Source organism: Aythya fuligula, chromosome 1, assembly GCF_009819795.1.
Source record: "Aythya fuligula isolate bAytFul2 chromosome 1, bAytFul2.pri, whole genome shotgun sequence".
Taxonomy (NCBI): domain Eukaryota; kingdom Metazoa; phylum Chordata; class Aves; order Anseriformes; family Anatidae; genus Aythya; species Aythya fuligula.
This window is the reverse complement of record NC_045559.1, coordinates 33322332-33394420: the sequence shown is the minus strand read 5'-3', so window position 1 is coordinate 33394420 and position 72089 is coordinate 33322332.

Below are 72089 nucleotides of genomic sequence, written 5' to 3'. Positions count from 1 at the left end.
CAGGTATGAACATTTGATAGGTTTGTTCAAGTCTACTGTGCAGGATCAGATTTCTCACTAAGACATCATATGGTAAGTGCTATAATATAGTAAAGACAAACAAAAATCTCAACAACGGAAAATCATGCTTAAAATATCTTTAAAAAAAAGCACTCTGCTGTCTGCATGTTATCCTCACTTATTTTAGGGGTGAGGTTTGTGAGGAAGGCTGAGGACCCTCTGCATTCTGGCAGAACAACTTTGTTTAATTAAAACAATATAATTCGGACCAACAGTCACAAATCAAAAAATAAATTGTATAAAAATAAACCAGATCACAAAACAAGAAGACAGGTTCATATTTTTCACCAAATCAGATTTTTATATCTTTATCTTCACCAGTGGCCTCTAATTTACCCATTTTATTTTATTTTTCTGCATTGCTGCTATGTGTGGTGACATCTAGATCACTTCATGAGCAATTTTCACATTGCACAGAGGAATAAACAGCTCCCAGAACATATCAGAGAGACACCTCCTCTGTATAATATTTTCATGGCAAAATTAATTCTTGCAAAAATAAATTGGGAAGGGAACCTCACAGAAAATATTGTGAAAACTGAACTGTTGTTATGTAATTTCTTAAACTATCTGCAAGGTTTTAAAATATAAGCGTGTTTTCTAGATGAAGAATCTGCCATATTGGCCTAAAACAACTGACCAATACTTTAGCCATTGCTTTGACTTTGTAGAAGTTATTTTCTTCTTTTATTGGAATTTCTTAATCAGTTATTGAAGGAATAAAAGCTATTCCTAAGTTACTCACCACATCTCAGGATTTTAGGTGGTCTTAGAGGGAATAAGTTTGTTCTCAAGTAATGTATAGCCATACCAACACAATATATTTGGATATCACTTCCATAAAGTGGGATAAATGGGATCAGAAAACTTTATAAGCAAAATCAAACACTTTCCAGTCTGATCACCAGACTTGTCAAACTCCTAAACAACTTTGGTTCAAAGAAATGCAGATAACATTTGTGATCCTTTTGTGACTACCAAGAATGATAGGGTAGAGATCATATTTCTAAGGCCCTTAGATAATTATGGAAGGCTTGAATCTGTCCAGAAGCTGTAAGACTAAGTTCTCTTAAAACAGAAGCATGTAATCATATATGAAGCAGCTCCCGAACCTCTTCAGCTTATAACATAGCATTCCCATAGATCCCAGGAGAAGCTTTGATTCAGCTGTGTAGGCTGAGACTAAAGAGCTACACACATGGTTCACTTATTGTCACAGAGTGGGTGGTGTGACCAAGAGAGGTGGTGGTAGGCAGGCACAGTAACCAACCACTTCAATTTCATCTGCCTTTGTGTGTGCAAATCTACACCCACAGCCACACAGTCAAGTGGAAAAGAAGACAATTTGCACTTTATAGTGCAATCCTTACAGTTTCTTCCCATATGGTAGGATGTGCTTTAGCACCATGCAAGACCTGATGGCAACAGAGGAGGAGAAAGCCCTCCATCACTCCTGTGTAACTGGCTGGTTGCTCTTACAGTGAGTTAAATCAGCATGCAGGCTGGGTTGCATCTACTCTGGTACATCATGACATAAACTCACTAATTAAAAAAAAATCAAGGGGCATTATTTATGGAACTGATCTAATGGAAAACTTTTTTCCTAAAATTGTGGTTAATCACTCTTGTACTCCCACTATGTGTACCAGCTCTGCAAGATGAATTTTTGTTAAAAATCACATCCCTGTCCAGCCAGAGATACGTTCATCTCTTCTGCTGTGATTTATTTTTACTGTTTAGTGTCAGTATTAAAGAAGCTTCTTAACACTTCTGGAGCAAGTGAAGATGTGATAAAGAGAATGGCATCTTTTCCCTAATAAGCTGTCATTACGTAAATAACTGCAAATGTTGTGCAACTATTGCTTTCATACAATTTAAGATACTGCAATATAGACATTATTTCGGCGTGTGATTTTTAAATCTTCCTCCAGCTTTTATAATGGTATCTGTCAGATTAAAATTTATAAATTCTATTTACTGTGAAGAAAACCATTCATTACACTCAATTGAAATGTTTAAATAATGTAGCCACTTTTCTGAAACTTTTCTAATTTACAAGTTATTTGTCTTTATTCATGAAGCCTGTAGATATGCAGGTAATTTTAATTTTTAAACCTTCAAACTCCATGAAAATGAGTCATTCCATACTCCCTTTTCTGTTTCATCCAACAACTATTAGCTTCTTAAGAGAATCATCCTGATAAGAATGTCTGATTATAGCACACAGAATATATTTCCAACATTTGTTTATGCCAATGTAGGGGAATTAAATTTTTAACTTATTAATATATGTCTAGTCCAAACATGACTATGAAATGACACACATTTACACAGCCACAAGATATGTAAGGCGTTTCCACTTTGACACAAGAAATATGCTCGAGAAAAGAATGCCATGAAAATACTAAATAAAAACTTGTGGATCCAGAAATTAGATGGTTATAGTCCTGTTGTGAAAGAGTGAGTTAGCCAGCGATGAAAACTTACCTTTGTGCTGACAGCTGCAAGTCAATACAAAACTAATATCCTTTTCTATTTTTTTGTTTTGGAACCAAAGAGGCAAGGTTAAAATCTATCTTTTGCTCTTTGGCCTTTAGAAATAACAGCTGTTACACGAGCTGGTTTCACCATAATCCTTGTGTTGTTAGAGCTCCTGTTAGGGGACTCTAGCACTCAAAGGGAAAGTAACCTACCTTCAGTCTACCTTCTGACATGTCCAGGGAGGGAAATCAAGTACAGCATTTCCAAAGACTTTTCCTTTACAGACTGCTTTGTCCTTTGAGAACTGAATACCTCTTCACATAAAAATAAAACAAAGTTAACTTTGTTTTGCCTGAGGGGTGGTGAAGTATATCAAAAATCTGTTTATTTTGAATAAAATCAGAAGTCTGAATGTCAGCCTACTGGTTTAAAACACTATGCACATGGCAGAGGTGAAAATAATGTAGGCTGGAGGCTGATCTCTGCGAGGCAGCCAGAGAATACTGGAACCTCACAGCTAAATTCCCTTCCCCTCCCAATAGCCTGGCTACACGCAGACCACCAGGAGTGAGTGCCATAGCTGACTATATTCACTGTTGTCTTGAGACAAAGTAAGATACCATATTTGCACCAAAAGTGCATCAGGTACAATGCTGGCTGCCTAACATTGCCTGCTCCTTGCTGTTATTTTACTAAAGCAGATTTTTAGAGGATCTACAGGATAAGCCCAAAACTCTTCTCACAGTGATGTAAACCCCATTGCCATTACTGGAGTATATTAAGGGGACATAACATATTTCCAGGAAATTTCCCAAGTGATAGTAGGGATAAATGTTAAATAATCAGAATAGTTGTCAGACCCTTTTTGTTGTTGTTTTTGTTTTGTTTTGTTTTTAATTTCTGTTTCAGCTAAAATTCTTGTTCTATGATAAAAATTCACTTATCCTGCTTAACATGCTTAAGAATCACTCAGCAAAAGAAGGAAGGGGTGTGTCTGGTAAAGTTATTTTGCCATTTCAGCATTTGAACCTTTAGGATTTGAAGAGGGTTGGCTGAGAGAGAAGGTTAGTTTTTTTCCTCTTTTCACCTCAGTCCATAATTACAGTTACTGCCAAAGACTGCATCAAAGACATTGCATCAAGAAGAGGAGATTGACTTTAAATTTCTATTTCCTCCAAGGTTTATAAACAAGATGCTTATAAGAAGGAACTTTATTTTCACTTGATTTTCTTAAAATACACAAATTGTTTTCCTTTCAAAGAATCCACAGCACTATTGATCATGAATGGTGTTTGTTTGTGTGAAGATTTACACAAACCCAAAGGTTATACTTTGGGGTGTCCAGATTACAACCATTGTTGGGAGTCTGCTGTAAGCAATTTGGGTAAGTGCAGAAGATGTTTCTACATGCTTGCTGGAGAGGTGAAGCTGTGTGGTGTTCTGGAGGGGTACTGATGGAAGTGAGAATCTGTTATGTGTTCTAGAAAAAGGTTGCAGATTATGAACTGGCAACATACAAACAAGACAGCTTACTACAATTCTGTTGACTTTAAGTCCGAATTTCTAGTAATACCTTGGATTTTTTAATTTATTTATTTTTTTAAATACTAAAATCATATATTATCTATTTTTGATGTTTTTGATGCTGCATTAGAAAATAACTAATTGAATCTAATTAAACAAAATGATGAAATATTTTAAAGAGATTTCAGTTATTCCCATACCCTGGACAATCTTTTTTTCAACCTCATCATTATTTTCCAGTGGGGAGGGAGAGGAGAAAAGCTGTTTACATAAGGAAAAACAAACAACAACAAACAACAACAACAACAGAGAGATAGAGGAAAGCTCTTCATGTTAAAGGGCTTTTCTATCTTGTGTTTGGCTAGTGATTAAAAAAAAATAATTTTCACAATACTAACACTGATAATGAGACTTGGGTGGCAATCCACAGTCTTGCTGTTTCCCAGATTAATGAGAGGGAGCAACATTTCGTCCTTAATCTAGACATACTTTGTATCATTCTTGTAAACCTGTGTTGAGTTTTGCCCTAATCTGTGATCTTCCCACTCCACCCCATCCCCATAAAAAAAAAAAAAACCTCCTTTCGGATATGTGTAAAATATATCTGGATATATACACTTATATATAAAGTAAGTGCAAACATACCTTTAATTTTTATTTATATAAGTATTTAGTATATCCATGTACTTGCTCATACAGTCATTATTACAGTCTCTTGATAATGAAAGAATTAGGATCTTCTAATCATGAATGGAAGTTGACAAATGAACCAAGAGGGTATCAGGAAATAAATTAGTATCTGGATAAACTTCGTGATTAAATGAATCTTACTAAAAGCACCAGATGTGAAAAAGACAAAAGGCTAATTGTCAGCACCAGTGATGCTAAGTAAATGTTTGACTTACTGATTATAATGAAACACTGCTGTTAGTGGGAGTTTTGTGAAAATTGTTTGTTCTTGAATTATTGTTCCACAGTAAAAATGCTGTTTAGGTGGCATATTTTATATGCAATTATTTTCTCTACTTATTGATATACAGATAATTTGGCCCTGGAAAATGTCTCTCATCACAAGCTGAGGTTTTTCACTATGCAAGTCGTTTTTCTATAAACAATATTGATTATACTAATAGTAGTTTTTAATTTTAAATATTAAAAAGCTCTACGCAATTTCTAATTTGTGTCCATTAGTCATCATCTTGGATGCATGAACTTTCTTTTAATTGCCACTGAGTGTAATTTCCAAGCTCAAAGGGTTTTATGAACAGTAGGTCTGAAAAACCAGCGGCTCTTCACCTAGTGAACCTCACGAAATGCTCAAGACATAGAAGATTCACCAAATGGTATGACTTAATGTTCATAACAATAACAACAACAAAACATCAACCACCACCAACAAAAATAAATAAATAAATAAACGAAACCCACAACACAAATCTATAAAAAGGCCCAGCTGAACTGTGTGAATACAGCCAACAAGAAGCATAAGGTCTTCTCCTGCTGCTGACAATATTAAGTTCAAAAGACCTTCCAAATATATATCTTTGACATGTCACACGTTTTAATTCACGTAATTGAATCAGAAGAAAAACTATAAAGGACTATAAAGAGTGGCATGGTCTTATTGGTCATGTCTATTGTTTTCTTAATGGTGTAAAATAAAAATTAAATTAACAGCCTTGATATTTTCAATATATAGAAAACAGCATGACTTTGGTTGCAGACTTTGACTTGTTAACCATGTTAATGCTGTGCAAATATGTGGAAGTACTGAAGAGAAAGTGAAGGGCAGACTGTTCTTTCAATGGTTCTGTGCTCCTGAAATCCACTTCATCACATCTTAGTATACAAGGGTTTTTGTTTTCCACCAACCTCATGCTGCCATGTGTCTCATGGGTAAGATCTGGCCTCATGACCAGCTGCATTTAGTGTACTCTGGAGGGTAAATTCTCTCCTGGCACTTTGTCCTGGGGTATTTTTAATCCTATACCACATTCATAAGAGATTCCAGTTCTCCTATCTAAATTACCTTCTGTTACTCTCTGTCATAGCTTAAGTCCTCCTTACGGAGCTCTGAGGAAAGGTTTGATCTCCATTAGCTCAGGCTCCATTAGCTGTGTGCACAGAAATTCTGCAAGATATACAAAAATTCACAGTGCAAAGCAATTGTTGGCTATCACGCCTGAATGCTATGAGGGTAGGCTCCTGTGTGCTCACTACTCTGAAGAGACCCACCAGAAGAGGTTTTCTGGTCTGAAGTGCCAGTCAGGAATGAGAGAGCTAACCTCTCCTCTTGGCTCAGAACCTTCATGCCGATGACCCTGTCTGACTCTGTCTTTCTTTCTTTAGGGTTTTATTCCTTTCTGCATTGCTGCTTTTCCCCTTGAATCATTCAGCTACTAACAATCCCTAAATCACCTATCTCTCTCTGCAATTTTATCCTTATCTTATATGATTCCCCCTGTGCCATTCCTATGGCATTTCTTAGAGCTTAATTAATTGCTTTAGAAGTCTGGGACAGGTTTATACAATGGGGACATGTCAGAAATAGGCCCAGGCCATAGGAACACAGACAGCTGAACCCATGCTGGGGTTATATTTCTTTTTCAGTGTGTCAAGCTCATAGAGAATTCAGAAGCTATTCTTATACTGAACAAGATATTTTATTAGTAAGTGTCTTGCAAGAAGTGTCTTTCCAAAGCATCCTCCTGGAGAAACTGGCTGCTCATGGCTTGGACAGGTATACAGTTCTAAGGGTGAAGAACTGGCTGGATGTCTAGGCTCAAAGAGTCATAGTGAATCAGCAGTGTGCCCAGGTGGCTAAGAAGGTCAAGGGCATCCTGACCTGCATCAGAAATAGCATGGCCAGCAGGATAAGGGAAGAGATTGTCCCCTTGTACATGGCACTGGAGAAATTGCACCTTGAATATGTTCAGTTTTGGGGCCAGCTCTAGAAGAAGGATATTGAGTTGCATGAGTGTGTGCAAAGAGCAGAAAAGCTGGTGAAGGTACCAGAAGACAGGACTTATGAGGAGTGTTTGAGGGAACTGCAGTTGTTTGGAGAAGAAGCTTAGGGGAGACCTCACTGATGTCTACAACTACTTGAAAGAAGGTTGCAGTGAGGAGGGTGTCAGTTTCTTTTATCAAGACAAGGAATAGTACATGAGGAAACAGTCAAATTGCACCAAGGAGGTTTAGATTAGATATTAAGATTTTCTTTATGGCGAGGGTGGTCAAGCACTTGAACTAGCTGCCCAGGGAAGTTGTGGAATTCCAATCCCTGGAAGTCTTTAAGAGACATGTGAACATGGCACTAAGGGACATGGTTTAGTGATGTGCCTTGGTAGCTCAGGTTGACAGACGGACTTGATAATCTTGGAGATCTTTTCAAATCTAGATGATACTATGATTCTGAGAAGATTACATGTATGTGCTGGTTTTCTTTCTGTGTGTAACTATCTATAAAATTTGTGATGCGGTTTGGCCTTGACTGTACAGCAGATATCTAAAAACATATGCTTCTGCCATCACCTTGACTCTAGGATTTGGGAAAACATCTCACAGTCATACTGTGCTGTTGGCTGATTCTCCATTTTCCATTTCCTGATATATTTCAAGACAGTGCCCCAATCTTTTTGTTCCAAACTGACACCATGATCCTCTTGTGTCATGACTTTTACAGAGGCTTCTCTGAAAAAAATTAAAACACACGTTGTTGAAATCTGTAGGGGAAAAAATGACCCCAGAGAAGTAATGGCTCTTTGGTTTACAACCATAGAAGTTCTTGGGGTGGCATATGCATTTTCTCATTCAAAGTCTAATCATAGCAATTTGTGTCAGTCACGGAAGACTGCTTGGGGTGGATTCAAAATGCCACCTGCCCACCTACTTGGCATTTAAGTTTGCTGTACACTGTGCATAAAAGTACAAAATAAATAGGTATTAAGTTAGCATTTTGATGACTCTGGGATCTTTAACAGGCACAGAAAACAACAGAATCCCTTGGTGCCTTTACACGTGGTGTCATGTATATGTTGAAGAGAAACACTCTGGAGGGTGTGTGAAGGGGCTTACTAAAATGTTCTTTCCTTTCTGTGCAACTGAATGAGATAAGGTAATTTTCTCAAATGTATATTTTAGGAGTTTTTCATTGTTAAGTAGAAATGTAAGAAGTCACAAAACTAGGGGAGAATGTTGATTTCATATCTACACTATTAATCACTCACAAAGGGTGATGAAGATTTTACTGGCCTGAACAGAAAGATTTCCATTGTCTGCAAAGTGTTATGCATCTATATTACTATGCTAATGACTACGTTGAGGCAATGGCTACCAGTGTTCAAGTATTTCTGAAGCTGACACTAGTTCTTGGCAGAAACCTATTATTTGTATATCAATTATGGTAAATAAAAAATACAGAGTTTAGCAAATAGAAATGTTGTTAGCCTGAAGTGTCCCACAGAACTAGAACATTTGATTCAAAGGAGTAACACACAACAAAGAAATTACCCTCTGTGAATCTATTGCTATGACGTGTACAGTTTCTACACTGCTAAGAAATGAAATGAAAAACATTCTTTCTTACAATGTGACACCTTCATCAATATTCAAGTAGAGACATTCTAGAAATAATTAGTTATTTCTACATGGGTCTGAATCAAAGTCTAACTCTGAATATTACTAAAGTTTGACTGAAGACATCGTGAATATTATCTTTTCTCCTCTGGGAACAATCAAGTCTGTCTTTGCATTTTGGAGCTGTCTTCTCTTTCTTTAAATTAGTTTAATTAACTCCTGCAAACTGAAGATAAAATGGGTTGCAGAGCTGTCTCATCAAGAAGCAACTTTGGTCAATTTAGGTCATTAAGATCTTATCAAACTCTCACACTACTGCTGTTCTCAGAGGAAAGGATTTTGTTAGGTTATTTTATTTTAACTCAGCAAAATCTTACAGAGAATAAACAGTCCAGATATTAGCAAGCAGGAGGAAGTGTTTTATGTTCAATTTAGATACAAAATGCAGGAATAAAGTTGGCCCTATCTCTAGCCAGACTGTTATTTCTCAGAGCCCAGACACAGAGAAATAAGAGACATGCAAATGTAGAGTAATTTAGATCTAGCAGAAGCGCATCTGTAGAACTTGATAGAGTTCTATAGGTGAGGAGTTAAACTGCATTACATAGCATGTGCCATGTTCCTTTGCATGACAAACTAGGATTAATAAATGTGAGTCTTAAGAAGTGTTAGACCAGATAGAAAATATTTAGATGGCTAAAGTTCAGGTAGGATTCTTCTCAACTTGGATATCAACTCCAATTGCAATCCCAGCTTAGATACTAAATTCAAAATTAAAGTCCTAAAATCTCAATGTCAGCACATACCTAAAGGCACTATCCACTTCCCCTTACATACAGAAGTTCCCTCAGCATCTCAGGGCTATGACTGCTCCCACAAAGCAAAAACAGACTGCTAGTTTCCATCCAGCTCTATACACCTGAAACTGATCCCCCTGAAAGGTTTGGGGTAGTTCACAGGAGTAAGTCCCAGGCACCATACCTCATATTACAGGGTGTCTGCTTCAGAAATACTCCAGTTCCACCAAAAATCACAACAAGCATCATGGTACTTTGAAAGAAAAACAGCTGTGTTATGGTTTCCCAGGCCTCTTACAGCTTTGTGAAAATGTTTTTTTATAGGAAATAAATGTCAGTTTTGCCCTTGCCAATAAAAGGTTGAAAGCACTTGTCAGTGACAGAATATATTCTATACTATTTTATATTCTCAGTATAATCAAAAAGTGGAAAGGGAAGTTAACTCAGAGAATGAGCTGCCTATGTGTTCATGGGAGAGAAGATGCTGGTAGGGCCTCTTTCTAGAAGTCATCTACCTGGTACTGCTAGTACATCAGTGAAGCATGAGAAGGCGTTAAAATCTGAAACTCCCATACTGGAAAATTCTTGGACTTTCCACCAGTGTTTCAGATCATGGCCTACATTCTGTTTCACAAGCAATTACATCTGCCACATCACTGCAGTTTACAGTCTGGCTTTGTCCACAGTCTGGCTGCATCCAGCTTGTGCTTCAAAGGGATTTAGCCATCAGCCAATTCCTTTGATCCTTGAAAGGGACGGATGAATGATCTTTGCACTGGTTTGGACTTGATTTCTGAGCACAGAAGATCCCTTGAACAGTTTGTGCCACTAAGTCAGCAAGTCAACATATATAAATCAACTGAAGGGGATTTGCTCTGAGCTCATCAAAGCATGGGATTAGCCTTGTATGTTGTGGGACTCCACTTTCTTTGAATTCTGGTTGTGTTTCATGTTCAGATGAAACATTTGAACAAAGGCATCTGAAAGGGCTGAGGCTCAGCTGCTTGTGTTGATCTCAGATTACTCCACTGGGATCACTTGTTTTTCCCTTGCAACAAAAAAGAGCCAAGTACCACTCAGTTACAACCCTTGTTCAGGTTAAGAGTTGTGGGCTTCAACAGATCTGTCATTAGACCTGTTCTGTATTTTGATTTATATTCTATCCAAAAGTATTTGGTTCTTTTGGCAGCCTTATCTTCTTAATGTTCTTTTCTTTCATCTTGGTGAAAAGTGTTTGTTCCTTCCCTCTCTCTCACTCCCCTCACGCCCGGCGCCCCCCCCCCCCCCTCCCAGTGCATGGGGTAATCCACTCATTCATCACTGCAGAGGCCTCCTCTGTGTCCCCTTGTCCTGGGGGCTATGCTGGAAGACAGCCCCTGGCCCCCCAGCCCCAGGTCTCCAGTCTTCCTCCTCAACCCACCACCCTTTTCTTCCCCCTGATCTGCTCCCCTGTGACCCCCTCCCCAAACTGACCATGTTGTCTAGAGGCCATTCATTTCAAAACTGGGCCCTGCAGTTACCTCTAAATGTTTGTGCTCCAGTTACTCCATTTCCTCACTCTCTTGTCCTACCAGGCACCAAAAGATATGGTATCTTGTCACACAGAGGAGCCTTTAATCACCTCATAGTGAGCCTTCACCTGTACTTCAACTCATAGGTGGCATATGCAGGAATATCCTTCATAGGTGAGCATGGGCACACCATGGGTATTTCCACCCTGACTTTTCTGTGGTAAAAGGGAGATTCTGACACACGGGTACCCCAAGTACTTCAGGTCACTGACTGTACCACTTCGAGGAGAGGTGGTACAATTCTGAGGAGAAGTCTCAGAATTGCTCTGCTCAGTGTCACACTACAGTTCCTCTGCCACACGTCTAAGCCACCAACCCTCATGCTCCTCCTTCATTGTCCACCATCACCAGCTATTTGTCCTCCTTATCTTTCATTTTCATTAATCCCTCTCCCCTTCCAAAGGATTGGCATTTTGGTTAGAAATGGTTAGTTCACCACCCTAAAAGGAGACTGACAAGAGGTCTCTCTCATCTTCCCATGCACAGGGAAAAGTATTGACTGAAGATGCTTTGTCCATCAATGTTCCTCATGTTCCAAAAGCCTCTTTACTTTTCCTGCTAGTACAAATGCCCCTTATTTTTGGTATTTCTGCTTTCCTTTCAAAAGAAAAAGCTATAACAATCCATTCAGGAAAAAATGTGAGAAACAATTTCATCCCACCATGAAATTCTGCAACTGCAAGTACTGCCTCCCCAAACCCTTCACAAACAATTATTTGGGAAAACCTTCCATCCATTCATGCTTTTGGTTTGACCAACAATATGTACCTCTGTATTTTGGATGAATATTTATTATGTTGCAACCATTTAGTTTCATAAAGAAATGTGACAGCTTTTAATGTAACACAACATTTACATAAATAATGTTAAATACTCTGAGTATATTAAGATTACTTTAATCCATAATTCTTTAATAAGTACAAAAAAGCTCTAAATTATTATTATTTGAAATGGAGGCTTCACACAGTTCAGATAAAAAATTATCATTCCCAGTTATCCTTTACTTTCTTCATTTTTCTTTTACTTTGATAGCCAAACATTTCAATTACTCAAAAGGCAGAATTAATAAAATTCATATTATGATTTAGGAATTTATTATAAAATAATCTAAAAACTAAATTAAATTAAATTAACAGATAACATGAAATAAAAAGAATTACAGCTATTTTTACTTTGTCTTTTAAAAAATGTTATCCCATATTTCATAACTAGTGTGTTCTTTAGTCTACAGTTCCTTATAAGCACCTCGAAGTTAAGAATAAGGTATTGCTTTGTGCTTTAATGATACCTTATGTCTGATAGCACTGGAACTTTTCTAAAGTGCTACAATTAAACAGCTGAGAAAGTAAGAAATTAAAACACAAGAATTTCTTTCCTTTTGCCTATTCATTTTTTGTTGTAGTTTTCATTTTAATGTACTATAATTGTATTTGAATTGTGTCTTGTTCTTCACGTAGAGCTTCTCTGTTCTGAATTCCCACATTCATATATATCTGCCACCTCCCATCACATTTTTGTACTTCCCATCATATTATTTTACACAACCAAACTGTGTCACAAATAGGAGCCACAGAAATTTGATTCAAAGCTTTAGTTTGAAGGTTGTTTTCTTTAAGGAATTTCGAAAGTAAAGTTGCAACAAGACAAGTGTGGCTCAAATTCTAACACTGACTTGATTTCTACTTTTCAATTTCATATTACATGTATTAAACACAAGTTGAGAATTTGACACAGAGGGTAGAGACTATTTTGGCATAGGCCTGGAAACTTGTAGTTTCTGTCCTACTTTAAAGCTCTCTTGTATTCCTGGAAGGCACTCCAATAAAAATGACAGTCCATGCAGATAAGAAGAAGGTGCCAAGAATAGACAGCAGATCCCTGTGGTAAAAAGAACATGAAATGAAGTATGAAAACACAAAATAATTGACTATGTGATGGAGTATCTAGACATGTGCATCTGAGAACAGAAGAGTTTGGAGAGAGCAGGGAGGAAAGTGGAAGTGCCATAACGAGGTAGGGTCATCCATGAGGCAGACCCAAGCAGATCTCTGGTAACGAGGACCACAGGTAGAACCACCACAGACAGAGGACAATTCTTGTCAGGAAAAAGTCAAAGCTGATCACAGGTTCAATTCTCACAGCAGCAGTGATGAGTGCAGATGCACTTTTTCACAGAGAGACTAAAACCCACAATCCCTTAGTGGATGAGCCAGACACTCTGGAAGGAGGGGAAAGCAGACCTCAGGCAGGAACAATTGCTAACATTTCCATTGTTTTATTATAAAAGGAAGTTCATGTGATGAAATTAAATTGACAAGAATAGTTTAACCACGGTTAGATTGCATTCCTACATCTTAACTTTCCTGTTCTGAAAACCTTTTACTAAAATCAAACATCAAGAAGGTAATTTTTATGTGATTCATGCAGATCTTTTCTTCTTTGCCTCTATTTTTTATTCTACCACACACAGACAGAATATTTCTCTTATTGATATAATTGGAAACACTGCCATTGATTTCAGTAGAAGGAGGATCCAGCATAGCATAGGTGGGTAACTGAGTTTCCATGGGATATCCATTGTCACGATTCATTTCCAGTATCATGCAGACCTATTCCCAGAACACAAAGTACCATATGACAATTACAGTGTTAAAGATCAGTACATTGCAATCACATCCAAATTGTCAGCATTAGTGTAGAGCCGTGCTTAAAGAGAAAACTGCTCTGTTGCAGAAAAATGCATAAAGAATAGAAGTAGCTGGATGATTTTATTGTTCAATAATTTATGCAATGCCTGATTTTCTATAGGAGACCATCAGAAATTATCTAAACCGTCATATTCACTCTAGTTAGTGTTTCATGTAGTTCAAATTCATATAATTCTTTATTGAAGCTACCATGTGAGCTCCATAAACCCGCATGGCAACAATGCTAAGGTTTCAAAGCACTTTCATAAAACAGCTGTACAGAGTCCATTTCAAGCCTCGGAAATGAATAGCTATTTTGACAGCCAAGGCAGTGATGCTGAGATACTAAGAACAACTTTCCACATCATTAAACACAGCCTTTCCCCCTTGCTAAAGTAGCTGATAATAAAGGGCAGGCTACTTTTTGCCATGACAGCTTCTCAACAGTTCATTTTGTAGTTCTCAACAGCTCATTTTGTAGGGTATTAATCAAAAATGTCTTTTAACCTTTCAATAAAATGATTTTTGTTGTTGTTGTTTGTTTGCATAATGGGCCAGGTATAACGTTCACCAAATTGACACACCATGATAGACAACTGTATTACTGCAGTTTATTGAATTTGGGATTAGGTACATTGATCTTCCAAAAACTTCAACCAGTTCAAAACTCACCTCGAGTACTGTGTGCAGTTCTGGGCACCACAGTATAAAAAGGACATGAAACTGTTGGAAAGTGTCCAGAGGAGGGCTACGAAGATGGTGAAAGGCCTGGAGGGGAAGACGTACGAAGAACGGCTGAGGTCACTGGGCCTGTTCAGCCTGGAGAAGAGGAGGCTGAGGGGAGACCTCATCACAGTCTACAACTTCCTCGTAAGGGGGTGTCGAGAGGCAGGAGACCTTTTCTCCATTAACACCAGTGACAGGACCCGCGGGAACGGGGTTAAGCTGAGGCAGGGGAAATTTAGGCTGGACGTCAGGAGGGGGTTCTTCACAGAGAGGGTGGTTGCACACTGGAACAGGCTCCCCAGGGAAGTGGTCACTGCACCGAGCCTGTCTGAATTTAAGAAGAGATTGGACTGTGAACTTAGTCACATGGTCTGAACTTTTGGGTAGACCTGTGCGGTGTCAAGAGTTGGACTTGATGATCCTTAAGGGTCCCTTCCAACTCAGGATATTCTATGATTCTATGATTCTATGAAAACCTAACTACCTTCCCAAACGCAGCCTAAGTGTGTTTAATGACACAGCACAGTCAGTGTGGTATCCCCAGCATACCTCTTCTTTATAGGAAAACTTAGTTTAACATCCTTGTGTGTTCTTTACCTTCAGTGAGATCACTGAAATTATCATGAGATCTCATAAGTGCTTTCTGAACAGCTGAATCAAAACTGAAGAATGACAATCAATCTCTGAATCTTATGGACTGAAGAATGTAATTCCCTTCTTTGGCCCTGTACCAATAGGTGAATCTGAATGAGCTTTTTATTCAGACATGGTTTAAAACACTGCCTGCACTCACGAATAAGTCTTGTTCACCCCAAATGAGAAAGAGTCATGAGAATGGACTTCTGTGTTCCACTGATTTTCCATCTGTATTGTTACTTGTTTGCTTGAATTGATTTTCAGCTCAAAAGAGGCATAAAAGTTTAGCAAAAACCCAGGTCAGGATAGCTGCACCAAGATAAATCTGTGCATGCTTTGCCACATTTGTACGTGACCTGATCAGAACAACCTGCTCCATGAACAAGTGCTTGGACCTACACTAGGAACTCCAGAGCTAAGGCTGAATCTGCACCTTGTAGATATATGATAAGGATGGAGCATAAAGAGCTATTTGGACATCAGGCTTTGACCTACCATTCAAATTCTTTGAGTTCTTTTTCTCTGGAGAAAGGGGAATACTTGTCTATGGAGCTCAGCACTAGATAACAATAAAAACAGACAAGGAATAAAATAGGAAAAAAAGGCCATGTATGCAAGCAGCACAATATACACAGCAAAACAATTGTGTTATGAAAGAACAAGCATGAAACAAGTGACCTATTTTTTTCTTTATTTATCAATTTAAGAACTTGCCAGAAAAAGATTGTGGGAGATGATAAATAGGTTGTCTCCTTATTTTTATTGAGCATTGTAAAGTCAGTACTGTAGGCTAAGAAGACAAAAGTAGGAGATCTGAATTCCAATAATTTCCTGGGTATTGTAATGGTGCAAACAAACTGAATTTTCTACAGCAGGGAACACACTTGACAGTGTTGAGTCCACTGGGATATGAGCATACTGATTAGGAAGATATTGCATACACTGTTTATCTACATCCAGGCTGAAAAATAAATGAATAGAAAAGAACATTTAGTACCTTTTGAAACATTAACTTTTAAGGGTCCCATAAAGTGCTGCTGTTCTTAAGGAGTGTAAAACAAAGACTTACCATTATAAGCATCCTGAGATTTATTTCAATGAAACATTTTCCATGTGCAGAAATTCACAGTTTTATCATGGGGATGATTTGTTTTCTTTCAGAAAAGATTTGGAAATTAATGAAATTTAAACATGCAATTACACAGTTCAGAATTTTTATTAAGGAACTTCTATTTACATTTACAAGACATAAAACTATAAGAGCATAACTATAAGTTAATTATGTTAAGATATTTTCAAGATATAGAAAAAAAATACAAATTCCCAAAGTGCCTGAGAAGAAATATATTTTAACTTAAATTCTATGTCCCTGGGATTTTGAGTTATAAAAAATAAAATCAAAATTAATCTACATACATTTTGGAGAGGTCAAAAGGGCACAAATGTATAGAATAGAAAATAATCTTCCACACAGATACACTCCTAATAGTATTTCCCAGCTTCTACACATCAGAGTTTAACTCCAACATTCATTTCTATTTAAAAACAAATTACTTATTTATAGTATTTATAATGAAGACAAGCAGAAGCTAGCAGAAAAAAAAATAAAATAAAATAAATTGAAGTGCAATATCAGTACTTGGATATCCAGGACAGAAACTCTTCCAGTCACATGCTGATCCTCTTTTTTTTTTTTTTTTTCTGAAGCAGAAGCTACTAATCTTCTGGTACAACTACTGTGGCCAAATCTGGGTTTAAAGCTTCATCACTCTACAAAAGCATTTGATGTTGACGAATGAAAAATGAATTTCATGTCAGTGCAACTGAAACAATTCAGTTCTGGCCAGGAAAATGTCCTTCATGTGAAGAATAGCAAAGCAGATATTTTGCAGGGTCGATAGGCTAACAGTGTACTTTCAACTTAATGTTTAAAAAGGGGAAAAAATAAAGGAACACTTCATCGACCTGTATCCATGTCTTATCTTCTTATTATGTATTTTTTTCTGCTTCAGTCCTCTTTTTGACATCTTAATGCATCATTTGCAATCATCCAAGTTCTCCTAGGAAAACCTTGCACCTACATGTACTTCATTCCGTGTCACCATTCAGAGTTGCCTAATATCCAGCTTTTCTGCAATCAGTATTTTCCAGTAATATTTATAAAACTTGGTAGACAGCAGACACACAGCAGACACTAAAACAAATTACTTTCAGATTTTCCTTTATTTTCTTTAACTTGTAAGTTGCATATTCTTTACTAGAGATATTTCTAGTCCATCTCTTTTCTCTCTATATTTTGATTTTATTATTATGTCCAGAAAATATCAACTTCAATTCATCCTCTATATCTTTTAGGTTTATTTTCTTAAAAAAGTATACTGTATTTGGTTTGGAAATAGTGAACTATAAAAGATGATAGCAGGTTCCTCTTGAAGCATTCTCTAAAGTGATTATAAATCCTGCATAGAGAAAATGTTATTTCCACAAGGCCTTGTGTTTTAGAATCTCTCTCTCTCTCTCTAATATATATATTAATATAAATAATATATATATATATATTTAATAGAACTGTGTTTCATTTCCACAGAGGCTGAGAAGCCTTTTCTAGTGAATGCTACTGGGCTTGTCTACCTCTGGTGCTCTCTAAACTAGCAGTAATATTGACTGCATTCTTCATATGAAAAGCTTGACTATAGTTCCTTTATGGCAATTAGAAAAGCCACATGGCCAGAAAACATTGAATGGATGAGTTGTCTGTGTGAGTTTGAACAGAAGTTACAGGGGGAAGGAGAAAGATACGTGTTAAAACAACCCCAGTGCTGCCCACCAGAGACTCTCCTTCTCCAGACATCTCCCTGCCCTGAAGGATTCTAAAAACACAGGGCACCTTAGCTGGCCAGATGCACTCCTCCCAATTCCTACACTGACACCCATTCTCCTGGCTTATGCTCCTGCATGAGCAGCCCTGCTTTTGCTGGTGTCTAACACATCAACCTACCGTAAGCACCTGCCTCAAAAGTACTGTTTTGACTATTAATGGATTATGAGGTGCACAGTTCAGATGTAGACATAAAAAGGAATCCCACTTAAGTTGATAAATAGTAACCCAACACTTCCTAGGAATTACTGTATTTGATTTAAATAACACTAATTCTCTAGAAATATTTTTTATTTTTCGGTAATTTGCTTCAAATACCCTTCATGGCCTTATATGTTTATTTGGACAGCTATGAGTTTCTCATCTTTTTTTTTTTTTTTTTTTTTTTTTTAATTAATGGTCTTCAAAATGATACACCGATTAGCTCTCCCCTTTTCTTGCAGTATTCTGTAATTCTAGAATTCTATCCAAATCACCTTTAAAGATATTGTGAGATCCCTGGTGTGTTTTCCCACAAAACCACTCCTCAGTGTTCTCTCCATCCTAACCCAAGATTCATTAGTGCTACACCAGAAAATTTTGCGTTGCTTACCTTTCCTTAAACAAAGACTTCTCTTTCCTATACCACTTTTTGTAGGAATAAAACTCCAAGGTCGTCCCCCCATTCCACACCCCCCATTCTCCCCTCCCCTGACTTTGGCTGATATCTCTAAGCCTGTAATAAAGCTCTCAACCTTTTCATAATTGGCCATGTATCATGTGAGAGTAAAACTTGCTTCCTGCTAGAATTTTAACAGGAATTTTGTCAGAATATCTTTAAATGTTTCCAACAAATAATTTAAAATGTTGAAACTTCAAAAATTTATGGTTTTACTGGCAAGTTCCACTGCCTTAAGCACAATCTCAACACTGGCAAAAGGAGGAAGAGGAAATATGGAAGACATGCACAAGCTTATATGTTATTTTTCTTTTTTTGGAACAAGTAACAATGTCCATAAACATTGAGGCTAGGGGGAGTAGGGAATGTCCCATGAACAATTGTGAAATTTGTTCTTCCTGATAAGTTTTTCCATTCATTTATCAGGAATAATGCTCCTTACAAAGGTTATGCATACTCACTGACCATTCAATGTACAGTTTAATCAGTCTTAATATATCACATTGTGTAAGAATCTCAGATATTGAATAGTCTCACAATTTAAATCACATACATTGACATGGCTGATTTTTTTTTTTTTTTTTGTGCTTAAAATGTGATGTTTGTTTTATACAATACTAGTAAAAAATAAGCATACCTGTAAGATCTGGATAATTAAGAATGTCTCAAGCCTATTGTTGTTGTCACAGGTATAGCTCCTATTTAAGGGTTTACAGGATTTTATCAAGGATGAGAGAGGTATCCTTTCTGTATTTTGAATTGTACATTGGACTGTACAAATGAAAGTATTATCTATTTCAATTTATGGATATAGAATGTAAGACAAGGTCAAGTAATTAGATAGTATATAAGTCAGCATCACAGCAACTGAACATCTGCTTGAAGGTCTTAAACACATATGTTGTGTTTAAAACAACTTGTGATGTTACTGTCTCTAATCGCTAACGACTATTTGCCAATAGTAAATCAAGTTCTGTTACCATTTCACATAATGAACCTTCACTCTTTATATGTAGGTGTCTTGCACTGACTCATGGATCCTTCTACCTCTAACATGCCTACAGACACCAAAATCTTCCCAGAAGGAGATTAAGCTTTAATGCACATCAAAATAACTCACATAGCAAGAAACAGTGGGAGTAAAGATAATTTTATATAGTCAGATTTAGTTGTAAATTGTAATGAGAGTTTAAGATGTGACAAAAGGCTTGGTATAATATGAATGAGTTGTGTAAAAGAAGATCTGATGATTTTCTTACTAATGAAAACATTTGCAAACATGGGAATCAGGAAGCATAGTGAAGAATGAAGATAATCAAGATTCTGTGATAACCCCAAATCAAAATTATTTGATAACCCCAAATGTGCTTCCTTTCAATTATTTCTACAGAACATCACACTTCCAAATATATCATTTCTGTTTACAGCAAGTCACTGCCAAGTTGAAAATCAGAGGAAGCAGAAAATATTTATTTCATATCATGTAAGTGGTATTTTGCAGATATGACTTTATGGGATGATAAGGATATAGGTAGCCATTATCAAGGGTGGTGGTGACAACAACAACACACAAATGAACCATAGATTTTTTCAATTTTGTATTAAGTTTTCTTTGTTTGTAGATAGTTTTTTTTTTTTTTTTTTGGCTGCTAAATGTTATGGTATCATTGTAGGAAAATAGCAATTTTTAGCTATACAAGTTGAGAATATGTTCTTTTAGCTGCCGCAAGAGTTTGACTGAAAAAAAAAAAATAATCTCATAGAAACCAAAGGCACTTAACTTTTAATCATATACGAATAACTAGTCTGCAGCCATCACAAGATTGCCAAGATAGCAAAGACTACAGCAAGTAAGAAATTGGTATCTTTTCAGATAGACAAGAGATACCAAAATTATGAGAACAAGTGATATTAACTGGGATCAACTCCTACATTGATGTTTATTAGCTGACTGTTATAAACCAGTATGCATTTAAAACACTCACAATTTTAGAAAATCAAACAAGAAAGTAAACAAAAAGTCCTTATATTTGTCCTGTAAAAGATGTTAAGGACAGTTTGACACAAATGGCTTCTTTGTATTAGCTAATGTTTACATATACCATAGAAATAAGCTGGTGATACCTACTTTGGCTCCTTTAAGCATTGTGATAATTTGACCGCCCAGGACATTACCTGCTGAGGAATAACTCTTATCACCTTGCTTATTTGAGCAACCTTCTAACATTTTGACATTTACAAAGAATATGATGATCTCAAGAGAAGATACATATTTTTGGTGCAGACAGAAGCCACTGTCATTGTACACTACTCATTCTGACCTGTTTTAAACAACTTTGTATGCCCAAAATAAGCAATAAGCAATGTTAACTGTTATGCTTCTCAGAGAAGATACCAAATCCTGTCCTATATTCTTCAGCATACAATGGGATAGGCAATACAATCAATCCCTCTATCTTTCTAACACAGAAAAACAAACAAACAAACAAAAAAAACTTTCTAGTAGCTTAGAGATACTGAAATGCTGTTGTTATCTTCCAGGCAAACCAGCACAATAACAACCTTATAATACTAGAAATGTACTGGGTCTATATATTAATGTTTCAGTAGAGAAGAGGCAGTGCGTAGGTAGCATCGGGGAGAAAGGTCCAGGAGCTGCCCCCATTTTAGGGGAAATACAGTTCCAGCTGACTCCAATAAACCTACCCCAGGACACTGCTGAGCCCATCAGTGAATTTGGTTGTGCTTCTGTGAAAGCATGTTTAAGAAAGGATAAAAATGACTGCAGAGGCTGTGAGAGAGAAGAGTGATAAAAAAAATGTGAGAAAAACAACTCTACAGACACCAAGGTCAGCAAAGAAGGAAGAAGAGGAGGTGTTCCACATGTCAGAACAGAGATTCTCCTGCAGCTTATGGAGAAGACAATGGTACAGCAGGCTGTTCCCTGCAGCCATATGGAGTAATAGGGTACCACAGTGGAGCAGATCTCTGTGCTGCAGCCCACAGAGGAGACCCCAGTGGAGCAGGTGGATCTGGCCTGAAGGAAGCTGCAGCCAATGGAGAGCCCCAGTGAAACAGACCCTGGGCTGGAGCTGCAACTTGTGGAGAGGAGCCCCTAGTGGAGCAGAAGGTCTGGTAGGAGTTGCTGCCCATGGGGGACCTACACTGTGAAGCAGTCTGTTCCTGAAGTCTGCTCCTGGACCCATACTGGAGCAGTTCTTACAGAGCTGCTGCCTGTGGGAAGTCCACATAGGATTAGTTTGGGAAGGATGACATCCTGTGGGAGGGACCCCATGCTGAAGCAGGGTAAGAGTGTGAGGAAGAAGAAGCAGTGGAAATTAGGAGTTATAAATTGACTGCAACCCCCATTCCCCTCAGCTACCTGGGGAAAGGAGGTAGAGGATTCAGGAATTAAGCTGAGCCTCGGAAGAGGAAGGTAATTTTTGTATTTGTTTTTCATTATCATATTTTGTCATTAACTGGCAATAAAATAAATTAATCTTCCCAAGGTTGATTATGTTTTGCCCATGACAGTAACTGATAAGTGATCTCCCTTTCTTTATCTTGACCCATTAATTTTTTCATCTTATTTTTCCCCCTGTCCTGCCAAGGATGGAGAGTGAGAGAGCAACCTGGTGGGCATAAGGCAGCCAGCCAAGGTGAACCCACCAAAGAAGGCAATTTAAATTGTAAGAGTGATAGAGAAAAAAGATGTATGTGAAAGTGGTTTCTCAAATAAATGTCTGGGATTTTAAAATGTCACGTCATCAGGCTATAAAATCCAGAATCTAACAATTCTGGCAGAGAAGTATAATTTTCTTCTTTTCCCAAATCATTACTTGGAGTCGAACCATACATCTTCATTTGAACCACTTTTAACATTTCTTTATTGACTTAGGTTTTAATTAATTTAAATTTTGACCCACTTTTGAACAACTGGCACAGAGTTTGTTTCTAAACTAATTCACTGTTTCTAAATGTAAGGAAGAATAAACAATGAAGCAGACAAATTCCTACTAAGATAAATTTTAGTGCCTCAATCTTTCACAAAGAGAAAAAAATTGGATGAAAAACTCTGAATTCTCACTAATCCTTTTCATAGAATTGATTTATTTTCTTGATTCTCTGTGCTTCATATCTATCATATGTAATTCTAATGACAATGGCAGGCAGTATTAGATTGCATGGAATTGAAACAATAGTTGCATAAATCAAGTGAACGATATATTCAGGCCTTAGTTCCAGCATTTTATTCTTGTTGGTGTTAATGGGAATTACATATGCATATCAAAAGAAACAAAGAGTGCAACCAACCTGCTCAACTTCATTAAACTAAGATCAAATCCTTTCATACATACCTCTAGAGAGTCCTTCATTCCACCATCCCAGATGAAGTTAATGTTTAACTAAACTAATATTTAACTTCATCTGGGATGGTGGAATGAATGACACTAAGCAAGTCCTTGTCCATTAGGATGATTCTAGATAGCAAACTGCAAGATAGGTACTGAAGATGAGTAAAGATATATGTGATGAACCCTGAACTGAATTTTAAACCTTGAAGATGTTCACCTTCAAGAAGCAAGCTCTGGCTTCACAGAGAGAGTACAGAGCTGCAGTTGACATCTGCAGGGAGAAAACAAGAACAGCCAAATCTCAAATTGAATTGACACTGGCCAATGTTCTGTCAAACAAACAAACAAAAGGCTTTTTTAAAGTATGCCAACAGCAAGAGAAGGTCTAGGGAAAACATTGGAGAGATGCTTGATGAAGATGGTCAGCAAGCAATTAAGGATGTGGAAAAGGCAGAGGCATTTAATGTCTTTTCTGCCTAAATTTTTAAAGATTGATCTTGGGCTGCCCAGACCTCAGAGATGGAGGACCATGAGTGGGGGAGCAGTGACTTTCCATCTGTGGTCACTGCAATTGTAAGGGACCATTTGTATCAGCTGAATGTTCGAAAGCCTGTGGGGCCTGAGAGAATTCACCCCAGAGTACTGAGGGAGTTAGTGGATGTTACAGTCGGACTACTCTCAATAATTTACCAAAGGTTTTGGGAGTATGAAGAGGTCCCTGCTGACTGGAAGCTAGCCAACATTATGCCAATCTACAAGAAGGGAATAAAAGAAGACCCAGAAACTGCAGAAGAGTTAATTAATAACTTTTCCAGTGCCTGGAAAAGTTATGGAGAAGATTATCCTGGGTGTCACTGAAAGGCACTTAAAGAACAAAGCAATTTTCAAGTTTAGTCAGCATAGGCTCATGAATTAGTAATTTGACATTCTGTGGTAAGGTCATTTGCTTGGTTGATGAAGGAAGGCAGTAGACATAATCTTTCTGGATTTTAGTAAGGCCTTTGATGCTGTCCCTCACAACATCCTTCCAGACAAATTGTCTAACTGTGAGATAAAGAGGTTTTCTCTATGCTAGGTGATGAACTGTCTTGGCAGTACAGCTTAAAGAGTTATAGTAAATGGAGCTTCATCTGGTGGGTGAACTGTCACCAGAGATGTTCCCCAGGGATCAATACTAGGGCCAGTTCGGTTTAATAATTTTATCAGTGACCTGGATGCAGGGCTGGCGTGCATCCTCAGCAAGTTTGCTAATGTCACTAAACAGGGAATGTTGACTCCCTGGAGTGATGTCTTGCAGAAGGATCTAGATAGATTCAAGCAAGAGGCCTTGCAGAAGGATGTAGATATATTGGAGCACTGGGCAGTCATTGACAGCATGACATTCAAGAAAGGAAAATGCTGGGTTCTGCACCTGGGATAGAGTAATGCTGTACTGGGCATGGACTGGGAGTTTGAGGGACTAGAGAGCATCTCAGCAGGAAGGGATCTGGAGGTGCTGAATGACAGCTGGCTCAACCTGATTCAGCCTTGGCAGCCAGAGGGCAGACCACATTTTGATGCAAGAGTGCATTAAAAACAGCATAGCTAGCTGACCAAAAGGTGATTCTCCAACTATTGGTGGAGAGTGTGCCATTGGTGTCACCTCACTTTGAATATGGTCTGCAGCTCTGGGATACACAATATAAAAAGGATATTAAGATACTTGAATACTGGAAGAGGAGGGCAACAGAGCTCATAAAAGGACTGGAAAACATGTCCTATGAGAAGAGGTTGAGGACACTAGAGTAGCTCTCAACATGAGAATTTTGCCTTCAAGTTACCACTGTGTACCATTATGCTCTGGTTTAGATTTACCCATTGAGTAAAAAGTATGTTATTTGAAGTTTTTGTTAAACTAGACATAGAAGCAGAAGATTAGAAGTCTAAAATGTAGAATGTTTTAAATGGATTGTAAATCTTATTGAAGTTACTAAATCACTTTTGTTACAGTTTCTCTCATTTATCCTTGTCTGCAGATGGCAACAAAAAGAAACCTGAGTCTTGCAGGCAAAGAACCTTCTTTTGAAAAACATCAGCCAAAAGTGTAATTGGAGGAAGATGTAATATTCACATGAAAACTATGGAAACAAGCCTACATTGAAGATAAATAGATTCTAAAGTACAGATTTAATGTATTACTTCTCTCTGAACAGGAAGAGGTCCATTTTGTTTGTTTGTTTGTTTGTTTGTTTGTTTTTCCTCAAACTTGGCTAAATTTCTTTTAGACATCTCTGATTTGGATGTTTGTAAATGGAAATGAATTATGTCCATTTGCTTCCAAACTACTCCAGTGCCCAGGAGTACTCTAGTACATATTTATTACATCCTGTGTAAATGGGAAGCCTGCTTTTTGAAATGTTTATTCTGGCTTTTCCTAGAAGAGAAAGCTAATGATACTAGTATAAGCAGCTGGTTCAGCAGTCCCAAATCTGTTTTGCTATTGAACACGTCTTTCATTTTTCTAAAAAGAAAAATAAGCATAGGCTTTTAACACAGGACTCTAGAAAATAAAAAGTAGGATCCTTCATCTGAACTGTTTGTATAATTCAACTTAGTTGCTGTGCTTAGGTGGATTGCACGCTTTCCAAAAGATAAGCAGCAGGATAAGAATCCCATTTTATTTGCTTTGTTACTCAAGAGAAATAAACCACTTTTTTAATGAAAAGTGGAAAAATGGCAGAACCCCTACCAATGGCTGACAAATAGAAAATCATACTTTTGTTAGTCACTGAATTCGCATAAATGAAAGAATTATTCTCTAGGAATATTAATGAAGTTGCCATTATGGTATCAAAATACAATTACATCTACTGATCTTCTAAACCTATTCCAAAACCTATTGAAACTGATGGATATTTTTAAAGGGATTCAGAAGACTAAGGAGATGTTCTGGATTGGGGGTTATTACTTAGCACCTCAATGGATGAGGCTCTTCACCATTTCGGAACTTGGGTGTTCCAACAGTAGTGGACCAATTGCCTACAGCAGGAGAACCTAAAATACAGCAACCATTTCACTTCTCCACAGTCTTCCTAATGAAAAGGATGGATGTTTCCAGAACCTTTGACAATTGTGCAAGGAGGAGAGGAGACCATGTGCACAGAAAGCACTTGGCTTCCCACCTTTCCAGGCTTGTAACCTAAAAATCATATCTGTACAGAATTTTGCCTCAGCACCAGGTTGGGGAAAATAAATCTGAGGAGAGTTGAGTTGTGCTTGTTCACATCCACCCTGACATAACTTACATACAGAGATTTTAGCACTAAGCATGACAGTTATCTTTGCTGTGAAGAGATAACCTAACCGTAAAGCTGTTTTGCTGCCTTTGCTTCCATGTCAAAAATGCCATGGTTTCTGTTCCAGCAAAGGCCAGCATGCTTATCAGCTCACCCTTTCATTGGCTGCCCAGAAATACTGCAATGACTTCTCTGCTATCAGTGTCTAATCTAGACAGATTTAGCCCATATACAGAACAGTAAAGAATGCCTTCATCTGCAGGTGGAATATTTTTGCTCACCTTGCTTTTTCCACTACAAATATAATTTAAAATGAATTCATTTTCTTATGAAATAAACCCTGCAATACTGTTGTCAGAGTCCTTAGAAGAAGAACTTTCCAACAGATCAAAAGACAAGCTGAAGTATTTAGGGCTTCACTGGAACAGAGAACAGAGAACATGTAACATCAGTTACATGTGGATATAAAGGAAAATAAGTTAAATTATCTGTGGAAAGACTGTAATCAATCAAATTATTTCTCTGCTTCAAAATTATTTCTTCACAGTTGGATTGTGTGGTGCACACAATAGAAGAAAAATGTATTTTTTAAATAGAAAAGAGAGGTGAGTCTAGTTCTTTGGGGGAAGCTAGCAATCCAGAACAAGATGGTGCTGTTTGGCATCATCTCTGAGTTAATAATTCTAATTTCAAAGCCTTATTTATCTCATTATAGGTTAAAACACCATAACATTAGGCAGTAAAATCACATAAAAGATAAACTTTGGTTTTAATGAGATTCTGTATTAACCTCATTGTCCTGAAAATAGTAACTAGGTAAGAAACGTGCCTATCATAACTCATGTTTTCCTTAAGCAATCACCAATAAGCTAGATATTTTTGATTCTTTTCCACCTGGAGTTTTGTGTATCTGCAAACACATTCAGAAAAGCAGCTAGGAATTAATTAATTAAGCAGAAAACTTAGATTCCTCTCCATTACATGTAAATAAATACCTTCTCTGTCAATTAAGGAATTAATATCTTCTCTATCAAAATAAGGAATTAATTACCTGTGTCTGCTAAAGGAGCATATAAATCTTGTGATGAAATGACCTAATACTTTTCAAGCGATAAGAAAAGCACCATTGCTATTTTCAGAATTGCCCTTGGTAAAATAAAATAGAATAATATATATTTTCTCATGAAAAAAAAACTCACATTTACTGAGTAACTAAATCAATATTTTGATATAGTTACTTTTGTGGTTGCAATTATTCTTTCAGAATTTTAAGATCACCTGTTATCCATTCTAATACAGTGGGCTAATTTGGGAAAACTAATTATCTTTAGTGCATGAATGTTTGTTTCATGAAGTCACAATATCATTGTTTAACTCAATATTGAGTAAGTCAACCCCAGGCTGAAAAAAAAAAAAAAAAAAAATATCATTGACAGCAGAGTTGTTCCAGGACTTTTGGATATATTGGGAAAAATATATATATATATAAAAAAAAAAAAAAGTCTGATGTTAAATAAATAAATAAATAAAGGAAAACAATTTCACCACCTTTATCTGAAAAAGACAAGTCAATATAAACTGACAAAAATGCAAGACAGAAAAGTCTGGATCAAGATGACATCAACAACAACAACAACAAAAAAAAAGGAGCTGTGAAGAAGTGGAGAAAAGTGAGAAAGAAGTATACAAAGTTCTTCAAACAGAGAGGTACTTTTCAATTAGGGGACAAACGAAGGTCAAAGCAAGGTAGATGAAAGATAAAGAGATAAGACTTCAACTTCTAGAGGGATTGATTTGAGGAAAGAAACCTAAGAGAAATGGTTTCCAAACTTGAACAGACGCTTACTCATACCACAGGGAGCAGTCCACAACAGTGAAGAAAACTTCACGTTAGTGATGACATGTAAATTGTCTTGTATCTATTTAACCTGTTTACTCTGTAACACTGAAGTTCTAAGAAAAGCTGGATTTAAGCCACTTGGAAGAATGAGGGGGCCAGTTTGAAATTTAGTACCTCAGCTCTTCTAATGGCCCTCTTTTCAGGAGATGGTACAAGTCAGAAGATTAACATACCAGTCACCAATCTGTAAACAAGTAGGATTATTCTACCTAATTCTAGTCTTCTAAAGTAAAGGGCTCAAACCAAAACAATCATATAGGTTCTGGAGAGTCATCAATATAGACAGACAGTATAGAAAGACTCTTTAATCAAACTCAGTAGCAGTATGTTGTCCCCCTGGGTTAGAAAGTGATGGCTAACCTTCTGAAAGTGTCTGTCTCTCCCTATTAACTGCAGAAAAACAAGCAACTAGGTATGTTCTCTCTATCTATTAAACAAATTAACTCAGGTGAGTCAAGTCATAAACTGAAAGATAGTATTTGGAATTGCTCTGACTTGAAAAATGTGAAAGTGTAGAGGATCTCTATGTGGTCCCTATGTGTGACCAAAAACATCCTGTGGCCAAGTTTGGCGAACAGCCAATGCAGTGATCCAGCCTTAAGCATTACCTAAATTCTAAACTACAGTGTTACTGCAATGTTAGTAGTATTTTCTTAATTGTGTTCTGATTATATTTTTCACATGTTATTCTCCTTGTGTCTCTTTTACTATTAATGAAAATATGTGTTTTAACACTGGCAAAGTTTCTGCCCTCTTCCAGTCTTTCATACTTGATTTCACACAGAGAAAGTTCCTACACAAGAATGGGCAAAATTACACGCATTATCCGTTCAGATTTGGAATAGCATAATGAGAAGAAAAATCACACAATTATGTAATGGTCTTGCCAAAACCAAATAACTTGAGTATCTGAGGCCCAGGCACAGTATTCATGTTTGCATAACACATTTTACAAATGTCTATGTTATCAGCTTTAAAGGACACATTCAATCATTCTTTCACATATTCATCAGTTTTAAAGAATGCAGAAGTACCAGTACTGTGTGGACTTAGATTACTATTGTTCTATGAAACTTTGGAGCATCAATTACATGTTAGTTCTAAAAAGCTACATTTTGATTGTCATAGAATGAATCAGATGTCAAAGTGGTTTAAATTTGACTGAGATTCAGAACCAAGCCAGTAGGCATATGGAAAAATTATTGCATACAATGTGCACATAGGCAGCAGGTATCTGAAGGTACCTGAATGTCCCTGAAGCCGAATCTCCCTCATCTGCTTTTTTCTTCAGACTCTCAAGAATGTTTATGCAATTGCACCTTTTTGATCTTTGCAGTTCTTCTCTTTTCTTGAAGGTATTTCAGGGGAAGGACATTGTCCTCCATTTATAATTAGTCTCTGGTGTACTAAAGTCTGAATTAGCTCATTCCAATTCAAGGAAAAGAAATTGTAGAAGAAAAATATCTTAGCTTTCAGGTAGTCTTTATGTAAGAAAGTCAGCAAGTTGCACTTGATGTTTCTTTCTGGACTGCTGCTTTTTCCCTGGGGAGACATGAAACAGGACATTGCCTTAAACGGATGGTTGTTGCCTTCTGAATTATTTACCAGCCAAATCAGTGAGAAGCTTTTGCTGCCATGAGAAAAATGAGTGTGCTGGAAGCTTTCCTGCTCCTCCTTCTCTTCCTCTTTTTCCTGTTAGAAATGGGCAGGAATGATGCTGTGATTGGCAGCATCAAAGCCTGCAGAGGTGGAAGTGGAGGTTGCAAAAGTGAAACCTGGATTTTAGAGCTACTGAGGAACAGCTGCCCTTACATAAAAAATAAGTTTATGTTCTTCAAATTTTATTGCATCTAATTTGGTATCCATATATTGCTGTTAGATATGGGGATAGGAGGATACACACACACAGAAAAAAAGAAAAAAAAGAAAGAAAGAAAAAAAAAAATCTAGATGGCCTGTAAACATATCTACATAGGCTGTGTATAAGCAGTCTACATCAAATTGCTCAGATCTCATTTTTAAAATGTTGTGAGGCCACAGGCTAACTATTTTGAGCCAGACAGTATGCAGTAGGGTATTTTCAATACAATATATCAGGAGAGACACTGTAAGACAGAATTGCTCCATGTACTTTGCATTATTTTAAGGTGCAAGTGTTGTAAGGTGCCTGTTGTAATGCCTCAGCATATGCCTACCATTACAAGGAAGAACAGTCCTTGTGTCAGTGCCATCAGGACTGGAGAAGTCTGCTTTTTCCTTGGCAAACAGAATATTCAAGCAAACTTCATGTACAGTAGATCAAATGATACTTACACCCAAATTTCCAGACTTTCGATTTCTAAAATGACTATGAAACCTACATAAAAGATGGGAAGTCTAGAGTCAGAGGTAAGGGAGCTACCCCTCAGTCCTCTAAAAGATCTGTATTGTTCAAAGTTGTGATTTAAAGCCAATAATGTTGATCACAGCTGCAGGAACAAAACACCTCCTCAGGATAAGACCCTGCATATCACATCTGGCCAGATGCAGCCTGGATGGAGGTGCTGAGCAGTACAGGAGGCAGCTTTCTGTGGTGCTGAACCTCCTGGGCCAACACCAGGGGCACCTCTCTCCAGGCTGCCAAAACACAACCAGTCCCAGTGGCCCCCCCCAGATCAACCACCCCTGTCATGCACTGCTTGTCAGTGCCAAGCAGTTTACACCAGAGGGTGAGGATCTGGGATGAACTGCACAGTGTGAGACAAGCAAGTTAGTTTTGCTTAGCTTGTAATCAATCCTCGTTCCTATTTTTGTTTTAACTGAACAACTCATGCATCCATCAACCATTGGACTCACTGCTGAGCTATACTTAGTATACTTGATACTGCACAATGCCATAGTCCACAGAAGAAACACCAACAATAGTATTAATAATAATGAAAGTTCCATAACCACTGCATGCACAGGGAAAAAAAAAAAAAAATCTATAACTATTCTATGTCTCTGAACACAAAAGGGACCTGGACGGCGAGACCAGATACAGATAAAATATTACCAGTTGAGCAGTATCATACCTATTCAAAGGTAGAAAAGTTTTTTAATAAAAAAGAGCGTCACTCTGTGTATTCATGACCACTAACAGAAGTTGGACCTCAAATGGTATAAGACCTTGACACTGCTATCAAGAGAAAGATGATTTAATTCACCCAATCTACTTTTTATTTCCTCTATTGCTCCATCATTTGTCACTCTAGTTTTTAATCAGGCCTTTAAATGTTTGAAAGTTAAAACCATTATATAATCTTTTAGTATGACTTAGGGGAAGAAGAACCTTGTCATTTCTGCATTCATGTGAGAAAAGCTCAACCTGTATTATTATAGTATCATACAGATAAACAAATGGAATTGTTCTGCATAACTGACCTTCTGAGTCATGAATGGTGTAACTTTCTAGTTAGTGCTCAGATACAACAGAACAGAGGTTAAAGGTTAAAAGCATTTACCTGGCTAGACAGGGGCTACTTTTTCTTATAAAGATTTAGTTCAATTTATGTCAAATAGGCATATAAAAATCTTCTTATTCACTGATAGATACTACAGTCTTTTGGACCATAAATCCTAACACAAAATGTGACTTTTAAGTTTTGCAAAAACCTTGTTGCAAATACTAGAATAAGAAATGCTCAGGAATAGAAATGAGCAGAACAGAGACACTAACAGAAGTCCTTGTTTCTGGGTAAAGAAGCATAAAGAAAAAAAATCTCCATATCATTCTAATATTAATTCACTTGCCTGTAAATTAAGCCAGCCTACACTATTATTTTCTAATTGAAGAAAAATTAGGCTATTTACCTACCCACTGCAGTGATTTATTATTTATAATGATTAAATGAGTAGCAACAGAAATCTGGTGTTAGAAAAGAAAGAACCATAAACACAGATGACCTTTTGGCATCCTATTATTTAATGTTATGAAAAAATTACATAGCTTTAAATATTTACAAAAGATACAACCCTTTATGTGAAGTAATTAAGCACATGCTGAATCTCACTAATCTGGCACACACTTAAAATATTTGAAGAATAAAGATATATTGATGCAAATCCTTATAATAGTCAGGCTTACATTGAACAAAAGAATAAATCAGAAAAATTCAGAGAACTCACAGGTCCTCTGCAAAATTTTTGGTTAGAAAGCACGTGGAAATAATCTTACATGTGTGCAAATATGACCCACAAATTTTCTTTGTTATACATTTTCTTGGTAGTTTGCTTTTAAGTAATTTGTTAAAACAAGCTGGCCATAAATCCAGATGATCCTTTCCAATTGACCCTAAAAGCTATCATTAATGGAAGCACACTGCCTGTCTCTATTATTCTTTCATTATTGTGATGGTATGTAAATGATATTCATTAGACTGTAATGCTTTTTCCTGCAAATCTCCCTTGGGCAGATTTTCCTGATTTGTTTTTCCCTAGATGTTCCAATGACTTTACAGAACTTCAGCATACTTCACTGACTCTGAAAGGAAACACTGAAATATACTAGTAGAAGTTCTATGCTAACTCTTTCTGTATCATTTGGGTAGACAAAGATAAGACAAACTGCTCTTGAAGTGAAATAGTTCAGTAATCTGTGACACACTAGATATATGGACAGTCATGAGGATAACTGGACATTGCAAAACAAAGACAAGGAGCCATGGTTATGTCGTTGGTAAGCAGTATTTTGCAGGAGCAGAATCTGAAGAGTTCTTTTAGAGGGCATCGAGACTACAAACTTAACTACAAAATACAAGGTACTACCTTCTTGTACAGGCATTAAGAAAGGTACTGTCTTTATTCACCAATTTTGTTCAAGTTTTACTCACAAAACTAAATATAATTATGCAGATTAAGACCTTAATTGTTCAAGACCGTAGGCAGCCTACTAGCTGGAATCTCTACCAACTAGTAGAGGTATGCTTGCATGGATTTCTAGGTGTGGATGTGGGTACCTGTATCTAACAATGGACTTGAAGCTCTTGTAAACAGGAAGTCTTCCCTTAGAAATAAATAATAATGAAATGAAATGAAATGAAATGAAATGAAATGAAATGAATACAATACAATACAATGAAACAAAATAAATAAAATAAAATAAAATAAATAATAATGACATAACAAAATAAAATAAAATAATAATAATAAAAAATGGCAAACTGAAATAAGTATTATCTTGTTTTTTTTTTTTTTTTTTTTTTTTTTTTTTTTTACCATCTCTCTCTTTCCCCCCTTGCCCCCTCCCTCCATCTTAAATATCATCATTTTTAAGTTAGATACATGATTTTTGTAGAGAGTTAATTTCTACATATTATCAGAGAAAACTCCGATCTACAAATTGATTTTTTTTCATGTTCCAAACACACTGAAATTAAAACAAGAACAAAACTAAACCACAACAACAAACACAAGATCTGCAAAATCTGGAAGAAACAACAATTTCAATTTGAAGGTATCTTTTTCAAATGAAAGATTGGCAGACAAGTACAGAGGTACAGATGTCCAAGAATGATGCAATTCCCTTCAAGGTCCTGACATTAATCATTCTGTTGTACCACTGATGGACTGACAGCCACCCTCCTTCCCAGCCTTCATTCTGATTTAAGTCAGTAAATACACAACCAAAATTTCAGAGTTCATTAAGGGCATCTTTTTTTTTTTTTTTTTTTTTTTGCACTAATGTAGTAATCATCCTTCAGTTTATTTAAAAATAGAAGTCTGCCTTCTAGAATCTATGAAAGTGAAAAATGCACTGTTAATTTTTCACGAAAGAAAATGTGTTCAACAGCCTGCACAAGAACAGAGGTTATATGATGTATGTACAAACTCAGTGTAGCTGGGACTGTTGCAAACAAAAGTAGGACAATCACATATAGATGGAACTAATTTTAGACTATGATCTGCCAGATTTACTCATATCTTCACTAGGATGGCTGCCAATACTTTGACATTGTGACAAACATAATCAAGGAAAAAGCTCATACACGTTCCATCATCCTTTCTCCTACAGGCATGGTTAAGCACAAACTTAGGAGGGAACATCTGGGGGATGTTCATACACACATGCACGAATGAACCTGAGGATGTTTATATTTAAATGTTCTCCATACACATGCACATACATATGTCATATATGTTAAAATGGACCAACATAATATTATTGACATCCAAGATATATACTGATTTTTTTCCAAAGTGGAAATGGATGAAAAACAGGCCACTGGGGGGTTTCCCCACTTCTATTTTAATTATCAAATAGGCATGTCACCTTCATATGAATAAAAGCATATGCATATCATATATGCATATCCATGTGCATTTATTCAAAGTGATTAAAGTTATAAGGGGAAACAACATTCACACACTTGATTCTGAATATGCTATCACTTTTCCAGTAGCAAACAGTCTGTCTGATGACTCAAAAAAAAAAAAAAAAAAAAAAAAAAAAAAAAAAAGTAACCTGCTATCAGTTAATAATATTGCCACCCCCACAGTACAATATAAGATACGAAGCTTTTACCATCATGGTCTTTTTTTTTCCAAACACTTTAAATGTTCCCATTCTGTCAAACATTTCTTTCAGGTATATAGCTGAAGCTAGTTTTCATGAAAATAGCCAGGTATTTTATGCGACTTCATGTGACTGCACCAGCTCATCATGTTCCATTTCATTTCTCTGTTAGGTGACCATGGCAGAGAAGGGCATTGTCCACAGGGGGTGTCCAAAGGAGCCTCTTTCTCATATTTGCCACAGCAATATGCAGAGGCTTGAGGAGGGTAGCCAATCTGTTGCCCTTTACAAACGTTTTGAGTGTGCCTGCCACCTGTAGAAAGAGAGTTCTCAGCAGTGCTCCAAGACTGGGTCACCTGAGGGAGGCCACTCTTCCTCCTGGAAGCTCCTAATGGATGTTTTTCACTCAAAGACTGAAGAATAAATTGTAACAAAGAGGCACAAAGGGGAGAAATGGCTCTTTGTATAATCTGCCTTTGTTGCAGAACTAAAGCACAAGCATTAATGTTTAAGTGGCTTTTATTAGAACTTCAAATAATAAAAAGGGAGATTTCATAACAATATCTTGAAGCTGCTAGCAAATGCATGAATCTCTGTGAGATTTTGTTTTTGTGTAATATTGACAGTTTGACATTCAGAGATTGACAGTACGGCACTCAGACAATATAACACTCGGCTGTCTCTGAGTCAGGCAGTGACATCTGTGCAGAAGGTTTGTTTTGTTTTTATCATCTGGACCTATTCTTTAGTCCTTTCTATGTCACTTACCTAACTATCTCATTAACATTATGCTGTCCTCACAAAAATAGGGAAGTATTATTATTGTTGTGTTACAGATAGGAAACAGAAATAAAGAAAATTATAAATAATATGCCCAAAGTAACACTGAAAATCAATGTATGGTTTTGTATAGAAACCAGAATAGCTAATCTCTAGCTGAGTGTCGCACCTGCAGACCACCATTATCCACCTTACAGTGAGTTCTGCTTTTTTGAAAATCAAATATCCCAGCTTCCAAAGGTCTGCAAACAACCACTACAACTCACAACCAAGGGAAAGAAAGTCCACAAATGAAAAACACAAAACAAAGCTTGCACAATGACACTGCCCAAAATCAGAAAATAATTCTTCAATTCACTCTACCATGTCATATCATCCCCTGGGCAATAGAACTGAAGTAATATTCTTAAGCTTGCCAATTACCACCAATAAGGGTTTGTTCCCTTGGTTTCAGCAGTGAGAAGAAAGAATCATTTGCAGTCCTAGCTTAATTATTCATTCGGAAGGGATGCTATTAATGGTTGTTTTCCTCCCTTGTGAAATGCATGTGGAAAGTCATGTTCTTGGACCCACCCTAGGTATAATAATAATAATAATAATAATAATAATAATAATAATAATAATAATAATAATAATAATAATAATAATGTATTCATTTTTCTGAAGTGAAGCACGTTTGGATACAAACATTTTCTTTCATTGAAAAAAAATGATCAGATAGTTCTGGCAGAGCAGAATAGAAGCTGGCATGTTGCAAGACTCATTGCATAGAAAAGGTTTCCAAAAATTCCCTAGTTTCTCTCTAATTATTTCAAGCTGAGACAATACAGAAAAAAAAATATTTCTCTAAATATTTGCTCATATTTTGCTTTCGCATGATTGCTCTCAGCTTATATTTCTTTTGTTCAAATATTTGTATGATCAAACCATGCTGGCACCAATTTGCATAGAAAACAGATTTCACAATCATATGCACCAGAATTCACAGGAACTGAATATTCAGTCCTCCCACGTGACAATTTATTTTAGAAAGGTTTATATGTCATTAAAATCAGAGTAAAGGAAGCAACATCACATGACTTATCTGACCTATCACCACCAGGCAATACAAGAAGAATATCAAATATTCTGAGAACCAGTCACAGGCAAGCAACAGATTAAAAAAACTCTAATCACAAATGCATTGATTTTGTAATTTCGTATAACAAAGAAAACCCCCAAAACATGATCTGTTTGCAAATAACCTTTCAGTAGCAAAGCACTACATTGATTCTGTGAATTATTCATCCAGACTTCATAAATATGTATTTTATAACAGCAGGATATACAAATCTATAAATTCTCCTAATAACTTGAATCAAATGTGAACTGTAAATAAATTTTTTAAGAGGTTTTGTGCCCTTTTTATGCTTTTGTGTTCAGCAAAAATTCAAAGAACTTTCTTTCTGCGTTTTAAATTCAGAAGTACCAGAAGTACCAATTCTAGGCTTGATTTTGTTCATAGGCTTGATGAGGCTCTCAAAAATGTAGTTGAAACATTTCCTTAGACTGACTGAAGAGAAATAAGAAAAGATGCTAAATCTTTAAATGCCTTTTTTTTTTTTTTTTTTTGGAGTGTTTATTTGCTGGAGTTTGCACTAAGTGAGGAATATTATAGCACTATAAAGGGCAGCAAAGCTATATGCTATATAAGAAGAAAATTCAAGGTATATTGCCTGCCACCTTTTCCCATGTCTTGACTGAGTGTGAGTGAATTGAACATTATGACCTGAACACCACCCTGTGAACTGAAAGTGCGCTCCCCTGATGGGGTCACACATGTTGGTGAAAAATATTTAATCCTGAATACGTGTACGTGCTAGAGCTTTGACAGTAACTTCTCCTTGTATGATCTGGTATGTGTGTGTGTGTGCATCTGTATGTGTGGGCAGGACCCATGTGGACACATCAAAAATACAGAATTAAAAAACTTGTAGTTTGCTGATGTTCTGTCCAGCCACGTCCAGTCACACAGGAGTAAGTATGAAATAATTTGGAAAAACTGACACCACAAATTTGTCTGCAAGGTTTGTAGGGTATGTAGTCTGATTATCCCCAGGAGAACTCTGAGAAATAAAGTGCAGAATGAATTGAATTAAACATTTTTTTCCTCCTTTTTTTTTTTTTTTTTTTTTTTTTTTTTTTTTTTTTTTTCCTGTTGGCAGTCCAATTTTCAGTATGTAGACTCTCCCTGGTGACCTTGGACAAGGAACAAGGACAGTTTTGGCAGGTAACTACGTAACATACTTCATCATAAAAACCTTTGGCTCCACAATGCTCATTAGAAATTGTACTTAAAAAAACACCACCAATAACAACAACAACAAAAAACTGATTGTAATAGACCTTCAATCTTAGTGCCTGCCTGTGCAGTTTATTCCAATCTGTTCTGCAAAACCTTGTACTTCAACTTAATTATTTATTTCACTTTTCTAGTGTTTACCAATATACATTCGTTTCAGAGAGGAATCAAATTCTCTGTCAACCGTGAAAGTCAGCAACTGAAACTAAGTTTTTGGTTATTTTCAGGCAATATGGAACACTTATACACCATGTTTAGCCATTAGAAGGTTACTATGGTGACAGAATAAATTCAAGGTAGAGTTTGAGAACTACCTGGAAGACATACCGCTTTGGTTTATCTTTCCAGGGAAGAGCCTGATGACAGCTGTTCACTGTGAATCTTTCTAAAACATAAAAAGCAAGCCTCTAAATGCATTGGTGAAGTCCCAAAAACTATTATGCAAGATTCCAAATTTCTACAAAGCTCTCTAAAATCACCATAAAATCGATGTGTTTTTTTTTTTTTTTCTTTTGTACTATATTCTTTTAAAACCAAACAATTTTTAATCCCCAAAGCTCTCATCCACAGAAAGTAGGGTGCAAGTAAGGAGTGAAATCTTTATGCCTAGTTTTAATCTGTTACAATTTTCATAATGTTTTAGGACCTCTTTTTTTTTCAAAATAAGGGTGCTTTGTTAGAGAGAAAAACAAAAACAAAGCTGAAATTACAAAGGATCATGATGGTGCTGCTGTAAAAAAGACCTGGGAACAGTTTAATAAAATATTGGTGTTTTTTTTTTTTTTTTTTTGTGAGGAGGATATAGTAGTATTTTATGTCAAAATATCATATTATAGTATCTTTCTTAGATGGAGATCACAGCAAAATACTCAGAGCTAGCCTAAATCACATGCCCTTAGTTGTGTATACATGCATTACGATAAAAAATTAGTGTAAAAAACAAACCAAATTAACAACCCCCCCAAAACAAAACAAAACAAAACAAAAAACAACAAAACAAACAAACAAAAACCCTATTAATTTATGACATCATTTGGCTCCGTTTTTAGAACACAATATGCCAGCCAGAAGAGGAAATGTACTTTATCAGCCCTGATGTGCAGTGTTGTTTTGACAATGCTGAGCACTAGTGATAAATGAAGGCAAAGGAGATGCCTCACAATTTGTCCCATATTAGCATTTTTTGTTGTTTTTGTTGTTGATGAAGGGAAAGAGAATCCTTGTATATCAGAAGAGGAAAAAAATAATGCCGCAAGAACAAAGTTTGCTAAGGTTTTGTGTTGATTATCAGTAATAATGGAGGCCACTAAAGCTGAGAATTTTGGAATCCTCTTCTTAATATACAAGATTGCTAATTTGATATATCTTTTCATTTTAATTCTGAAGGCAACTAAGAAGCTGTTCTTTTGGGGATCTATCATTAAAATTAATGGCTGTGCAACAGAAGGCCATTGGCTGAAACTGACATTACCCATGGAAGGGCAGAATGTGACACTTCTCTAACTCCTGGAGTTATTCCCATTCCAGGATCCTAGGAGAAAAAATGTTTTCTTGTGTGTATAAATATATCTGTCTGAGTCTCTGTTGTACCTTCCTTTGGGCTAATGTTTGTTTCAAGATTTTAGGGCACAATGGCATTTCTAAAAGTTCAGCCATGGAACACAGGGAAGAGAAGAGAGAATATATACTAAGTATAGAAATCTCATTTCCTTAGCCACCTGGGTGCACAAGAACTGCTATATTATGTCACATAAAGGGACCATTTAGGGGTTTTTTTTGTTGTTTTTATTGTTGTTGCTGCTGTGATTTTTTGTTTGTTTGTTTGCTTTTGATTTTTTTTTCCTTGTCATAAGCTAGGTACAGTAATACATAGTAAAAGACCCCAGGAAAGAAAAGAGGGCTTCATTCCACTCTCTTCTTACTGGTCTTAGAAACAAGGCCCTTAATCTGAAGCTAAATTGGACTTTTGCTCAGTGTCCTAAAATTAATCTATCCTTCTGAAAGATGATTACAACTATTTCTATCTCTTCACAATATCACATGATAATGATCTGTAGGCACTCTTCCCCCAGCTCCACAAAGAGAAATATGAAATAGTATTGATTTTCTTCTTTTAACCTCAGCTTAGCAGTGGCTCTTTCTATTCATCTCTTACATATAAAAGAGCTTTCAAGCGAAACACTGTGAATTCAGACCTCTCAGCTGAATGCATACATCAGCTGAATGTATACAGGTCCTGATGTATAAGATTCACCTTCCAGGTGATTGGAAGGGTATCTCATCAACCGTTGGATGACACTTGAACATAAAATCATTGAATAATTTAGGTTGAAAAAGACCTGCAAGATCATCAAGGCCAACCTTCAACCTGAGCTACCAAGCCCCATCACTAAACCATGTCTCTTACTACCATGTCCACACATCTCTTAAATACCTCCAGGGTTGGGGACTCCACCACTTCCTGGGGCAGTGTGCTTCAATGCTTGACCATCCTCTCCACAAGGAAATTCTTTCTAATGTCCAATCTAAACCTCCCCTGGTGCAATTTGAGACCTTTTCCTCAAGATATATCACTTGTCACTTGAGAAAAGAAACTGACTCACTGCAACCTCCTTTCAGGTAGCTGCAGAGAGAGATGAGGTTTTCCCCCAGCCTCCTCTTCTCCAGACTAAAAAAAATCCAATTCCCTCAACTGATCCTCATAAGTCTTGTTTTCTAGTCTCATCACAAGCTTCATTGTTCTTCTCTGCACACACTCAAACTTAATATCCTTCTTGAACTACACACCAAACCACGGGATAGACATGATCCCCAGTTGTCTCACAGCATGTGACAGGGTTCTGCAGCACTTGTCTTATATTTGGTAGGTGTTTTCTACCAGCACATTTTCCTGGTTATAGCACAGCCTGGTTCCGTCACTCTTGCATGGGATTCTCAGCACAAAGGTCTGGCAGACAGGAATGTGATGGACACATACAGCTGGTCTGTGAGGTCTTGCAGACAGACAGAAACTAGAGAGCCACATAGGAAACATGCTTGGTCACACTCCTATATGGAAATGTGAAAGGGATTAAATTATATTGAGTCTCAGGCTCAACATGCAAGACTTGACAGCTCTGGGAATGTGCTGACAGAAGTGTGCTCTAGGCACACTAACCTTAACAGCCAAACAGAACCAGGGGTAGGTGTCAAAATTTTAACAGTCATGTAGAGAAAAACTTATGAATGCTAAACAAAGAGCTTTCCACTTACCTTTGAAAAGAAGGAGTTTCTGAATAAAGTTGCTCTCTGCTCAGTTTGTTCTCTCCTATGATATCCCCTAGAAAATCTTACCAGCTGTTTTTTCTCCAGAATGTCCTTTTCTCAAACTATTTTTGCATACAGAAAAAGCTTTTGAATAGATACATATTATAGTGATAATGTAACTAAATATATCTGCCACCCATACACTTGCAATTGACTTTCTTCTAAAGCAGATCTTTTATCCATAGTTCCTGCATCTAATTATCATCAATTTCATCTCAGGAAGGAAATGATCTAACAATAAAGAGATCAATTATCTTAGCAGCAAGAAAAAAAAAAAATCAAATTAGTAAACTGGGAATTTTAGATGGCAATTTGATCTTTGGGACATGTGGTGCTTAGAGGAACAATGCATAAAATGGATCTTACCCCATGGAAAGTCAATTGAATTAAGACAAAGTACCAATGGCTTCAGTCACCAAACTATCAGAGTAATTAATTTCCATCCAATAGATGACAACAGAAAATTCTCCTGTATAAAATGTTGAAGACAAAACAGGGAAAACGATAATACACCAATCTGAAAGAGAATGACATCATTCTCTGAAGATATGATCTATTTTATTCTACAGCGATTCTTCACTGGAGTCCACCATAATGATTTATTAACATGCAAGAAATACCCCTGGTAGGCATCATTAATATTTTAGTACTGCAGGCAATGGAATGTGACAGTTTCACTTGTTGCTCTGACCTTTATTTTTCTTTGTACCATAATTTCCTAGAACTTCAATTTATCTGGAGAACATGCAATTAGAGATATCCTTTTAGATAAGCCACAATCATTTCTCACATAACTGCAGCAGTCATTTTTCCTAAATGAAGGTTTTTCCTCACAGAGCACACTTCAAAACAGTTCAGAGAGGTTCACTGAGAACAATACAGACCTTAGACAAGGCACATTAAAAGATACCAATTAGGAAGCAGAGAATTTTAGACTAAAATTGGATTTTTGAACAGTTCACTATGTCAGGGAAGACTTCATACCAAAAATCACAGATAGAACTGTGGTGAGAGCAAATATTCCTTTATACCTTTAGGTGGAACAAGAAACACCTGAGTGACAACTTCATTAAATTTGAATACATTGCCTCTAACTTCTGCAGTAAAAACTTCAGGAGCAATTAATTTCCTTTCTACTGGTAGAAAAATATATCATGGAGCAAGAAACAAAAGAATTCAAAACAAAACAGGCAGGGCATGCTAATTAAAGAATGGGAGAGCTAAATCCTATTTTGATAATGGGTAGGTTTGCTTTTACCTTCTTTCTCTAATACTATTTCATCATCTTCCTTCAAAACTGTAATGTATTGGAAGACAGGTATTTTTTCTTGTCAGGTCTGGATTTAGTTTCTCCTAGAGCTGGCTATGACAGTCGCATTGCCTTCATACAGTGATCTCCACTTTTTCTTTTGCATCCCCAGGTCTGAGACACAACTCAGCCAATAGAAAGATAGCATCACATAACTGAATTTACCAGAAATATGTGACTTTCATTTTCTCACATGCTTTTTCTGTAATTTAATTTTGTGAGGATGTTAACCAGAATATCCTGACATGTATGCGTTCACATCTAAATAATTGAATAAGATCTGCATTTACCTATGTGCTCAGACCACAAGGCAGGTGAAGTTTCAAACAAGATGTTTTCAAGTTTTTGCATTATGTTAAAAACACGTTTCCCTTCTCCCTTCTCTTAGACCCAACTTGTTCTTCCCTACATGTCTCAGGAGTTTCATAGAAGTTTTCTTCTTTTCCCCATGATGCTTTTCTTCTGCCCATCCTTTCAGTCTTTAGGAAGGGAACTTTCTCCTTCCTCATCAGGCCCAGAAATTCCTGAAGGCAGTAGTAAGCCTCTCCCTTCCACGAGGCTCCCACTATCCCAGCTAGCCACATTATAAACATCATCCACAACCCGAGAACCACCAAATCAAGCACATCACACCCAAGGGCACAGTATGTTGAAGTTATTTACAAAGTTATTATGAAAAGATGGCATCATGTGTTTGTCTCCTTGGGGAACCTTCAATCTGAAGTGATTATAAACCCTAACCCCTGCACCCCAGAAATCTCAAGTGCAAAACTCAGTATGATTAGGAAAAACCTGGCACTGGGAAACAGTGCTGAAATTATCTCATCAGCATTAAATATTTTATGAAGCCAGAAGAAATGAACTAACAAGAAAAATAAGCAGGTAAGATCCATGAAGGCTAACTTTAGCCCAGGGAGGGAGATTGGTAAATTCCATCTGGAGTCACCAGAGAGAGATACACTCCTCCAGCAGATGAATCAGAGCACAGTTAGTCTGCTGCTCTGAATCACTCTCTGCAGGTATTTGTCTTTATTCATGAGGAAGAGAAGCCTCAAAAACCCAGCTTGTCTAAGCCAAAACTGAGTCTGATTTTCCAGGGCATCCATGTTCAGAACTTTCAAAGCCAAAAAGTGATATGCATAAACACAGAATTAAGGTAAGATTTCTAAAAAAAAAAAAAAAAAAAAAAAAAAAAAAAAAAAACAACCACTAAAATTAATGAGAAACTTTACTCCTATTTTCCAGAGTGCATTTAAAGACAGGCAGAACAGCAGGATAGCAGGCTCAGCATGAACCAGCAGTCTGCCCTGGCAGTTAAGAAGGAAAACTGCATTTTGGGGTGCATTAAACACAGCACAACCAGCCGGTCAAAAGAGGTGATTCTCCCGCTGTATTTAGAGTTGATGTTGCATCACCCTGAATACTGTGCAAAGTTCCTGTCTCCACAATGTAAAAGGATGTTAAGGTGCTTGAAAGCATCCAGAGGAGGGCAACAAAGCTGGAAAAAAAAAAAAAAAAAAGGGGTCTGGAAGGCATGTCCTATGAGGAGAGGCTGAGGACACTTGGGTTGTCTAGTCCAGATAAAAAGAGGCTCAGAGACAACCTTATTGCTCCCTACAGTTTCCTGAAGAGGGGAGAGGTAGGTGCTGGTCTCTGTTCCTTAGTAACTGATGACAGGATATGAGGGAACAGCACAAAGCTACATCAGGAGAGGTTCAGATGATATTAAGTATTTTTTTTATTATTTTTTTTTTTATGTGAGTGTGGTCAAACACCTGGAGCAGGATTCTGTAGTGGGTTTACGTGGCAAGGTTTTGGTAGCAGGGGGCCATAGGGGTGGTTTCTGTGAGAAGGATCTAGAAGCTGCCCCAAGTTTGGTAAGGGCCCCACTGCTGACCAGAGCCGAGCCAATAAGCAATGTTGTTTTGCACCTCTGTGAGAGCATATTTAAGACAGGGAAAAAAACGCTGCACCACACAGCAGCTGGGAGAGTGAGAGGAGTGAGGAACAGCCTTGCAGGCGCCAAGGTCAGTGAAGAGGGAGGGGGAGAGGTGCTCCAGGTGCCAGAGAAGAGGCCTGTGGTGAGGACCATGGTGAAGCAGGATGTCCCCCTGCAGCCCACGGTGGAGCAGGGTTCCACGCTACAGCCCATGGAGGAGACCACGGTGGAGCAGGTGGCCCTGCACTGACGGAGGCTGCCGCCTGTGGAAGACCCCTGCTGGAGTAGATTCCAGGCCGGACCTGTGGCCCATGGAGAGACCATGCAGGAGCAGGTGACCTGGCAGGAGCTGCTGCCCGTGGGGGACCCAGGTTGGAGCAGTTTGCTCCTGAGGGATGGACCCCGTGGTACGGACCCATATCTGGAGCAGTTCTGGAAGAGCTGCTGCCTGTGGGAAGCCCACGCCGGATCAGTTCATCAAGGACTGCATCCTGTGGGTGGGACCCCACAGCACAAGGGATGAGAGTGACCGAGAAGGAGCGGCAGAGAAGAAGTGCTGTAGACTGACCATAACCCTCGTTCCCCTGTTCCCCGGCGCCACTTGGGGGGAGGAGGTGGAAGAAGGTGGATGGGAGGGGAAGGTCCTTTTGGTTTTCTTTCCTTTGTTTCTCACTTCTCTAGCTTGTTAGTAATAAGCAATAAATCTTACTGTCTCCCTATGCCGAGTCTGTTTTGCCCGTTACAATAATTACTGTGTGATCTTCTTGTCCTTATCTCAACCTTTGAGCCCTTTTCATCATATTTTCTCCCCATTCCTCTTTGAGGAGGGGGAGTGAGAGAGCGGCTGTGGTGGAGCTCGGCTGCCCACTCGAGCGGAACCACAACAGATTCCTAGGAAGTTGATTGATGTCCCATGCCTGTCAATGTTCAAGAAACATTTGGACAATGTCCTCATTAATATGTTTTAACTTTTCGGTTAGCTCTGAAGAGATCTAACAGCTGGATGATCTTTGAAAGTCCCTTCCAAATGAGCTATTTCATTCTGTTCTAAATATTTCCTATGTTAAATTGGGTGTTTGTTAACTCAAGCTCTGGCAATATGGAGAGTTTGTTTGGCATCACACAAAATAAAATGCAGTTAGACCCCAAAAGTTACCAGCTAGCTTTAAAAATTTTAAGTTGAAATGGAAATCTTCAATTGTCTCTGGAAATGAACTAAAAAATCTGTTACATTTTGAAATATTTATATTCTGAATATTTTTAAGTTATAGCTTCAAGCACAACACATAGAATTACTTTCCAGACAGAAAAGACTACTTCAGAAAATAAAATAAAAATAAAATTAAATAAATAAAATAAAATAAAAATAAAATAAAATAAAAAAATAAAATAAAATAAAAAAATAAAATAAAATAAAATAAAATAAAATAAATAAAATGTTTGCACTGCGTTTATGCAGTATAGGTTGAAAAGCTGAATTCTTGGCCATAATTATTGTCTGAGGTTTCCAACATGTCCAAAAACCCAAAATGTTTCCTAACAACAGATCATGCAATAACAGTACAAAAGTAAATAGAAAATAAATAGTTTTACCCAAAGGACAGATGCTCACTTGCTTCTGTCTCCATGAATTCTTGTCTAAACAGCTCTTATCCAGACTTACATTCTTACCTATGAGTTAAATCTTTGCTCCATAATGGAAACTGATCTGAAAGAAAGCTGAATAACTTTATTGTACACTAAAGCCATAGCCAGCATGTGAGTGAAACCACTGTGTTGATTTCACACCTTGTTACAAACACCCAGGTAAGCTTGGCTTTCAGATGATGCTATATTGTAATGCAATTTCCCCTGCAGTTGTGTCCTGTGGACATTGCATTGGTTTCCAGCATGAAGTTTGTCACTAACACACCAGGGCCTTCTACTGATGGCTATAACAGACTGTCTTTCCCCTGATTTCCAATCCATTCTCCTGGTGAACCACAATGGGAAGTCCTACTACAATGTCTCCTTCAGTTCTGTGGTGGCTCTGCCCATAATTCCCCACTAACAGGGCAGAAGCACATCTCTTAAACTGCTAAATGAGGCACAGAATCCGGCACAGAGAGCTGACACTAACGGTGGACAAAGAATACATGAATTGGCAGCCCGGAAATTAGGGTGCTGCTACCTGATTACTAGATTTAGGCTGAATCTCTTTGACAAGAATAGAATAATTTCTCAGCTTCATTTACCACATATGCTCATCTAGTTTTATTTTAACACCTGAACCCATGCCACAACATCATTCTCCAGCTGTCACCCAGACTTCATCGACCATAAGAGAGTCTCTCAGGTGTTCTGAGAGAATGTGAATTCATTCCACAACATTCTGAAAGGAGGAACAGAGTCTGTTGCAACAGAGAAAAGCCTCAGTCTTTTGTGAGTCCAACTATATATACATATATAAAATTATTTTTTTTGCTTATTTGTTTTATGAACTTTATTAAATTTCATAGGGATGCAGCCAGCAGATCTCAAGGTAGGCACCTGCCTGCTTCTCACCATCACATGAGTTCTCCCCACCTCCTGCTCTCAGCTGCAGTTTTGTGGCAGCAGCTGTTGGCACGTTGTAGTGTAATCTCTATTTTAAAGGTACTTTTGAACTGAAATCAGAGGTTTGAGAGAAAAATAAAGAATTATACAGATATTTTAGGATACCTATGTAACGTCATCACCTAATTCCTACCAAAATCAGTGAAATTTTGTTTCCCTTCAGCAAAAGCCTTCTATATGGGACTTTCACATCAGCAATTAGAGTTACTGTTGCTCTTTAGACTTCATCTGTAAAAGACAAATGGACATACCAAGTGACTATTGGAAGCAGCGTAGCTCAATACCCTGACTACACAAAAAATAATTAGGAGTTTTTTGTTCTAGAGAGCTCAGTTCATTAATCAAGTATTGCAGTTCCTAGCTATTAATTAAGTGGTAAAGTCGAATCTATCTATCACACATCCATTAGACCAAAAGATGATTTATTTGTCCTCTGAATGTTGCAGTTGCTCTTTGCTGAAGCAATACAGATAAGACTGCAGAGAGCAGCATATTGTCTTAGACTTCTGCATATCTTATTTCTTTATAACTGTAGACCAGCATTATGCCTCCCTGAATATCATTTCAAAAAATAAAAACACTTCTCTGGAAATAGTGTCAATGGCAATTTTTATTAGCATTATAAATTATGATTACAAACTTCACCCTATGCAAATGAATACAGAGATCCATTTTCTGTGCCAAGCCTTGGCAAAGGAACAGCTGAGCTAATATGACACGTCATTATCTTACCCTAGTCACTGGTATGGGTATTAATTGGGAGCAAATTTCATTTATGAACACCTGCACCTTGATAGTCATAGTATATTATGGTCTTGTGAGGGTTTTTATTAATCTAAACTGCTCTTTATCTATGTGCTGCAGGTTAGATGCAGCTCTGCAGAGAGGGACCTGGGAGGACATCGTGCTGATATCAGGCACCATATGCCTTTGTGGCCAAGAAGGCCAACAGGGTCCTGGGCTGTATTTGGAAGAGTGTTGTCAGCAGGTGAAGTGAGGTGATCCTGCCCCTCTGCTCAGTCCTGGTGAGGCCACACCTGGAGTATTGTGTCCAGTTCTGGGCTCCCCAGTACAAGACGGACAGGGAGTTACTGGAGTGAGTCCAGAGGAGGGCTATGAAGATGATTAGAGGACTGGAGCACTTGTATGAGGACAGGCTGAGAGATCCAGGGCTGTTTAGCCTGGAAAAAAAAAAGAAACTGAGGGAAGATCTCATTAATGTATATAAATATCTGAGGGGAGGACGTCAAGATGATGGAGCTGGTCTCCTTTTGTTTGTGCCCAGTGACAGGACAAGAGGCAACAGGCAAAAATTGAAACACAGGAAGTTCCATCTGAATATGAGGGGGCACTTCTTTACTGTGAGGGTGACAGAGCACTGGAAAAAGTAGCGCAGAGAGGTTGTGGAGTCTCCTTCTCTGGAGATATTCAAACCCCGCCTGAATACCATCCTGCACAATGCCCCCTAGGTGATCCTGCTCGGCAGCAGGGTTGGACCAGATGATCTTCAGAAGTCTCTTCCAACCTTGGCTATTCTGTGATTCTGTGAAAGATCTTAACATCTGTTATTTCAGGGATGAAATAGCACTAAAAATGCTATTCTGTTACTATAATTGAGTTGAATTTATTGAGTTTCATGTGCTGTGTTCTTTACTATGAATGCTTAGGAAGTTTGCAGTAAAACATATTTTTCCTTAGTAGAAATGGGAACTTTTAATTTTAAGGAAGGATTTTTACTTCCACTAGCTAAATAGATTTGACATAGAATTTTACAGTCAAACCAAGCCCCTCATCTTAATTTCATTCACTGATAAATTTGCTTTATTCTACCCCCTTAAGTATTGCAGAAATTCTTTCTTCCATGAGTGTTCATGTTTTTGTGTTACTTCATAACATGTCTTTCTAAATGTCACTGGGGACCTTGAAAACTTGTGGATAATTGAGAATTTGAATATCTGAAGGGCATTGCAACATAACATGTATATTCTGCGTGACATGACCTTCTTGTTAGAAACAGAATTATGATTGTTTATTATATCAAAACCCTAGTGATTTTCTGAATGATTTTCTACTGTAGAATAATTACTTTTTGAAAACTTTTCCCCAAGCAAAATAGATTTTCTGTTTTTATTCCCTATCTAAAGTCCAAACTAGTCTGTGTATGTGAGAAGGCCAGTAGTTTGTCTTGGATATTTTTCTATCTCTAACACACAGATTGAAGCCTCCAGGGTAAGTATTAAAAAAAAACAACCAACCAACCAACCAAAAAAACAACAGTATGTGCAATGATAGATAAAATTTCCAGTAGAGGAAATTTCCTTCTTAAATATCTGGTCACTGTCACTAAATTTTTGGACACTTCCCTGTCTCCATTCTTAATGAAATCTTGGAATTTTGCTGAAGTCTCACAGCAGTGAGTTGTATATGTGCCACTACACAGTTTTATGGATATGACAGATCCTGTAAGGTTGGTATAATATATGGAGCTATTAGCTCTGTCAGATCACTTACAAAAGAGTTCAGGTGAACCTAGACATAACCCAGTTTCCACTTCACATGACCCTCCACACTTCAAAATGCCCATCTTTACCTGTAATTTACATTGAACTTCTCTGTCTATCTGTCAATGTTTTTACTAAATCCAGTTTGAATAAGTTTTTCAGTGATGTTTTTTTTGGTGTACAGACATGCTGCAGTTTCTGTGTTCTTTATAGATGACATATACTTCTTCACAACATAAAACATTTCTAGTAACACCTCTTTGTCAACCTCTAGAGAGTTACTCTGCTTTCTAGATAGAAAAGTGCTGACTTAGGAAATCTGTTTTTCATACAGTGTCTCAGCTGGCAGCAATGAAAACCAGCAAAGCGAAGAATAAGATTGATGCGCTCTGTGTGTCACATAGAAGTGGGAGCTAATTTTAAGTTTCTTAACAGAGAAGTCTATTTTGTGGCAGACTTTATACAGTTTCTGATCCTCTTCCAAACATAATTTTGTTTACTAAAGTCCAATGGCTGTGTTATTGATGTAGTTTCTTGATAACTAACTTGATAATAGCTGTTGATGCATTCTCTTTATACATACTATAAGTGAGAATATCTCATCAAAGATTTATGTTCTGTAAATACCTAAATATATTCAATTCATAATATACAACTAAATTTTTGTTTTACCTTAGACTTTAGGAAGGGGAGAAGAGTGCTTTTTTGCGTGGAAATGTAGTCAGACCAGGTCACCTACAGTACATTTCTAAGCTACATTTTTTTTTCATGTTTGAAAAAAAAACGCCGATTAACAAAGTGGATGATTTATAGTCCTCCACAGCCACTGATTATTACCCCTTAAATCTTCCAGCTAGAGACAAATGAAGCATGCAATGTCCAGCATTGACATTATAATATAGTAAAGACAATCTGTTAAATCATACATATACTGTAGTTAACTCTAATTTAGAATATAAATCTTTGTGACAGATGATTGTGACATCATCCTCCCCTGAGTTTCATTGCAAGGAACTGGAGCTTAAAGATAACAAAATGTTTTATGTCCCAGCAACCCTTTTAAGGTCAATCAGGAGAAGTATCAGTACATTGCTGTGTGAGGGCACTATGAGTAAGTTCATTCTGGCTCAGCACTCACTGTTACTAGGCCTATTTTTCTGCATTTATTCAGGAGGTTCCCCAAAGACCACTTGATCCATTGGCTTCCCCAGGAATTCTTCCTCTGGAAGAATTTAAGTTGCAAATAGCTTGATATTTGAGAGCTTTTGAGATATCTTTCTTTTTCTCCTTGATCGCAATACCATAAGATTCACTATGTGGTATCATGCAGTAAGTAATCAAATTGCAATATAAATGTTAACTTTTGTCAAGATCTATGACATGAATAAAGGTATTATTCTAGCGTATAGGTATACCTCGACGAGTAAGTGAAAGAGAGAAATAATATAAGATTCCATACTGTTTTTCTGGTCAATATAGCATCAATATAATTCAGATCATGTCTGCATTGGAAAACAGTGAAATAAAATTTCAAGATTGCACGTAAACCAATTTAATATTACAAATATAAACAGATTATTATTGGTTGCCAATGAGGATCAAAAAGGGAAGAGCAAGTGAGAGAAAAAGAAATGCAAAACCTTCATTAAAATACAGCTCACTGAAAATCAGATGACATCCAGAAATCATGGCAATATTCTTTCTTATGAAAAGCAAAGCAAAATTCAATTCTTTCAGCTAGATTTAACTTTCCAGCTAGAAAATTACTTTTCATTCTACTGCTTTAAAAGTATGTCCATTTAAGAATTTCCAGTGTCAACATCACAACGGAATGCTTTTATTTAATGGAAATATTCTGGCAGCTATGAAGCTATGAAACTAAACATTTGGAATTTTACTCCTTGAAAAGCAACTGCAAGTATCTGAAAGCTCAGAGAAATAAGAAGTTGTTGAGAGGGAGTGACTATATTCCTCATTGTACTTACAGTCTTCACCTGTAAGAAAGGCTATGTTGGGGAGAGTTATGCTAATTCTGTCATAAAAGTCATAAAATGGTACAAGGACGAATCATAGAATACTATGGAACAACTGGTATTACAAAAAGTGGTCATTTTTCATTTGCCTCCTGCATATCATCCATGAGCAGAGGAGACAACTATTATTTTTAAAAGCTTTATGCAGATAACAGCCATATTTTGAATTTTATTTTTCTCTCAAACTGATCACTGTTAACCCAGAGAAAGTCAAGGGATTAGCACTTTTTGCAAGACTGATGTAAATGACAAAGCAGGTCCAGAAATTTGTTCATATTCACAAAACATCACACAGATGTGGTATCATGAAGTAAATTACAAGGTAAATTATCAGGAAATATTTGTTCATTACAGTACTGTTTTTCAATATGTAGAGAATGAACTACTTTTCTCTGACATCATTTAGACTTCCAGATGCTCATAATTTCTGTAAAATCAGACTAAAAGTTTTTGTTTCTGACCAGTTTTTATGAATCTACTACAAACACAGTAGAAAGGGCTAGGAAGGTCTCATAGATGCAGGTTAATAGATGCCCATACTGGGCTGCACACATTCTTCAAACTCTCTCATTCTCCAGGAGTGTAGAATTTTATGTATCCTGCATGGTTTTATGTATCATGCATTTTGTTATGGTGTTAAATGTTCACCTCAGATAATGACTTTCTTATCTGAAGAAGCTAAAGTGAATGTTTTTGTGGTTGGAAGGGAAATATTTCTAAAGTCTAATCCTCTTGCAGAAGACCCATAGTAACATGTTTCCAAGAGATCTGAAGACTGGCACACCAACTGACCACAGCTGTCTTGAAACAAACATTTCTGTCTTCTTTCCTATTAGGTTTAGGTGAACAAACAAACAAAACAAAATGACACTAAAACCACACACAGTAAAAGATGCCAGTGTTTATATAGATTGGGGACATCAGCGCCAGCAAAAGGAGTCAAGCAACAACATTTTGTGAAGGAATGTCATGAACTGCTCTAGTGTTGGACAGACAGAAACCATCTGAAATCAATACAAGTGCTCCAGACTGCCATCCAAATTCTGCAAGGTGATTAAACACGTCAGTAAAGAGTTTAATCCTGTTAGAGCCAATGAGATCAAGCATATACTGAAACATGCATGCATGCCAAAAAAAAAAAAAAAAAAAAAAAAAAAAAAAAAAAAAGTCATAATAATGAAGTCAATAATATTAAGGCTGTATTTGAAATCTTGAGTCCAAAATTTCAGGTTTTCCTTCCACTTCTGATGGTATAAAACCTCTGAGAACTATTGATGAGGAAGGATCTGTTTACTCCTCCAGACTGAGTATATCAAATGGCATTTTTAGAGGTATCCCCATGGCTGCAAGTGAGAAATGGGGTGCTCAGCAAATTAAGGTATTCATGTTTCCTTCATAAGAGTGCATTTGGGAGAAAAGTTGGAGTGTGTTTGGCTTCCAGTTTGGGATTTAGGTGCCACCAGTACCTATACCTTGCTTAACATGCCAAACTCCCCTCATAAATCTAGGTAATAGCCATAAGAGATGTATGATTATTCTGCATGTATGATTATTCTGTAACTAACAGGCATTATTATGCCTGGACCAACAGCTAAAGACAAGTTTGTAGGATGGATAGATAGTGAAGGAGAACTTCCTAGTTTCCACCCCAGATGTCTTTACCTTTTAATTGATTACTACAGTTTACTTTATGGGCTTTTGTCATTTTCTGGGGTATAATACTGTTTTTGTTGTTGTTGTTGTTGTTGTTGTTTTTGAATTAATTTTTATTATTTTTATTTATTTATTTATTTGTTTATTTATTTTTCCACAAGAAGGATTACACAAGCACTAAAATATCTAGGAGAAAAATAATGAGTGTAAGCACATGGATAATTGCAGTATGTGTATGCCAATTTTTAGCCTACTGAACTACAGTGAACTGTGCAGATGGACAAGGATATCTAAACCAGCTAACAGCAGGAAAGTCTAAACTGATTAAACCTTTACAGCAGATTTATGTGATTTACCATCATAAAGGCTTTAGTTATATTATTGAAAACGATCCTATTAAACTCTATATAATCGACTGTGTTGGTGTGTTTTATTAAAACCACTTGAATGATAAATGACTTTTTAACAGAGATAAAAGTAACCCAGAAAGTACAATTGTCCCTCTAGTCTTGAGACCAGCTTTGCGAACTGCTCACGTCAAGAGAATTTATAGTGTATAAATATAAAATAACATGCAGTTAGTTCCCAGACTTGAGAGCAGAAAGGACTTTAACAAGCAGCCTTTCAGAACTTCTGTTCCTGCAGCTTTTTTTGTTGCTGCAAAACAGAATAATGAGAACTGAACACCCCTGATGCCTTGCACAGTCACTTCAGCAAAGTCTATAAAAATACCAGAATATATATATATATGAATATATATATATATATATATATATATTATTTTATTTTATTCTCTTATTTACGGAGATCCACAATCAGAGTTATAAGTTATATATATTGTAAAGTCAGGCATTTAGATATTAGGGTAAGCCAATATACAACTGTAGAAACAACATTAATTTCATTCCAGCTTGTGCCCACCTTGTTTATGAATCGATTTAAGACACTGTAAAAAAAATCCCTGGAAATCCTGCAGTTGAAGTCTGTACCACAATGTGTAGACACCGTGGGGGAAGGATGAAGGAGGGCTGGGAAGCTGTGGTACTTTGCAAGGGCCAAGGGTACACACTCAATAATAGGGCTAACTCTTCCTTTGCTACAGCTGATCTCACACTTCTGAGAAGTTTTTAGTACAGGCTGTTCTCCAGAGCCAGTGATTTGGTTTTAACATGTGATAGCTCCACTAAATTGAAATAGAATTTCTTAGGACAAAGAAGAGATGTTTCTTTTTTTTTTTTTTTTTTTCCTTTCTACAGTATTTCAAAGCCTTGTTGCAAACACTGGAGATGCTAGAACTTCTCAGAAAGATGAATAAAAAAGGTCATGTGTATCCATTATAAGGGAGTATTAGAAAATTGAAGGGTTAACTTTTTTTTTCAGTAAAGCAAAGTGTTTCAGAATGATTTCAATCCTTTTACCCGATTGATTACATTTAGCACAGAATCAAGAACAACAGTGGCTCACAGATATTCCTTCCAATCTACATTACTTATTTTGTTTGCTTGTTGTTCAGTTTTACCTTCCAATCTACATTACTTATTTTGTTTGCTTGTTGTTCAGTTTTACCTGTTTCCAGGCCACCCAGTATGTTAGCTTTGTGATCATCAGTATGCCCTTTGGGCACTAGCATTTCAGATGCTCATTTCCTAAATGAACTGATTAACCAATTTATACATTTAGAATTCTCCACATACATATGCATATAAGTATGTGTATATATTTAAATACATGTATATGCATTTAATGTATACGCATATGTATATATATATATTACCACTATGAATAGCTATCTTTCTTTTACAAAATAGAGGAAAATAGAATAGCCAAAAAGATCTGAAGATTCATTCTGTAAATAATATGCAATGGATTTGTGTTTACCACAAAGGAATGTACTAAAAGTTCCTTATATTTATCAAATTTAATATATTTTTGGTAGGTTTACCGCTCTTGCTTTACACATGTGGCAGAAAATAACAACTATCAGCTGAAGTCTTTGAAATGTGTGAGACTTTTCAAAGATAAATCCATAAGACTTCTTTGTGATCACTATCCTGTCATAATTTCTGGCTTGGAAAGTTCCTGTGAAGGATGGTGAATAGATTACCTTAGTGCATGTTTACAGTGTACATAGTGGGATATATTCAAGTCAGCTTTCAAAGTACAGCTCCAAAAAAGCACCCTGCAGAGACAGTAGCGTGGCTTCAGGGAGAAGCTGAGCTCTGCAGGTGGCACATCAAATTCATTAGCTTTTGTCAGCCAAGGCTCTCACAAGGACTGATGAGAAAGGGTGTGTTGATTCTCTTAGGGTATGATCAGAGATTCCTACATTGCACACTGTTCAGATGCAACAAATGTTCTTCTTTGAGGAATTAGACTTTTCAGACAGTTTCAGAAACAGTGCACAGATTGTCCTTTTACTTACACCAGTAACTTTAGACATATGCATAGTCTTTGCCAGATGGAAAATTTCTCTACACACAGCATTTTGCATGGTATGACTGGCTATGCTTGTATTTATGTTTCTTGCTGGCATGTCTACAACAGTTAGCTACAAGAAAAACAAACAAACAAACAAACAAAAAAGACAAAACCCCCCAAAAGACATTTGCAAACAGAAAGTCTAGTTTGATAGCAAAGCATTATTTTGCCTTACATAATTACTCCAGTATATAATTTCACTAGGAGAAATACTCTAAACTGTATTTAAGGAATTGTTGTGTTGCTGTCCAGTGATACTTTTTCAAGGAACATTTGAATTATTCTGTGACTCTATAAATGATATCTCTGCTAGGATATACCTATGCCAGCAAGCTCTCTTAGGTGCAAAGAGATACATATCACTCAGAAAAGAATTGATCTCTACTGTTACAGCCCCTTGATGACTTCTGCTGGTCGAAAGAATTGCTATCATTATAAAACTTCAATTTAGAGAGAAAGTTACAACTTTTTCTTTTCTTTTCTTTTCTTTTCTTTTCTCTTTTTTTTTTTTTTTTTTTTTTTCTGAAATCACTAAAGAAAGGAATAGATCATCAAGTTGGGTTGGACTAAATGATCTTCAGAAGTCCCTTCCAACCTTATCCATTCTGTGATTAAGTATATCCTCTTGTTGCAAGGCGGGATAAACTGATTACAGATCACTTACCATTTCTAAAAGACAGCTGCATGGATTGCTTTTCAGGATTCCAGTGACAGTGTTCTCTTTAAACAGTCTACTTCCAGTGATACACAGTCTGCCCTGTTAGAATTCACAGTCTACTTTCAGTGATACACAGTCTGCCCGGTCAGAAATTTTTTTCTAATATCTAACCAAAATGTCTCTTACTGAAGTCCATTACTCTTCAACATAATGACATTGAGGAAATGGCTGTTTCCCCCTATAGAAATGTTTTGGAATATTGAAGTCTTATCAGATCTGTCATCAATTGCAATTTATCAAAATGAGTTTCTAAAGCAGTAAAAATTAGCAGAGGAAGCTGTGAATGTTCAGAAAAAAAAATATATATATATATTTATATATATATACAAATATATATAAAATATATATATATTATATATATATATATCTTGAAAAAGGAAGGCTGTTGTCAGTAGTTGAATAGCTAAATAAAGGGATCAGCACCTCAGCCCAATAAATGAAAGATTCCCCAAATCAATAAGTATCGAGAATCACTGATGTTCTATTATTTATGCTCAAAGTTTACATTTACATCTAGTTTGGGTGTTGTTAGTACCAAAGTAATAAAATATTACTTAAGACATGTAAGAATATTGTTTGTCCCAAAGCAAGAAGCAAGTATCATTCTTTGATGGTTTAGGTTTGTTGTCTGTCATTTTAACCTACATGCACAGATTGACCTAGGGGTGAATTCATCCAGCTGTGCTTTAAACTGAAAGAGAGCTTATAAAACAGGAAACATGACTACATGTGAAGCTCAGAGTAGAATGGAAAAAAAGAAATGCATTAAAGGCTAAGAGGCAATACCAAAGTCTTAAGTGCATAAAGCTTCTCAAAGTAGGAAAGAAGATTTAAAATAAGATGTGATTAGACATAAAGATCTGGAAGGATCATGGACATTCAAGTCAAGGCAAATCTTGCTAAATTAGGATGATAAAAAAATAAGTTTAAAAGAGTTGTGTTTCCTTAGGAAATTATTTAGAATAGACTTATGGTGGTTTCATACAGAATTCATTTGTAGAATTGAATTTTTATAGATCATACATAGGAAGCAACTTATTAGAGCTTGCAGAAAACAATTTTTGGAATGAAGAAAATCTTAAACAATCATATAATTTATATTTCAACAGAAATTATTTTTTTTTTATTTGGGATTCTGATAAGAGTTTGTGAAGGACTGAAAACAGTTCTGTTGAAAAATAAACATTCTGTAAAAATGAATGGCTATCTTTTTCATTTCAGAAATGTTTTCTATAACAAGTTTCAGCATTATTCTCTGTGTCTGGCTGTCATTAATCTTTTCTTAATCTTCACCAACTTTTCTATTTGTTTTTCAGGCATTTTGTGTGATGAGTGAAAAATATATTGGGGTTAAAAGTCAGAATGTTACTCAAGTGAATAAGAATTTAAATGTATAATTTAGTAGGATATCAGCAAAATTTATAACTAGAATCCTACAAATACAGAATTTTGTAAAAAGATCCACCTCCTCATTAGATCTGATGCATTGTCTTTTGAAGAAAAGATGTGGATTACAGGAAATATGCTTAGCTCAGACAGGAAGGCAGAAAAGAGAAGGAGAGAGAGAAGTGAGAGAATCCCTAAGGCTTTACACCAAGAAGGAAGTGATTTCTCTGGTACACAGATTAGATATGTTGGCATATACCAAAAAATATTCCAGTAACCAAAAGAGTAGATAAAACATATTTTATAGCTTCTTCATTTATCAAATACAAATGACCAAACAAACAAACATATAAATAAAATAAAAATAAATTAAATTAAATTAAATTAAATTAAATTAAATTAAATTAAATTAAATTAAAATAAAATAAAATAAAATAAAATAAAATAAAATAATAAAACAAATAAAATAAATAAAATAATAATAAAATAAAATAAAATAAAATAAAATAAAATAAAATAAAATAAAATAAAATAAAATAAAATAAAATAAAATAAAATAAAATAAAATAAAATTTATCCAGCCCTAGCATTAGCCAGATTTGACAACTTATATTTTAGAGGGAGAAGCAACTCTAAGAGAGGAAGTGAAAAAAGTTCATGAGAGGCTCTGGAATTTGGAAAATATTATTTAATTTGACTCCTGCATCTCTACAAAACTAGAGTTTATTTTTTGTTAAACTTAGTGAGAGGAAATATTTGGCCTACTGACAGTCAAGTATCATTAGAAACCTCCTGCCCAGTGTCAAAATTTCATGAAATGTATATAATATATTCAAAGGGTCTACCTGAAATTCATATTCTTGAGAAGTCCTAGTTAGGTATAAGGTGTGGGTTCTCTGAAATGCATTTCTTGGCAAAGAGTAAATGGAAACACCTTCATATCTAAGGGTCCTCATTGAGAGCAGCCCTGTGGAGAAGGACTTGGGGGTTGTGGTGGATGCAAAGCTCAACAAAAGCCAGCAATACACACTTGCAGCCCAGAAAGCCAACCATATCATGGGCTGCATCAAAAGAAGTATCACCAACGGGTCAAGGGAGGTGGTTCTTCCCATCTACCCTGATCTCTTGAAACCCCATCTGGAGTACTGCGTTCAGCTCTGGGGTCCTCGGCACAAGAAGAACATGGATGCATTAGGAGGAGTCCAGAGGAGGGCCACCAACATGGTCAAAGTGCTGGAACACCTCTCTTATGAAGAGAGGCTGAGGGAGTTGGGTTGTCCAGCTTGGAGAAGAGAAGGCTCTAGGGAGACTTTTTGTTGGCCTTCCAAGGGGGCCTACAAGAAAGCTGGGGATGGACTCTTTACAAGGGACTGTAGTGATAGGTCAAGGAGTAATGGCTTTAAACTAAAAGAACGTAGGTTTAGCTTAGATATAGGGAAGAAAATCTTTACTCTGAGGGTTCTGAGGTACCAGAGCAGGTTGCTCAGAGAAGCTGTGGATGCCCCATCCCTGGAGGTATTCAAAGCCATGTTGAATGGGCCTTTGAGCAACTTGATCTAATGGGTGGCAACCCTCCCCATGGCAGGGGGGTTGGAATTAGATGATCTTTAATGTCTCTTCCATCCCAAGCCATTCTATGATTCTATGATAGATCCTATTAGCACTATAGAGTACTGCAAATCTTGGTGTCTTCTACTCAACACTCAGCACAAATGAAAGGAAACTTCTTGGCACAGGATGAAGACCTCACAAAGAATAGGACTGGGAATATCTACAGTTTTTATTTTGTTAGTATTTCTGTTATGAGAGGCAATCTAGAATGCAAAAGTCTCTGTTTATAGAATACATTGTATAAGAAATTATTGCTGTATTTATGGTTTTTTATGCTGTTTTTTGTTTGTTTGTTTGTTCTTCCCCACCTGAGTCTCTTCATATTTTGGGAGGTTAAGCCTCTTCTTGATGAATCCAATGTGGATATAACTAAAAACATAAAATTAGAGTTGAATATATTTCATCAAACCTCAGTTTAGCAAGACTCTGCCTGATGAGGAAGAGGGAGAGAGAACTGGAAGGGCCACAATCTAAGGCAGGTGGCTGTATCTCCCGTCTCTGTTAGCCTAAAGTGTATTTTTCCACTCATAGTTCTGTATATGCATTTTACAGGCACTTCTGTGGATAAAATGAGGAGATGTAATTGACTGAATCAAGTTTGTTTCTGAAGCTGACAGTTTACTGTCATCTTAGCCTTATCAGTGTGTTTTGTTCAAAGTCATTTTCTTTTATCAAGTAGCAAGCAGTTTGTTAATCTTCATTTTACATGTTAGGTCTCCAAAAGAACAAGAACAACAACAATAAAACAAAAATCACAAGCTGTGTATAAGAGTTATTTATTTCAATTTCCTTGCAAATATTTTATTTTTATTTTAACTCATTCCAATCATCGTTCCTGTTTGTTGGTTTTTTTTCTTTTGAAATACAGCAAATATTATTTATACATTATATTCACATAACAGCAGAATAAGTTCCTATTAAAGTAACCAGAAAGAAAAAAAATAGTTTTTTATTAAAGAATTTCTAATAAAACTGAAAAAGATTATATTTTATGATAATCTAAGAGTAGAAACTATTTCAAATATGAAACAGATTTTGGAATTATGTCAAAATTCTGATCATAAGATTTGAAAATCATTTTGCTTTCTGTTTTGAAACAAAAGATATTACAATTCTGTCAGTTTTCTGCTCAACTGAGGACTCACTACATGTCCAGTTGTCCACATGTCTTAGAAAGGCGTTAAACCAAAAAGTAAACAAAATAATAATAAGAATAATAAATGAGGAAACCTACACCCTACGGTCTCATCTGTGCAATTATATCTCCACAAAGGATTGTTTTGATACATGAATTAGCTCTTCTCATTTAGAATAATAATCACTGCAACGTCAACTGCTCAAATAGAATCATATATCAAAGCTGAAAAAGTAACAAAAAAAAATGCTTCAGTTTTCAAGAGAAATACTGAGCTCAAATCTTAAATAGTCTGAGATTATTTTATATCACTTGGATAATGCACATTATCCAATATGAATTGCTCATTACATTCACTCTGTTTATACAAGTCCAGTTTTTATTATGGTACGGCTACAGAAAAGCGTACTGTAAAATGAGCGTCTATGTGACATAAGGTTTTCACATTCTGAAAGCATGCTTAGGTTACATTTTTACCAAACATGAAGCTTTTTTACAGAAGGCTTCTGAAAAGTGAGGACAGCTTTTGCAATCAAATCCCATGCAAACTAAATTGTTCATCTTTACTAAATTTTGATATTACAGCTCAGATATTTTCTGTTCTCAGAGGAAGTGATTTCCAGAAGAGATACATTTAAAACATTTCCTTCTGAGTAGTCAAGCTGCTTTGATTAGGTTGGTGAAGATGCAGAATATATAAGACTGTAGGTTAAAAACTCAGCTGAGGCAAAATGAGATATACAGTCACTATGGAGTGTAGATTTACTAATAATTCTTGGAATCTGAATAGCACATAGTCCACCCAGAACCTGATCCAATGGAAAGTGTTCTTGCCCATGGAAGTGGGTTTGGAATTAGATGATCTTTAAGATCCTTTCCAACTCAAACCATTCTATGATTCTATCCAGTTGAAACCTAGTGTAATAGTCTGCCTGCATCCAAATGCTGAGGCTTTCATGACAGCCTTCTCAAGGTAAAATAAATTGTATGATGATTACCTGATAGTCCAGCTGGCATCATTCAGAGCACTTCCCTTTTCTCTAACAGGATATGGAAGGGTAAGAAATAGGTTTCTGCTGATTATATTTGATTTATAGTCACAGAAAAAGAATACAAATGAAATGACTAAGACTTTTTTTTCTTTATTATTTTTTTTTTTAATACAATATCTTATATGAGCATAATGTGCAATAGGCCATCAAGCAAAGGTTGATTTTTATAGAACTTGTTAATCACAGAGGTCCAGAACTTCAAAAGTTATTGATTTCATTAAGAGTGAGTGATTTAAACACCTTTGAACATCTAGTCTTAAATTAATGTGGAATGATTTCTTTAATTCAAACTTAAGTAGAGAGCCCATTGAATGATTTGAAAAAGTAGAACCAGATGTGTTATCAGAAAATTAATGTGACCCTCTGTTCTTGTAACAAATCATCGGTAGTTTGAGTTATTCGTAATGGCATAATAATTATACATTTGGGCTAAAAAAAATCTATTTCAAAAAGGTTTTGTCCCCTGAGTTTACAAGGTTCTTCTTAGGTAGGCTAAATCACCCTCAGAAAATCTGTCTCTCTACATTGACTTTGCAAAAAAACAACAACTAGGAAATCTTTTGTAGAAAACCTAGGATGACTAAATTCCCACCTGGATTAAATGGAGTGGGATTAATTAGATGAGATAAATTGAGTACTGAAGACCTCAGCTGTCTTTAAAACTCTCCAGAGATCATGATTCAGTTGCAGAATCCTAAATAGGTACCTTATTCTAAAACCTAATGACATGTCCTTTCATTTTTATTTTTATTTTTTAAATTTTCTTCTATTTAAAGTGTTTCCATTTGCTTTTCTTTATACCATCCCTCAGTTTAATACAGATTTTAATACTGAAGACTGGACAAACCATTTTGGAGAGAGTGCAAATAGATCTGAAGGAACTGGGTTCAAGTCTATCAATTCATTTTACAGGTTCTGAATCAAGAGACAGAAGTACTATAAGCACCACCACAAACAAATTATTACAATAAAATCCTTAGCAGGTCTGAGATCAACTTTGTGTCTAAATTCAATCACATATTATCTGCAGGAGTCAACCCAGATCCCAATTTATGGCAAATAGCTGAATGTCAAGGAGAAACCCTTCTTGAATTTTGCTAGATTTAGCATTCATTTCAACATACCAATATGGATAAAATTAGGTTTTCCATGCCAACACTAGTTGCCCCCAGGCAGCCCAGTTTCTCTACAGTGATGATACATGGCCAACATCAAGCAGACCAGATTGCCTGGGGATCTTCCTGAAGGTCCCCAACATAACTTTCCAGAAAAGCAGTGGGGAAAGAGGTAAACTTTAGGATTGCAAAAACAAATTCTGATTTGCTTAAAATTGAATCTCAGGAGTGCACCCAGCACTGTCTCTTCTCAGGTCAACCCAGATGACTGAGGGCTCTGAAATATAATGCTGTTCTGACCTCTTCCAGGGCTGAATTACAAATTCATAAAGTCAAAGACACAGTGAAATGGAAGGCCAGTTAGCACAACATCAGGGCAATTGAGAGCTGTGAAGATCTTGTCCTTTACCTTCAGAAAACAGCAAAAGGGATCGTTTCCAACAATTCAGCTGAAACAAAACAAAAGAAACAAACAAACAACAAACAACAAAAACAGATAGATGAATAAAATCAATCTGATATAAAATAAAGGAATTCACATGTAAATAATAAAATTTATTTGTGTGCCTTCTAACAAGAAAGTAGAAATTGTACAGCAAGCATGAGGAATACCCGTTTGATCACAGAGAGGCAATATTTTTAATATATTAATAGAGTATCATATAATTGAGTTTTGTAATTCAGTATGATCCTGACACACAGTGTCAAGAAAACACATGGCTCTGCACTCAAGTTCACACAGAAAATTTCCTCCATCCTTTCTACAGCGAATTTGGCAGAATTAGGGAATCTTGGAAGCTCTCCTTTACAGCAGAAAGCATTATATCTCATCAGTATTTGTCCTCAAACAACAATCCTAAGGAAAATTTTTGTGGTGTAATCCAGCCAGCAGTGAAGCACCACACAGCCATTTGCTCAGCCTCTCCTCTCTCTTTTTGGGATGAGGGAGATAAACAGGAAAATGAAGCCTGTGGGTTGAGATAGAGACAGCTTATTAAGATAGGGGAAGAAAAAAAAAAATATTACTAATAATAATGTGTACAAAACAAATGATGCACAAAGTAATTGCTCACCACCTGCTGACCGATGCCCAGCCTATCCCCAAGCAGCCAGCCCCCCACCCTGGCTAGCCACCCCTATCTATTGCTTAGCATGACATCAGATGGTATGGAATACCCCTTTGGCCACTTTGGGTCAGCTGTCCTGGGTCTGTCCCCTCCCAGCTCCTGCTGCACCCCTAGTCTGCCTGCTGACGGGATGGAGCAAGAAGCTGAAAAGTCCTTGGTTTAGTGTAAGCACTGCTCTACAACAATTAAAACATCAGCATGGTATTTTATACACTTTTCATCCTAATCCAAAACACAGCACCCTACCAGCACCTAGGAGGAAAATTAACTGTGTCCTAGCTGAAAACAGGACAAAAATCAAGACAATTAAGCAACACAACATATATTACTACTAAATTGTAAGCTCTAAAGAAATGCTAAATATCTTGAACTTTTCAGCATAAATCTTCAGCACAGTACAAAGAGCCTAAATTTGTATTCTCCCCTAGAAACATAAACAGTAATATGCTCTCCAGATGCTGAACTCCAGAAGAAGGCTGGAGACACTCCAATGTTAGCTCTTGACAGTTGCTTAAAGGCTTTTTCACATTTCTAGTGCTAACTTGAAATATTTTACAGCCTTGGTTTCTCTCCAAATTGTATCTGTTAATCACAACAAACTGTCACACATTGTCAGTCTCCACCAGTGGAAATGATAATGAGCAGCTTCACTTTACAAAAACACATCTAACTGATTTCAGATTGATAGGGATGGCAAACAATTTTGCCTGGTCTTTGATGAACATATTTGTGCAGCTTGGAAATTCCGTCCCAAATGAGTAAATGTGCTTTTGGCAGCGTGAAGACAGATAACACCAGGCTCTCTAGTAGCAGTGAACTAATCATGGAGCAGATGTTGATTTGCTGCACTTCATGCACCATTCCCTAAACTTTGGGTCTCCATTAAGGCTGCAATCTGTAACGGCCTCTTCCACATGTAGTTGTAGACTCCAGCATAACATTTCCTCTCCTGGTAATGCTGTCTTACAAATGCCATAGTTTCTTGTCCAAAATTCAAAATGTGGAAAATGTACTTGATACTTGTTGAGTATACTACTTTTTTACCTTATTACTTCTGGAATGGCAGTACATGGCTAAAACCTCCCGCCAAGTTGAAACAAATAAACAGACTCTCTTAAAGAGCACAATTACTTCATCGGCACATGTTAATGAGTCATTGCACTATACCTATTCTCTCTCTGGTGAAGGGGGAGCATATGAAATTTGACACCCAAATAACCGCTTCTGCAGCAACTGAAAGTATGTTATTACCCTCCAGAACAGTAAAATGCTATTTCCTATAGCAGCTCAGAGAAGCAGCTTGCTGGTTATGCATTCTCTCTACTTGGGCAACAGCTTCCCCTCAGCAATGTAACAGGAGCTAGAAGTGATGTTTTGTATAGACCAATGTTAGTGCTCATCAATGTGTTTTAATTCTCTTTTAAGCAGCAGATATGACTTGGTTTCAAATTCCTTCATCTCCCTCTGAACTTCAAGCTTTTATGATATTTTCTAATAGCTGGTAAATTTAAAAGTATTATTAAAATACAAGTTGCTGACAGATCTTGATGCTGCCCACAGAGAAATTTGCATAAAATATGGTATGGAAATCATTCCACTGAAGTCTCAAGAGCTGGAAATCTATCGTGGTAATGTAGCAGAATGCAACCATGTTTCTGCTTTGGACATGAAGAGTTAAATAAATGAATCACAGAAGGAGCTGTCAAGGACTTCATCATGCAGAATACAGACCATATGGGAAACATGAAACACCTGCACTGGACGCAAGGCCAAGGACACTATCTGCACACTGTTTCTATCTGCCCTCCATTTAATTCTGTTTGTGAACAAAATCCCATATTATTAAGGACTCTCTGTGGAGTCAAAGTAATTCTTTTCTTTAATGCTCATAATGAACAGGATAATACATTTACTAGACTCTATTCTCCAGTAGATTTTTGCAACTCATTTACAAAATTATAAATATTAAAGTAATGAAGGCTTTTGGCACTACACAATGGATGGCAAGTCTCTAATTACATTTCCTCTGTAAAATTTGATTGTTACAAAAATGCTTTCTTCATTGAAACTAGATCCTTGCTCATTTGCCCACGCCATGGTATAATACTACAGAGGTTTCAAGCTGTTTGACTTTTCAAAGGTATATTTGAAGGAAAATAGCGATACTAATTCTGCATATATATTATATATATATTTGTAATTTGAAGGAAATAAAAATTGAGCTTCATACAGGGACTGATAATTTAAGAGTCTTTGAATTAGTCCCAGATAAATTACTTTCTGAAACTTGAAAACTGAGCAGTAACAGTAGCAGTAACTGCAGAAAAATTAAGTAACTTTACAAGAACCCAGTAACTAAGTCTGGTTATATCATGAAAAATTCAGTGCTGAGCTTACAGGAAGATGCTGTGAGCAATGTAGAAGCTACTACAGCTACCATGCACACAGACAGGCAAATGGTGCTCAAAATGATAAATAACAGAGAATGTTATCATCACCCTGTTAAATTATGACAGATTACTGATATTTACAGCCAACTAAACTATCAAAGCAGTCACTGTATAACAACACTTCCAATACTAACACTGAGTTTTTCAGAAAGATTTCTGTGTAGTGGAAAACTAAGTCCTGCAGTACTTCTATGAGATAATTCAGGTATAATTATTTATGGAGAAGAACAAAGCTACAAAAATGTGTTTTCAGAGTGTCTGAGTTTTCTTGTGCAATATAGAATAGCTCAAGCCTGTTTCAAAAGGTACAGGAATATGTAGTTTTTGACTGTAAGTGGAGTTGCTGGTCATTAGCCCTTCTAAAATTGGGCATATACACCCATACTGATTACTTAAAATGATGGATGCAATGTAAAGAATGTGTAGCTTCTGTTAGGGAACCTATTCATTTATTAATAACGATCTGAGGAATGTTAGTATAGCTGCACACTGACCTACTTCAGTTACTGTATACAGATTTGGAAGAAAGCAACCACTTTTGCAAATTCAATACTAGGCAATCAGACTTCTGAAGATTTTAGGCAGTTAAGCACCTCTAAAAATGATTTTAGTGATGATTTAGTGATTTTCCAGATACCTTGCATAAAATCAGCCACTAAGTCACGTTTAGCATTCAGACATTCCTGGCTTCTAGTTCACAGGCTTTTGACTGTTCTAAATTACTAACTTGAAAAATTAATTTGAATGATTACAGATGGAATACAAGACAGCTAAAGCGTATACACCTGCACATTTCATTCTACTGTGAGGACATTTGCAACTAAATCTTTATTATATTTACTTATGTCTACATACTTACATTCATCATCCCTTAGTAGCATTTGACCTAGGGAAATTTTGCAAGTGGAGGAAATAGTTTCCAAATTCACTACAAGAAGCCACATCTATGCCACATCAAAATCTGCTAAATGAGGGGAGCCTGTGCAAAGGATGAAGCTTCAAGGAGGTATCATCACTCACAGAGGCTAGGAATCTGCTGGAAGCATTTGAGTAGCTGAAATACTCCCTTGAGCACAGTCAGATGACCTTACCATTGCCCTGCTCTATTGACAACAACATGACTAATTCATTATTTAGCTCTTAGCCATGCCCTTACCAGGACATGTGTAGATGCGTATTTTTAACCACAGTTCAAACCAGGCTGCTGTCATGGTTTAAGTTAATTAATAGCAAACCAGCAATGGCCCCAGGGGGTAATTAGATGTCAGTGGAAATCCTCTTCCTTTCAAGCTTCCTCCAGATTTCATCACAGATGTATAATCCTGTTCCTTAAAAGCCACAGCAAGAGCTGTGTTTGGGCATTTCTCTGATCAGCACCCCCTGTACCCTCTGTTCTGCTGCTTCTGCCACCCCAATAGGAGATTTCCTGCCCCCCTCCAGACAGTGATGAACTGGGAGAGGAATGGTTGGAGAGCTGCCAGGCAGAGAAGGACCTGGGAGTGATGGTGGATAGTCGGCTGAATATGAGCCAGCAGTGTGCTCAGGTGGCCAAGAAGGCCAACGGCATCCTGGCTTGTATCAGGAACAGTGTGACCAGCAGGGCTAGGGAGGTGATCGTCCCCCTGTACTCAGCTCTGGTGAGGCCGCACCTTGAGTACTGTGTTCAGTTTTGGGCCCCTCGCTACAAGAAGGACATGGAGGTGCTTGAGCGGGTGCAGAGAAGGGCAACGAAGCTGGTGAGGGGTCTGGAGAACAAGTCCTACGAGGAGCGGCTGAGGGAGCTGGGCTTGTTCAGCCTGGAGAAGAGGAGGCTCAGGGGTGACCTTATCGCTCTCTATGGGTACCTCAAGGGAGGCTGTAGGGAGGTGGGGGTTGGCCTGTTCTCCCACGTGCCTGGTGACAGGACGAGGGGGAATGGGCTTAAGTTGAGCCAGGGGAGTTTTAGGTTAGATGTTAGGAAGAACTTCTTCACTGAAAGGGTTGTGAGGCATTGGAACAGGCTGCCCAGGGAAGTGGTGGAGTCACCATCCCTGGAAGTCTTCAAAAGACGTTTAGATGTAGAGCTTAGGGAAATGGTTTAGTGGGGACTGTTAGCGTTAGGTCAGAGGTTGGACTCGATGATCTTGAGGTCTCTTCCAACCTAGAAAATTCTGTGATTCTGTGATTCCCTTTCATGAACTAGGCAGTGGCTGGAGATGCACGTCGTCTTAGCAGCCTTTTGAAGCAAGAAGCACATCTAGCTGGTGTTGCTGATTTAGTGCATAACACTATATGTACCTGCAGTGCTATATTAATAACAAGCGTCTTCGAAGTGAAGTCCTTGCTTCCGCCTTCAGAGCCTAGTTTTGCTACACAATGCTATCTAAAAGATTAATTTCTTCCCACTGGCAGCACGTATTAGAGATATTTAAATAACAAACATGCACTCTGTCAGGTTCTGGATGGAAAGCTGAAATACGGATTTCTAGCTTCATTTCCACATTCAGCTACAGCACCAGGAAACTGAGAAACCAAGAGAGAAAACTAAATGGTCTACGGGCATTTTACTTTATTCTGTTTTTTTTTTTTTTTTTGTTTTTTTTTTGTTTTTTTTTTTTTTTTAACTGTGTATTTTAAGAGCAGCTGTCATCCTATACATTAATTTCAGTTTATTTTTAATCTGTATATGTAATATATATCCCAATGCTTAAAGAGAATACAAACATTTTCCTTTGGTAGGACTTTTTCCATGCAAAGTAGTTCTTTAACTTTGTTTTGGTCACTTTCTCTTGTATTCTAGATTTATAAGACAAATGATGGCAGCTCTTTTCTTTGATGTGAAATTCATGAATATTGCCAAAAATAATGATAATACAAAAAGTGTCTTGATTTTATATTTATAATTTATTTATTAATAAATAAATAATATTATTTATTTTTATAAGCAACTATTTTTTAGTTGCTTAACTGTCATGGAAAAAATTCTAAAACCCTAAAGTAACCATGAAAGAAAGATAGCCTGGCTGCCTAAATTCAGGGCTTAGCTTCATCTCACTGGTTTTCAGGAACATTTTTATGGTTAATATTTTTTTTTTGGTGTTTTTTTTGTTTGTTTGTTTGTTGTTGTTTTTTTTTTTTTTTTTCAGTTTTTCTCTTTTGCAGTTTTATAAGCTACCATATCATAAAACCTAATAAATATAAGAATTACTGAATTCATTCTCTACAGTTATATAAACAAGTTTTGGTTAATTATTAGTGAACATTTTTCATAACTTGTAAAATACGCCACTGGATTTGATGTTGAAATTATTCAACCCTAAATATCAACAGAAATTTTGATAGACAAGTCTAATTGTAACTATTTCCACATGACCACTAAACAAGTTTTGGGTTAAAGAAAATTATGCACTCATTAAACTAACTCTTGCATGCAGAGTGTTTTCTCTATATGATAAATTTTGTAGGTCCCTGTAATAGAGCCCCTGTAGGTCCCTGAAATATTTTTCTATCTTTCATATTTGTTCCTTCTAAACATATCTGACTTTTATTTCAAGTCACATCACATTAACGCAAACTAAAAAAGCAAAGCACAAAACTGTGACACCAATTATTTTCTTCACAACTACCATTTATTAACAATGAATGCTTATTTTTTAGTATGAAATATTAAAAAAAAAAAATTGTTCCCAGAAAAAGTCTTTGAGTCTGTAAAGTACACACCAAATTAAACATGACTTTGATATGTTTATCTAATCAAAAGTAAGATATTTCTGTCACCTCATTCTAGTTACTACTTATAATAATAAAATAAACATTTTTCTAAAATGCCCTTGAATATTTTTAATCTAGAATTTTAAAATGCTACCTTTCCCATGTCTGTCCCTTAATAAAAGTACTTTAAATGAATGTTAGTATCATTTCCTCGCTAGTTCTAATAACTAAGATCTCAAAAGCAAGTAAGAAATCAGAGTACTACCCAAAGTACAATCAATACTGTGAATTATTCTAAGTTGTTGCCTGTTCTGGAAATAATTTTAAATTGTGTAATTGCTGATGCCAGAAGCCCATCTCAGATTATCTGTACCACCATGTTTCTCAGTTTTGCAATAACTGATTTCCTTATTTCCTTACTATTTGCAAGTACACCAAACAATAATGTACTCTGAACAGTAGCATGCAGTGTGTATTAATGAACAACATAAAGCTGTCTGCTGCATATTCATCTTGAAGGCAGTTCAAGAACTGTAGTCAGCAAATGTAATTCATTGCAGATGGATAATTTTTTAAATTATGTCAATTTTTTTTTTAATAAAAAGAATCTAAAACCACATTACAAGATCCAAAATACTACATGTGGGCCTAATTTCAAGCTAGACATCTAAACTCAGAGAAGCAAATTAGAAAACACTTTGCTCTTCCACTTCTTATTCAACTCATGTACCTGCATTTTTTCAGTGAAACCTGCTTTGTGTCTGCAAAGCTGGGCTTTTGCACACACCAAAAATATCTGTTGCTTAGGCTGATGAAACCTATCTCCTGCTTATGGATTTGTAATTTGAAAACTAGGTGATTCTTACAGTTATGTCCCTTGAACATCCGGAATTTGCTGCATTCTGGGTGCCGATTCTGAGAGCAGAGGATTCAGCAGTCCTGCTCACTGTCATTTAAATCAAACAGTAGATGAGGGTCGATCTTTAATGGTTTCAGACGTAAAGTGTGATTTAGTTCCTCTGTCCTGTCAGTTTGTGGGATACTGTCCTAATCAGACAGTGATACTCTAGACAGAGGGAGACCTTTCTACCGCTCTTTGTTGCAGCTGCACCATTCTACAGACAGGGATGCAGAGAAATACAAAATCAGAGAGGAGATATCTGCAGAAGCATGATTTCATACCTTGACAAATCAGCTCACAATGAAGAATGGTTCCTGTCCTCCCTGGCACTTCTGTGGTTTTTCCAACGGAAATATAAATATAATATAATAATATAAAAGCAAGCAAACAAACAGAACAGGTACCAGAAGCCCCTCATACTCTTTTCCCCAGGACTCCTTTTCCTGTTTATACTGAGAAAACTTTGCAGAGAGAGACAGAAGGTTCCTCCTGCCAGAACACTGTAAGGCCTCCCAGGTTCAGCTCTTGGTATGATCTACAAGTTCATCACTCTTCTCTTCCACCCTCCTCCAGAATTGAACTGGGATCCAACTTTCCTGCTTCTTAACCAAATGTTCCCAGTAACCCAAACAGAGAACATCAGTGTGACGTCCTTCATTTGTAATGTGGTAGAAGAGGTAATCTGGAGGTCAGCACATGGCTTTATTGTCAGCATGAACCAGGGACATCCTAGCACTACAGGTTCACTTAGTCAGAGCAGCAAGTCAGACAGTAAACCCACTCAGTGAGGCTCATCTGTGGCTTCAATTGCACCATTCTCTGAATAGTGCATTAATTTGGCACAGGCCTTGTTGTCATTGCCCTGCATGAAACTCATTTAACATAGAAAATATCCTAAATTCCACCCCAGATCATGAAGTCTTTCTTTTAGATCTGCTCTTTTTTTTTCAAACTTTCTAAACTTCAGACTATACGCATTATTAGAGTTTCATTACATCACATTTCCAGATGATATAATTGGAGCTGTTCTGTGGAGTGTACTTGTAATAATTCCTTGTGTCTGAGTCCCAGTACCTGAAGTGCAACCCTTTTAAACTGTATGAATGAGTAGTACCACAGACAATGACTCAGGGCATGGTGGGCAGAGCTTCTCACATCAAAAACACCAGCCACTCTTAAAGACCAGAGTTATTTTCACTAATTGCCAGATTAGTCAAGATACTTTATCAGTGCCTCCTCACATTCAACAGAAAAATTCCATGCTCAGCAAGACTTCTCATATTATAATCCTGCCATGCTCCTAAATTTGGCAAC